Below are 52026 nucleotides of genomic sequence, written 5' to 3'. Positions count from 1 at the left end.
TCAGAATGAAGGAAACAAGATAACAAGCTGAAAAACAGTCATGGCCACAAAGTACAGACCTGAAGCCTAGTGCTCTGTTAACCATAGGTGTATGTGTATGCAGTTACAGCTACTCCATCTTATATGCTAATTCTGTTTGTTTCTTTGTACTTTATGTTGGTTTTGTTCCTCCACACACACAAGACAGAGTTTCACTGTGTAACAGTCTTAGCTGACCTGGAGCTATGTAGACCAGGCTGACCTCTAACTCACAGAAATCTGCCTGCCTCTGCCTCTGCCTCTGCCTCTGAGTGCTGGAATTCAAGGCATGTACTACCAAGCCTAGTTGTTTCCTTGTACTTTTTAGGATAGAGTCTTATGTAGCCCAAGCTGGCCTTGAGCTCTCTATATAGCCAGGAATGATTTAAACCCCTAATCTTCCTCCACTTCTCCAAATGCTAGGTTACAGACACTTGCTACCAACCCAGTTGATTCATTGCTGGAGAAAGAATGCAGGATTTTGCACATACCTGGGAATTCTTGTCCTGAGTCACATCTCCAATACTCTTTTTTAAGCGTTTATTTCATTTGTCTGTCTATCTTGTTCTCTTTCTTTCATCTTCTTTCCAAATAGGAAAGAAAAGGATTAGGACAAAGCTCCAGGAAACATTATGTTCCCTAGAAGGGGCAGGAGAGATGGCTCAGGTATTCATAACACTTGATCGCTCTTCCGGAGGTTCTGAGTTTAATTCCTAGCAACTATCTATAATGGATCTGATTCCCTTCTGGTGTTGATAAAGACAGTGGATATATATATATATATCCTCAGTTGGTAAAGTGCTTGCCACGCAACTGTGAGGCCTGGAGTTCAATCCCTAGAACCTATGTGAAGAAGACAAGCATGAAAGCATGCACTTGTAATCTCAGGGCGTGGGAGGCTGAGACAGGTGGCTGGCTGCCTGGGCCTTACTGACCAGCCAGGCGAGCCTATTCGGTAACTTCTAGGTTAGTGAGAGAATCCATCTCAAAAAAAATAAAACAAGCTGGGTAGCATCTGAGGCTGGCCTCTGGCCTCCATATATGTATGTATGTATGTATGTATGTGTATATATATATATATATATATATGTATGTATATACATATGTATATATGTATATATATATATATACACATATAATTTTAAATGCATGCACACCCACATACTTATACACACGCGCGCGTGCACACACACACACACACACATACACACACACGTACACACTTATGATTGCACACCCACAAAGCAGTAAGCTCCTTCATGGTCTTTCTGTTAAAAATAAACACATAAGCTGGGTGGTGGTGGTGCACGCCTTTAATCCCAGCACTTGGGAGGCAGAAGCAGGCAGATTTCTGAGTTCATGGCCAACCTGTTCTACAGAGTGAGTTCCAGGACAGCCAGGGCTACACAAAGAAACCTTGTCTCTAAAAAAATCCAAAGAAAGAAGAAAGAAAGAAAGAAAGAAAGAAAGAAAGAAAGAAAGAAAGAAAGAAAGAAAGAAAGAAAGAAAGAAAGAAAGAAAGAAAGAGAGAAAGAAAGGAGAGAGAAGGAAGGGAGAGAGAAAGAGAGAGGGAGAGAGAGAGAGAGAGAGAGAGAGAGAGAGAGAGCTGCTTTTCCTCACAACTATGCTGTGAGAGCAAAGAGGCGAACAAGCCAGCGATGCAGCTCACACTGACAGTAGAGCTACCTCAGCAGACAAGCTTCCTAGAATGGAAAAACCCAGTGGTCCTTTCCCGTGGAATAGATTGGGGTTGCCCAAGCATTCCAAAGCTAACCGCAGGGTTCTCTTACAGATGACACTGGATTCAAAATTATAGTTGTCCTCCTTTCAAACCCGTCCTTACAGCAGCATCTCCTTAGGCATTAATGCGTCCTATAATGATTTCTCCCAGCTACATAGCCAAAATGAAACAAAAGTACAGCCTCTGCTAAGAACCTGAGTTCCCCTTCATCGAGACAAGTGCTAGTGCGTGAAATCTCATTGCTTTAAAGTTCTTGGGCATACAATCAGTTCTATCCAAAAGTACTCTCTATGTAAAACACAAAAGAGGAAATAAAAGCAACTAAAGCACATCCTGTCCTCCAGGAAGTAAAATGACTAACATGCAGGGCTCACATTGTTGCTCTGTGGTAGAACACTTGCCCAGCAAGCGTTTACAAGAACTGGGTTTGATCCTCTGTACAAAACTAGAAAGGAAGAAATGAAGAAGGATGGAGGGGGGAAAGGGAGGGAGGAAAGGAGAGAAGAAGGGAGGGAGGGAGAGAGGGAGGGAGAGAAGGAAGGAGTGGAAGAAACAAAGAAGGAAGGAGAGAGGGAAGAGAGGGGGAAGGGGGAGGGAAGTTTAGAACTCTAAACTAAAGATAGCTATATTATCAGAAATACAAAAGGACACAAGGATAGAGTGTATTATAGGAATATGTTGGAGACATTGATGGGGTGTCTTAAGGTTTCTATGTGATAAAGCACCATGACCAAAAGCTACTTAAGGAAGAAAGAATTTATTTCATTTTCCTATTAGCAGGTCCCACACTCCATCACTGAGGGAAGTCAGGGCAGGAATCAAGGCAGGAACCCAGAGGCAGGAGCTGATGCAGAGGCCATGGAAAACTGCTGTTTGTTAGTTTGCTCCTCGTGCTCCTCATGGCTCCTCACGGATAGCTCAGACTGCACTCAGCCTATAATGAGCTTCGTTCTCTCACATCAACTATCAATCAAAAAAAAAAAAAATTCACCACAGACTTGCCCATAGGCCAATCTGGCAGGAGCGTTTTCTCAATTGAGGTTCCCTCTTCCAATATGACTCTGGCTGTGTCAAGTTTCATTAAAACAAACAAACTAGCCAGTGCTCGAGGCTAGGAAGGCACCCCACTGAGGGCAAGCTTGCAAACATTTTGGCTACCGGAGGGAAGTCTTGACCACTGTCTAGTGTCCTGCCCCCAGCCATGTGTGTGTGTGTGTGTGTGTGTGTGTGTGTGTGTATACAAAAGATCATATTATCAAGTTGCAATCAGATCTTACCTAGTATCAAGTTTTACTAATCAGACCAGTGAGAAGATTTAGCAGTTAAAATTACTTGCTCCAAAGCCTAAAATCTCAGGCCCTTCTCCAGATCCCCAGAACAGCCCACATGGTAGTAGAGAACTAACTTCTACAAGTTGTCCTCTTACCTACACACACACAAACATACACACACAAACACACACACACACACACACCACTGATACTGAGAGAATGAATGAGAACCCTGCTTCTCTTCCGGCACATATTCAGCTACACATCAAGCTTGAGACCTACCTGAACTACATTAGAGTGTCTGTCTGAGAGAGAGAGAGAGAGAGAGAGAGAGAGAGAGAGAGAGAGAGAGAGAGAGAGAACTGATTTCACATTCTCTTAAGATACTTTTGGTTAATCTAATTCCATCACTGACCCCAATGCCATACATATATATGTGACTCAACTTTTTATCTCTCAAATAGTGCCCACTCTACCAGGCTGTCCTCAAACTCACATCAATCCATCTGCCCCTGCCTCCCCAATGCAGGGATTAAAGGTGTGTACCAGTACCACTACTACCACCTGGCTTAATTCAACTTCAAAACTGTCACTTTAGAACTGATGCCACTGCCTGTCATGATGAAGAACTACTTATAGCATATTATGTAGTTCAGATCTGTCAATGACCAGTCCTTGCTGGTTTTATTTATGTAAGGATGCTTCCCAGGCTGGGGATGCGGCTCACTTGAGAGAGCGCTTGCCTGACACGTGTGAATCTTTGATTTTAAGTCCAAGAACCCCATGATGGTAAAGAATGAATGGCCCACAATTGTAATCGAAACACTTGGAAGGTAGAGTCAGAAGGATTCAACATTCAAGACCATTCTAGACTACCTAGCAAAGTAGAGGTTAGCCAAGGCTATGAGAGAGCCTGCTTTGTATTTTCATTTGTAAAGTCTGACAACCCACTTGCTGGATTTCTGAATCCTCAGCTAAACAGTTGGAGAAATGTTGTCTTTCTTATATTTTTTTAATGATTATTTTTTGGCTTTACAGTCATTTGGCTCTTTTTTTTTTAAGATTTATTTATTTTATGTATATGAATACACTGTTGTCTTCAGACACACCAGAAGAAGGCATTCAATCCCATCACAGATGGTTGTGAGCCACCATGTGGTTGATGGGATTTGAACTCAGGGCCTCTGGAAGAGCAGTCAGTGCTCTTAAGCACTGAGCCATCTCTCCAGTCTAATGCTTCTTTCTTGTATGGTTGTTTTGATAGAAGAGAATCTGAAAGAATCACAAAGCAAATACAACAAAAGCTATTGCAATTAATAAAAGTAGATTTTAGGGTAGTCGATGACAAGAATTGCTAAAAATTGGCTGAAACTCTGTACAGCACAGAACAAACCCTAGATAATCTTTAGAAAGATTAGCATGAATGGAGGGGCAAAAATCGCACAAGAGAAATAAAGCTTTGGTTTTTTTTTATAAGTATTTATTTTGGGGTATGTATATGTGTACAAGTGTCTTGCCAAAGCCAGAAGAAAGTTAGATCTACTTACATTGTGACCCGCCCACCCACCCAGGGAGCTGGGAACTGAACCTGGGTCCTTTGTAAGAATAACAAACCATTTCTCCAGCTCTGAGCTTCGTGTTCTCAAATGCATCTGAAGAGTTTCTTGCTACATCACTTTATTGAAAATATATACTATCAGATCTTTAAACAGACTCCACACACCCTTCAGGAGATAGTGGGAAAGACTGGCAGCTCCAGGGACCAGCTAGCATTATGTTCAGGTCTGTCTTAGAGTATGTTTCTGTTTTTATGGTCTCCCTCAATGCTAGGTTATTGTAGGCTATGAGTCTGACAAAAATGTATTCAATTTGCTGAAGCCTTTGTGTTAGAATACTACGTCTCTCTAGACATGAAATGTAGCACCCAGGAGCAGAGGCAGGTAAATCTCTGTGAGTTTGATGGCAACCTGGTCTATATAATGAGTTCCAGGACAGCCAGAACTACAAAGTGATACCCTGTATCAAATAATGAAGAAAAGAAGAAGAGAAAGAGGAGGGGGGCAGGGGAGGAGTGGAAAGGAGGAGGAAGAAGAAATGTGTTCTAATGAAAGGATTTCTCAAATGTGGGTCAATGAATACAACTAGTCCAGGGACAATCTATTGGATTGGATTCTTATTACCAATGTCATCAGGTTAAGATGCCTAAGTCTTGGCAATCCCTAACAAGACAGGCTGGACCACCCATCTTCAATAGGCCATTTAAGCAGACAAGAAACAAGGAAAAGCAGAGAAAGGAGATTTATTCAATGTTGCCACACTGGGAAAAGTAACAGAGGTCTAATGACCCTCACCCAAATCCACCTTTGAGGTCCTGATGTAGAGTTTAGATTTTAATAAAGGGCAAGAAGTATGTGTAACTAAACAGTCCCCGGCCAAGATGTGAACCTGCCCAGTGCTGAGCCATTATTGTCTGGGCCCCAGTCTCTTCTGCAAAGTGGTGGGACTAGTTGTGTGAAATCACTTCCTGGGAGATGAGTTCCTCTTCTGGCTGGCCCTAGGCTCCAGTCTTTCCCTTTCCCAGCATGGGACTTCCAGTTTCTTGGGGTCCAGTGTTTCAATAGTCTGAGAGAGCAAAGTCAGGGATCCCTGTGTCTCTTTAAGATGTCTTCATTCCTGCCTGTGTGGTTTATACTATCCCTCTGACCTAACTTAGATTTGATTCAGCACGTAGCCCGGACTACAGAGGCATGGCTCTACTGAAGAACATCTCATTATGTAGAGTGATCAAGACAATGGGCCCAATTTTTTTTTTATCCACTCCAACAGCAGCTTAGAAGCATGCACGATGTTTGTTTTCCTTCTTCCGTTAGACTGTCCTGCTTTTAATTCTCAAAGCTAAACACACGGAGGCTGGTTGCCCAGGTGACAGCCTGCGTAAACTAAGCAAGTCTCCTTGCACTGAGCCAAAGGGTTTGTGCACCCAGAACCAGTTTTAAATACTTAAAAAAAAAAAAATAAAGTGTTTGAACTGTGCAACACTGGAACGAAATCAAACAAAAGGTTCTGAATCTATGCTGCTTTTAAATGGAAACGTAGTTGAAGAGAGCGGTGATAGCTGGTCTGGAAATCAGAGCCATGAAGTAGGATGATTTGGGCTGCCACGCAGCTGGGTGCGCCTTCAACTGGGTCCCAACTCCCTCAGCAAAACTGACTCTAGGTAAGTCGTTTTCACCCTGTTTTAGATAATACCGTATGTTGCAACTTTTTGTTTTCTTCGGGAAGAGTGTCCCGGGGGAGGAAGGTGGGGTAAACCTATGGATGGAACTGTCTTCCAAGCTTGAGTAATTATATCCTTAGAGTTGCAATAAGCTAGTTTTGACTTTTCAAATAATCCCTTCCAAAACTTTACCGCAATGCCTCCAGACTATAAGGAAAACTAGCACTGACAGGAAAGGTATATTAATAAGAAATACTCTATTCCACTGAGTTCTGTGCAGAGATAATCTTGTACTTTAATCACCTAAGTATTTGTAAATTCTGTGTAACTGCTCAATATTGTATGTCTGTATTTTGGGCCACATTTTATTAACTTACTATCACATTTCAGTTGCTTGAAGTTTTTTCTATATAATATTCCAAACCTGTTTTATTGGTAAGATGCTCAGGCTCTTATAAGCAACCTAACATAAATCACTGGGCCACAAAACAACTTCAACAAAGGCATGAAATCAGAAGGGGACCAGCGGGGACCAGCTGGGAAGGGGAAAGGATCAGTGGGCATGGGAGGGAGACCAGAGGATGATGGGGATGAGAATGAAATTATATATACATATGACAGTGACATCGAGAAGCCCTGTGTTGTGTCTGACTAGTTATAAAAGTTTTGGCTTTACAAGTAGATAATACAATTAAGAGCAAAGACGACTGTTAGCCAACACAAGATAAACCTTTTGCTTTAACCATTTAGAACAAAACACTATTGTTTAAAAACTGATGGCTCAAAAACAAAAAAAAAAAAAAACCAAAAACCTGTCTCAATGGGAAGCTGAGAGAAGTTTTCTTCATGTAAAACTTTAAGCTGAAATGTTCAGGCTGGAAGCCAGAGGAGGAAATAGTGCTCAGCCCTAAGAGGCAGTGCCAATCAGTCCATGTTGCTTGGGTGACTGATGTGTGGATCCTACAGGGTGTCCTTAATTCTCCATTGTCTTTCTCTAGACATCCTGAGTGTGAGACAGATCACCAAATAATGATCACATTGCCAGTCTTCTGGTGTCTGGATAATTTTGAGATTGCAATTAGGCTAAATTCATATTTTTTTAATTTTATTTTTATTTTAGCGAATAGATACTACCTTTGAAATGCTTAAAGATTATACAAGATCCAGGTGTGGTGGTCCACAATGCCATATCAGCACCCATGAGTCTGAGGCAGGAGGAGGGAGTTTGAAGCCAGCCTGGGACCCCAGGCCAGCCTGAGCTGCAAAGCCTCGAGAAACAAACACACAGACAGAAAGGTTCCATGAACAAGTCAAAGCTCAGACTCTAAACATTCATTGCTAGGTAACAACCTTGGGGAAAAAAATCACTGGATATTTGAGGCATTATTTCTCCTTTATGAATGATCTAACGATATAAATACATTGCCTGGCTGTTATTTGAATGCATAGTTTTTAGCTTTATTGAAGGACAAGCTGTAGTTAACCTCTGATGTTTAAGAAAACATTTCTTGGCCCTGAAGTGATATTGCATTTTGAGAAAAAAACCTACAAAAATAAATCCAACTTTTGAACCGATTCACTAGGAAGCGCACGTGTACTGGCTTGAAATTTTTCTGTGACTCAATTTTGAACACATTGTCTGCTCTTGGCACATTTAGTGAGGTTCCAAGTGTGACACTTATTAGATGTTTATAATTAGTGTGATGAGAAAGGGACCATGGTCGACCAGTGCCTTTGTAGTCACTTTCCAAGAAAACAGCCGGCACTGTTGGTAGTGTTGCTTGCTGAGGTCATTCTGGAGACCGTCTGGCACATTTTAGAGAAAGTGAATATCTCTGACACGTCAGTGCAGGCAGACTTGTGGGATATGCATAGCAAGGCTCCAGGAAGGATATTCTCACAGTCTTGTTTGCAGAGTGGAACACTGCGGGCAACTTGGATCACTGAGAGAAGAAATAATACAATACAATAGATGTGTAACAAATAACTGGAGATTACACATAAGCACATGGCTGTGACCAAATGCAAAGTGTTAAAGATAAATAGTGATTTATACATTACAATATGATTTCTGTAAATTCATTTTTTTTGAGGCAGGGTTTCTCTGTGTAGCCTTGGCTGTCCTAGAGCCAGGCTGGCCTCAAACTCACAGATCCTCTTGCCTTTGCTACCAAGTGTTGGGATTAAAGGCATGGGCCTTTTATTTTTATTTTTAAAGGCTTTTTTATGGAGGCAGGAGAGATGGCTCAGTGGTAAGACCACTGGCTGCTTTCTAAAACATGAGGGCTCAATTTCCAGCACCCACATGGCAGGTCATAACTATCTGTAATTCTAGATCTAGAAGATCTGACACCCTTCATACAGACATACATGCAGTTAAAACACCAACACACGTGAAATAAAAATTTAAAAATATTTATGTTATATATATATATACACATACCAGAAGGCAGCATTGGATTTTGGCACTACAGTTATAGACAGTAGTGAGTCTCCATGTGGGTGCTGAATATTTCACTCAAGACCTCTAGTAGAACATCCAGTGTTTTAGCCACTGAGCCATCTCTCCAGCCCCAATATTTTTATTTTTTGTTAGTGTGTGTATGTGTGTGTGTGTGTGTGTGTGTGTGTGTGTATATCTGGGTAAAAGTAACTTGTATTCGCCAGATGTAATTGTCATCTCAGAGGCTCACTCCTGAATTAACTCAACCCTTCTAGCTTTCTTAACTCTGGCTGACTGGTTCAACTCAGCTGTTCTGGCTCAAATTCCTTTCCAAGCTGACCAATTCCAACTGCCTTCTCGCGGCTTCTGACTGAATTGTTCAGAATTCTGCTTGGTCTTTAACTCTGACTATCTGTTCTAATCTTTTGACTCTGTCTTAATCTTTGGCTCATTCTGTCTTTACCTTCAACCTGTCTCTGCACAGCTCTCTTAGGTCGACTCCCTTTCCTGTGCTGTGTATCTTATCTCTGATTCGTTCTGTCAAATCTTTCTCTGATTTGTCACTTTGTCTGCCTCTCAACTGTCACCTTCAAACATGGCTGCTTCCTTCTACAAACTAACCTTACCTTCATTGTTAGGTGCATACTAAGAGTGTGTGTGTACTACAACCAGATCATACTGTAATCCAGAGAGTATCTGCCTTCTAGCCAGATCACACAGACCTAGAAGGTCTTCAGATGTGATCCCTTGCCAGAGCAACTATGTTGCTGGATTAAAATTCCTCTATAGTCTGTTGTGTATGTCTGTATGTCTGTGCATCTGTGTCTGTGTGTAGATGTGTTCCACAGCACACATGTGGAAGCCACAGGACAACTTCTAGGAGTCCATTCTCTCTTTCTACCATCTGGATCCTGAGGATCAAACTCAAACTTTTTTTTATGTGTGCTAGAGAATTAAGCTCAGGTTCTTAGGCTTGCAGAGCAAGTGATCTATCCAACGGAGCCATCTACCCGGACTCTGTGTACTATATCTTTACATCTATGTGTGTGTGAGGTGTATGCCTATGTGTGAATAGATGGTGAGTGGGTAGGCATGCATGTGTCTGCACATATGGAGGCCTAAAGTTGATGTTGGGCATTTATTCATCCTTCACTTTATTTATTGAGGCAGAGTTCTTTCTCCAAGTTGAGACACTATCACTAGCCAGCATGTCCTGCGGATCCTCCATCAGCCTCCTGAGTGGGGTCACAGGTGGCCACCAAGCTTGCTTAGCTTCTCTGTGAGTTCTGAGAATCTGAACACACGGAACGGCAAGCACTCTGTCCACCAAGCCACCCCCCTCATTACATCCTGTTTTCCCATATAAAAGAAGGAACCAAATAGCAATAAAGGCAGAACATTTACACTGGAACCACCCAATGCTTTGCTGACTTTTATGTCATTAGGTCATTTTTTTTCTCTTTAAGGAAATTATATGGGACCAGCAAGATGAACAAAAACAAACTGATTCATGATTTCCTTGAAGTGGTTTCAAGGGGTGATGTGGAATCCATTTGCGACCATATTCCTGAAGTCCACTCAGTCCTTGGAAGCCTTGACTTTCAGCACCCACAGACCGGAAACACGCCTCTTATTACAGCTGCGGAAGAAAATCTAGCCGAGGTAAAGTGGGGAGTGAGAGAACAGTCTGGCAGGACTCAAGGAAGGCTTGCCTCTGGTTTCCTGAAACTTGAGAGCTTCTTGTTCCTCCACCAATGAACTCCTGTTCCCAGTCCTTGCAAAGTCCCAGCTCAGGGGTCAGGATCATTCTGCACTCTCTAGTATGCTGCTTTCTGATAGATCTGGGGGATTTGCAGTCATCATTATTATTGTTGTTGCTGCTGCTGTTGTTGTTGCTATTATTTTTTTAAGCTTTCAATAGCTTTTTAGAAAAGAATGTAGACCAGACCAAACCAAACCAAAACATCTCACAAACAACCCTCACCTAGACCCACCCAAAGGCCATTAACACTCCCTAGGTTGGCCTTGAGCTGGGTATATAGCCAAGGATGACCTTGAAGTTCTGATCCTCCTTTCTCCACCTCCCCAACACTTGGATTACAAGTGTGGGTCACCATGCCCAGTCAATACAGTACTAGGGACAAACTCTAGGGCATCATGCATGCCAGGAGAACACCTAACCTTCTGAGCTGCATCCCCCCGCCCTTGTAACAACTGCCTTCTAAAGTCCTCAGTGGCCTTCTTCATTCACACCACTCTGGTCTCCCACGCTCCCCTCTGCTATTACATTCACCCCACTGTTTCTTACCTGTTCCCACCACACTATGAGGAGTTTGAAGTCTGGGTAGTTACCTGGTTCCTTGTTCAGGCCTAAGAACAAAGTCATGACACACACACCGGGCACCTATTCCATACTTGTTGAAAAGAATAATTACTTTGGCATTTGAATGCAGCTTGTTCATTCTCCGGAAATAAATAAAAGATGTATCTGCAACATCCAGACTCTATAGGCCAGACCAGAGCTGGAGTAGATTCCCATTGCCTAGCAAGCACAAGACCCTGAACCCAGTACTTGCTGCTGCACAAATAGCTAATGGAAATATAGACAAATGAAATATCATTACAGGGGTGGGTTAGGGTAAGTAGGTAGATGATAGGTAGATAGATGGTAGATTGGCCAATAGAGTAGATGATAGGGAGTCAGATAAGTAGAGATATAGAGATGACAGGTATGCAGGCAAAAATAGATGATTGATAATAGGTAGATGAATGATAAATAGACAATAGATAATGAGTTTCATTTTTTAAATTACAAACTACTGTAAGACTTCAGTGTTGGAATTTTGGGAACTGCCGTTGTGGCTCAACTGGTAGTGTTTACTTAATATGCATGAAGACCCAGGTTTGAGTCCTAGCACTACATAAACCAGGAATTGTGACCTAACCTTTTATTCCAGGACTTAGGAAGTAGAGGCAAGAGAATCACAAGTTTGAGGTCCTCAAGGACAGCCTGGTATATAAGATTCTCTTTCAAAAAAGAAACAAACAAAGACTTCAATGCTTATATGGTTTTAGAAGAAAATATTTATAGATCTCTAGTCTAAAAATATAGTTCTCAGAAATCACCCATATCACAGAGTTGGTTTTATTGTTATTGGTGTTAGATTTGTCATCGTTGTTGGTTTTTGGGGGTTGTTGAGTGGGTCAGTTGTCACTATGGTCTACAACCCAGTGTAGACCAGGCTGGCCTCAAACAGAGATCTGCCCAGCTTCTGCCTCCCAAAGTGTCGAAATTAAAGGTGTGCACCACCACACCAGACAATATAGAGATTTGGTCTCAACATTTAAAAAGGTAAATCATAGTTACCTGCACTCAAATAGTTTGTTGTGTTGGTTCTGGGGACCACCTTACGGATGCTAGGTGTTAGTATTGTGTCTAAGCTCCACCCCACACTTACCTGGCCACAGCCAGGTATGCCCTACCCCATAGACCTGGCCCACTATAAAAGGGGCTACTTGCCCCTCCTCTCTCTCTCCTCACTCTCACCTCTTGGCACTCTCACCTCTCTGCCCCTCTTGGATTCCCCTTCCCTCCCACTCTCTCCACGTGGTCATGGCCGGCCGGCATCCCTCCACTTCTCTACTCTATTCTCTCTCTCTCTCTCTCTCTCTCTCTCTCTCTCTCTCTCTCTCTCTCCCTCTCTAACTCCCATCCTCTGCCCTGAATAAACTCTATTCTATACCATGTCTGTGTGCATGTGGTCCCTCAGGGGGAAGAGGTGCCTGGGCATGGGCCCGCCTGGGCACCCCCTTCCCCCACACCACTGTGCCACACTCCCTAAACCCTTCTCTCTCTTTTTATGCCCCCTTCATTGGTGCTGAAACCTGGGAACAAACCTATCATTAGGCATGAGCACCAACCACTAAGCTTTACCCCCAGCCTACCATCCGCCATTTTTATCTGCCTTTCCTTTATCACAAATGAGCGCCATTTCTGGTCTTCTATCTGACCCTGACCGTACAGCTGCCACTCAAAAATATGAAGAATTCTAGAAATGGAGGTAGAGAGATGGCTCAGCATTTAAAAGCATGTGCTGTGCAGTCATGGAGACCAAAGTTGACATCCCAGAATCCTTAGTGGGCAGCTTACAAATAACCAAGGCATCTGATGCCCTCTTGGCCCTCATGGCCACCCTCTCCCACATACACACATAAATTAATTAAATAAAAAAGTAACTTTGTAAGCCAGGCATGGTGACATGCATCTTGAATCCTAGCAATCCAGAGGCAGAGGTATACAGATCTCTTTGAGCTTGAGGCCAGCCTGATCTATACAGCAAGTCCCAGACCAATCAGGGTGACATAGTGAGACACCGGCCAAAAGAAACAAAACAAAAACAAACACCTGGGTGGTGGGTGGAGGGAACATGTCTTTAATCCAGCAATCAGGAGGCAGAGGCAGGTGGGTCTCTGAGTTCAAGGCCAGCCCGGTGTACAGATCAAATTTCAGGACAGCGGAAAGCTATACAGAGAAACCCTGTCTCAAAAAAAAAAAACAAAAAAAAAACAAACAAAAAAAAAAACACCAAGACAAACAAAGAAACAAAAACAAAAAAGAACTTTAAAAAATTGGGAGAGGGATGGAAATATGCTCAACATATACAATTATGAATATTTTAAGCTAAAAATAAAAACACACTGTTTGAATCTTAAGGACTTTATTGTTTTGCAGGTTGTTGAGATTCTTCTGGAAAGGGGCGCAGATATCACCCTTTGCAATTACAGCAATCAAACTGCACTCCATGTGGCTAATGGTGACATCCAGAGACAGCTCTTGGCAGGCAAGGGAATTCAGGCTCCCCAAATGCAGCTCCTACGAAGCTCGTGGCAAGGTGATCTGGAACAACTTCAACGCTTGCTGGTTAGTTACAGTGATGTTTACCATGGGCAGAGGTGGACAGGTGGGCAGCAGACAGACTATGCCATCACATGCCCAGTACAGGACTCCTTAAAATCTATTTTTATTTACATTTAATCTTTTAAATTTTGTATATGTATATTTGTATGTTTGTAGGTGTGTGTGTGTGTGTGTGTGTACAAACGGGTATACAAGCCCTCAAAGAGGCCTCAAAAGGGTGTTAGATCCTCTGGAGCTAGTTATGGGCAGTTGGGAAATGTCTACCGTGGGGTTTGGTAGCTGAACTCAGGTTCTTACAATAAGAGTAGCAAGCACTCTTAACTGCCGAGCCAGCTCTCCTGGCCCCCAACACTCCTTCCAAAGAAGAAAAAGGTTATTTTCAAATGCAATTCCATAACATTTCAGGCAGGAAAGTTGAGAAAGATACGGGACCAGACAGGACACAAGTCGAAAACAAGATTCTAAAAGAACAAAGCAGCAACCTATTTCCACCCGCTTCTAGTTGAGTCAGGCTGCAGCCCCTGGGAAATGATGATCCTAGGAAGACCCAGAGGAGCGCTGTCAGCTTGCTCAGAGCAGCTCCCTGGGTATCACCTGCCATTTGCACAGTTGCTGTTTAGATCCCTCTGGGCCAGTGGCAATTATGATCTTTATCCTGAAAAGGGAATCAGAGCGTTTACATGCTGCACGATATTTAGCTATGCCCAAAGAACTTTAAAGGAATATATTTGTGTGTGTGTGTGTGTGTGTGTGTGTGTGTCCATATGCACAAATCTGCATATGCATGTGAGGGCTAGAGATTGACCACAGGCATCATTCCCCTGGCACCATCCACCTTGTTTTTTGATACAGTCTCTCATCTGCCTGGATCTCATGGAGTAAGATAGGCTGGCTGACCAGGGCTTCTCTTGTCTTCCCTGTCCCAACACTGGGGCTAGGAGAACATGCCACCATGCTGTTGTGTGACACTATTCCTGGGAGACGTGAATAAATGTCTACTTGCCTCAGATAGGGAACCAAAGACAGATGTATAGATACTACCAAAGAGACAAAGATAGCGGATAGAAGACGGGGGAGAAGGGAAGAACAAGGGAGAGGGGGAAGGGCGCATTTGTCCCAGGAGGACAAAGGATTGCCTCTGGATAAAGTGGAGTCAGATGTGGTCTATAGGAAAATGGCAGTTTATAAAGATAAAAGGGGGGAAGTTCTGTGTTTAATTTTAACTGAGTGTGTTATTAGGGGAACTACAGGGGTCTTTTGATCGCTGGATATCAATACTTTAATAGCTGGTAGTCAGCTTTAGGAGAAGGAAGTGGCCAAATAAGGGAATAGACCTTGGTGGGCAACTTTAGGAATATAATCTAACGGTTTTTAGCAAAGCAGAGGGAATGGGAAAGAAGGGCAAGGCCTGCCAGAGCCATGCTTAACCGGATCAAGCTGGCTAGAGTCCCTTCAGGTGACATCTCATGAAAGCTGGGAGCCTGGTGCTCACTGCACAACCTACAGACGGCTCAACAGGTTGGAGAATGTCTTCTGCAGTTAGTTCAGCTGATCTAAACCTTTCAAGATGGCTTGGCTGCTATCTGTTTCTTTCAGAAAGTTCAGCTTGACTCTACTTCTTCAAGGCTGCCCGTCTGAGATGGACTCTCAGTAGTCATAGGCGAATAAATCTTGTCAGTTTCAGGGAGTTCCTGAAGCTACTATGAGCTTTTCGCTCACTGTCTCTTTTGTTGTTGTTGTTTCGTTTCATTTTGTTTGGGTTATTGTTTTGTTTTTCAAGACAAGATTTCTCTGTGTAGCTCTGACTGTCCTGGAACTAGTTGTGTAGACCAGACTGACCTTAAACTCAAAATCCACCCACCCTTGGCCTTCTGAGTGCTGGAATTAAAGACATGCCCTGGGCCAGCATTTTGTTGTTGTTGTGCTGTTGCTGTTGTTTTGGGTTGGTAGTTTTGTTTTGTTGAGATAGAATCTCACTGTGTCACCCAGCTTTACTTCCTGTCTTAAAGAGCTTTCCCGAAAGATGGAATGTTCGACCTCTCTTTAGGGCATCCTGTTTATTTACCTCCCTTTAACATCCCATGCCTTAATGAGCTCTTCTCTAAGATGAACTGTTTTAATCTCAGAGGAAACTACCATACAGCACGTGCCTGGATTTTTATGTGGGCTCTGGGGATCAGATTTTGGTCCTCATACTTGCATGGCAAAACTTTACTGAGATTCACCCCCAAACCTGAAAATACATTTTAAAAATCTATTTCTGTTTCTAATCATTGTGTCTATGTGGGTATCTGTGTGTGCGTTCTGGACACATGAGTACAGTGCCCCTGGAGTTCAGCATGGCACTGGATCCCTTGGACCTGGAGTTATGGGTAATGGTGAGCAGCCTGGCCTTGGTGCCAGGAACAGAACTCAGGTCCTCTGCAGGAGCAGTGCAGGCTCTCAACCACCAAGCAGTCTCCCTAGCCCCAAGGATATATTTTTTTAAATGTTGTATTTGGTAGTTACTGATCCTCTTCTTTAGATTCTTCACCACAAAGCAATTTGCAACCTGTACAAATAACCAAGGACTGACTCCGTTGTTACCAGTTCCTTACTCCTGACGTTAACTGTGAGACCGTGTGATCTCGCAACTGAAAGAAAATCCATTCTGCTGTTAGGAAGCTTTATTTTGTTGTGTGTTTGTTTGTTTTTCTAATCCCTTATGGTAAAGACACAAACAGATCGAGAAATGAAAGACATCCTAACCAGGGCAAGTTCAATGACAATTGTAACAAAACCAAAGGGCTTTTTCCAGTCTTTCGTTGTACTTCTAAAAGTATCACATTTCTTGAGCTGGGGGCTTTGAAAGTTTTCCAAAAGGCAATCCACTTTGCTTGATGGTCTGATGGTCTTGCCGTATGTAACTGTAACCCAATCTGTGTCTTTACAACATTATTATTATTATTACTTTTCTTACCCCTGAAGATTTAGGGACCAAGCTTTAAGGAACTATTTATTGGCTGGAATGCTAACCCGAGCTTAATCAACATTACTAAATCGATGTGCTACCGTGCTCCGACGCTCAGCTCAAAACTCTCATGTTGGCTCTGGGTAATAATAAGCATTATCTAAGAGGTAGTTTCTTCTCAGAGACTGAGGGGAAAAAAATTAACTAATTCCCAGAGCATGCTGCTGAGGTAATATCATTATCTCCATTTTGCCCTGGGAGAAGCTGAGGTAAAGACTACATTGCCATGGTAGAAACTTAAACACAGATGGAAATTAGCAGGTGACTTTGGTCCATAGAACAAACACTGAAGATAGATAGTTTTGGCCTTCCAAAAACATTCGATTCTGCCGGTCTGAGCTCTCTCTCTCTCTCTCTCTCTCTCTCTCTCTCTCTCTCTCTCTCTCTCTTTCTCTCTCTCTCTCTCAATCTCTCTCTCTCTCTCTCTCTCTCTCTCTCTCTCTTCCTTCTTTCCTTTTTCCTCCCCCCTCCTCCTCCTCTTCCTTTCCAGATGTTAACACTGGGTGTTTTTATCAATCACTATCCATTTTACTGTCTACTGAGACAAGGTCTCTCACTGAACCTCGGCCTTACCGGCTTGGTTAGAGCAGGTGGCCAGCAGGCGCTGGGATCCTTGTGGCCCTGCTTCCTCACCATCGGGATTACAGGCTCTGCCACCCTGGGCTCTCTCTGGGGGTGGTGGGATCTGAACTTGGATCCTCACACTTGTAAAGAAAGCATACAAGTGAACCATTTTCCTGGCCCGAAATTTACTTTTACTAACGCAACTAATCGTATCCATATGTCACGTCTGCTTTGGCTGAATAAACACAGTCAGGTGACACGTCTTCCTACTGTGTATCATTCATTCAACAGTGTTCAGGGAGCACCTGCCCTCTGTGAGTCACATGCTAAGTGACTTTCCTATTTTGTAACTAGTCATGCAAGCAACTGCATAGGGGAACTCTAGCGGCTCAGTGTAACTGAGAAGGTCAGTTCTTGACCTTGGAAGGTGGGAGTTGTAGGGCCAGGAAATGGCTTAGTGATAAAAACTCTTGCAGTGCAAGCCTGACACCCTAAATTTTATGTCCAAGACACAAATGGTATGTGTACACCTGTATTCACACACACACACACACACACACACACACACAGACACACACGCACACGCACACGCACACGCACACACGCACATACATAATAACACCATACATATATACATACATAATACATTTTTTTAAAATAGGGCTGCCAGATTTTGCAAATAAAAATACAGGACACTCAGTTATGTTTGGTATATCAACTTCAGAAGAGAAATTATATGCCAAATGAAAAATGCTAAATTATTTATCATTTAACTTCTTACCCTTTATTTTTATCAGGGTTAGGTTTTTCCTCTGTGTGTTTGTGTCTGTGTACATATTCATGTGCATATATGGACATGTGTGCATGAGAAGGCCAGGGGTAACACAAGGGTTTTTCCTGTCTCATCTCATCCTGTCCCGTCCCTACCCTCCCCTTCCTCTCTTCCCCTCCCCTTCTCCCTCTCCCCCTCCCCCTCCTCTCTCCCCCTCCCCCTCCCCTTTTTTATTCAAGACAGTCTCTCACTTTCCTAGAGCTTCTCAGGTAGGCTCCTCTGGCTGGTTATTGAAGCCTGGAGAGCCACCTGTCACAGCGTCCCCAGCACTGACATCATGGGTGCACGCTGCCACTCCTGGCCTTATTACGTGGATTCAGGGTATTGAGGGCAAGTCCTCGAATTTACTCAGCAAGCACTATACTGACCGAGCGCGTCCACAGCTCCATCATGACTGACCTTTTCATCCACCATTTAGCGGGGCATCCCTGACATAACTCGAACACTCGTTAAATGCCCAGCTTTGGTCACCAACACTGACTCTTTGGTCACCGGGCTCTCTCTCGGGCTTATGGTCTTGTTCTTTCCCAGCTCCTCAGGATAGGCACAGTGACAGAACGTATTGAGGAGGTGGATATGTGACTCAGTTGGTAGAGTGAATCCTATCATGAATGATGCCCTGGGCTCAGTCTCCAGCACCACATAAACCAGGTCCGGTGGTGCATACCATACCAGTCATCGAAGAGTTGGAGGTAGGAGGATCGGAAGTTCAATATCACCAGGAACTACAGAGAGAGTTCAATATCAGTTTGACCTACGTGAGACCTTGTTAAAACAAAACAAAACAAAACAAAAGGACCTCCACCAGGACATACATGCATGTCCTGTTAATGCTCTCAAGAACATCAATAAAGCTTAGAAGACAGGCAAACTCCAGGTCTGATCAGGCCCTGCTCAAAGTCACCGCCCTGTTCCTTACTACCATGGTGAAGCAGGGCTACACTGGCAAATTTAAGCTCATCAGAGATCTCAGAGCAGGCAGGTTAAAGAGTGTGAAGGCATCAGCTCCAGATCTGATGTGGAACTCAAAGACCTGGAAGATGACGGAACAATCTGCTACCATCCTGTCTGTTTGTCTTGATGTTCTGACAACCTCAGCGGCATCCCAGACCATGATGAAAACACACAGGAGGAAAAATCCTATATCAATAACATGCCTCAATATGGGGGAAGGAGAACAGATTGAAGTTAAGGTTTACCTCATTTCAAGGGTAAAAACTTAAAATGAGAATTGGTCAAGAAGTGAAATTGCAGAAATTAGTAGTTTAAGTAGTCATACAGAAAAACACAACAGAAACAAAATCTTTTGTTGTTAAAGGCATGTGAAGAGTTCCTGGATATAAATTTCCCCAACTCGCACGGTCTGACTCCTCTGATGCTGGCTGTGAGAGATGTGGACCTATTTGAAAGTCTGGATGTGTTGAAAGTCTACAGACCTGATGAAGTTTTAGCCGAGCTCCTCCGGCACCGCGCGTGAGTACAGGTGCTCAGTCAGCAGCAGCTGGAAGGCGGCTACTCCGCTGCAATATGCTGAAATTACATGCCAACCTAGATGACCGCTTTTTCATAGCTTTATAAAAGGGATTTCATTGTAATTTTGAGGAATGGACTAATATTGAAATTGACCATTATTCTTAAAATATCTAGCTCTTTATTGGTTTAGATAATTGCCATTTGGGTGCTGTGGATGTAGTTCTGTTGGCAGACTACTGAGTTCAATCTCCAGTACATTAGACATATGTAGCCTATGTATCTGTTGCCTCAGCATGTGGGAGGTAAAGGCAGGATCAGAAGTTCAAAGCCATTCTCAGCTACATAGCTGAGTTTGAGGCCAGCCTAGAATGGCCAGCCTAGTTCAGGCCTAGCTTATTCAGTCCTAAGGATGGAACACATGGTTTTGTGCTTATTAGGCAAGTGCTCTTCTTATCGGGATACGTCACTCGGCCTCTTGTTTAAGAATTTGAGAAATGGTCATTCTCTCTGCTGTGTTTTGACATAATTATTATATACCCAATTGAAGCTTTCTATTGATTTGATGTCATTGTTTTTATGTCTTGATAATCTTTGATGCTTCTTTTATTCTTTCCAGAGATCCTAAGCTTTGTGATTTCAGTGGCAAGTCAGCAATACATTATGTGTCACAAATTGAGAGCTGGAGGAAGCAGCAGTTACTGGACATCCTGATGAGTTCTATGCCCAAACCAGGTCGATATTTCTTTCTGGATGCAGATTCCCCAGCTTGAAAGTCCTGTTTGAAGTCTTTCTTTCTGTTTTCACATCTGTTTAATAGCTCCATTTGTCTGTTTGCTTGTTTGAGATAAAAATCTCACCTAAGTATCTCTGGAACTCAATACATAGAGTTGGCTGGACTTTGACTCACAGAAATCCTCCTGCTTCTCTCTCTCAAGCACTGGGATCAGAGGTGTATACCATTACACTCCACTTCATTTAAATAAATCAATCGGTGACTATTGAGCAGTGACTCTTTGAAGCACAGGGTTATATGCTCTAAAAAATGCATAGAAGTCTTGCTCCATACTCTTATGCATTGTGTGTGTGTGTGTGTGTGTGTGTGTGTGTGTGTGTGTGTCTGTCTGTCTGTCTGTCTGGGTGTGTCTGGGTGTGTCTGGGTGTCTATGTCTGTATGTTTCTATGGGTAAGCCATAAGTCAATCTCCAGTGATTTTCTAAGAATGTGATACATCTTGCTTTTTTAAAGTAATTTATGTGTATGACTGTGTGCCAATCTGTATATAGTGCTCATGGGGGCCAAAAAAAGAGCCCCCTCAGGAGTTACAAGTAATTGTGAGCTGCTGTGAGTGCTAGGGAACAAACCTGGTTGTCTGCAATAGCAGCAGCTGTTCTTACCCAATAAGTCATCTCTCCAGCCCCAAGCCTTGCTCCTTGAAACTAGGATCTCTCACTCTTTCCTAGAATTGCTTCTCCAGCTGGGCGGGCTGCCTAGTTTACCCCAGGGATTCACTTGTCTCCACCTCCCCAGCACTGGGACTAAAAATTCACACCTGGCTTCTTTTTCTATTTTGAGATTTATTTACTTTAGTTTTAAGTGTGTGGGTGTTTTTGCCTGCATGTATGTCTGTTTACTCCATGTGTGCCTAGCACCAACAGAGTCACAAAGAGGGCACCAGATTTTCTAGAACTGAAGTCACAGACAGTTGTTAGCTACTATGTAGGTGCTAGGAATCAAACCACCCAGTTCCCTGGCAGAGCAATCAGTCAGTGCTCTTAACCACTGAGCCACCCCTCCAGGCCTTAATTTCAGGTTTGGGGGATTGACCTCAGCTCCTTATGTTGGCAAGAAAACACTTTTTCAACTGAGCCCTCTCTGGAGGCCTAGGTCAAGCTATTTAAGAGTCTGAGTGGTCTTCACAAATCCCCTCATCACTTTTTACTTTGATTTCTCTCTCTTGCTGTCATATTATTGGGAATCATCCTTAACCTAGGAGACTCTTCCAGGACAATTCAAGAGAGCAAAAAGCAGATTACCAGGCAACACAACCTTCAGTATTCTCGGCAAATCTATTTGGAAGAGAATAGAGAGGCTTTCTCCCACCCACCCACCAACAGAAGTCCATTGAAGGGTTCATCTTTAGTGAAAAGAGGTCAAACATCTCCCTTTTCCCCTTCTGTAGGACCCTGGAAGACAGGATCATCAACCCTGTTGATGACTCAGAGGGTTGAAAAGCTCTTCTCTGTGTTCCAGCACCTCAGAGGGCGTAGCTGTGAGAATGACGTCATTAAGAATGAGTTGCTATAATTATGTTGAGCCAAAAATCTAGCTCTCAGTAACTTTTTTCTTGCATTCATGTGTGTGAAGTATGTATGCAGTGTGTGTGTGTATGTATGTGTGTGTGTGTGTGGTATGTGCACGTACATGCATGCCAGAGGTTAACATCAGGTACCTTCCTCTATTACATTCCATTGTATTTACTAAAGCAGGTTCCCTCACTAAACCTGGAACCCACTACCCCTTCTAGAGGAGCTAAGCACCTTACCTTTCGGATCCCCATCTTCGCCCTCTTGGTGCACAAATCACAAGCAGGCACTACAGCTGCTTGGCTTTTATTACCTAAAGTTTCATCAGAATGCCTGACCATTATTTCAGGGAAACTTGACGGAAAGTTGCTGATCTCAAAACCCAGAGACAGATCTCCACACGAGACTGTTGGGTCTTACCAAAGCACAATGTTGTTTCTTTTTTGACAGAGAGACATGCCGAGTCACTGCTTGACATCTGTCAGGAGGCAGGCTCTGCTCCAATGGATGTGGCAGGTTCTAAAACTGAGAACATTACCTTGCAGAGCATCAGCAGCAGTGAGGTAAGAGGGAACAGGCAGGGGACTTGGGGGAGGGGGGAAGGGCGGAGAGGTGGGTCCGCAGTGAAGAATGTGCCCTGTGTCTGCAGAGGACACAGGTTCAGTTCCCAGCATCTGCACGGAAACTCACAACCACCTATAACTCCATTTCAAAGAATCTAATACCCTCTTCTGACCTCCAAAGATACCAGGCATGCAGGAAGTACATATATATGCATGCAAGCAAAACATTTGTGTAGATTAAATAAGATGAATAAATCTTTTTTAAAAAACAGTTTCAAAAAGCACAACAATAAAAATGAAATGTCTGGTCCACCTACCATTTTATTTGTACTGCCTCAATGTTTTATATTAATCATATATGATTTATATACACATCAATATCATGTATATGTATTATTGAGGCAGTCTTGTTATACTGTTAGAACTTACTATGTCATGTAAGCTGGTCTTGCATGCCTACTTTAGCTTCCCAGGCTCCCAGAGTATGTGACACCACACCCAGCTGATTAATTACAGTATTAGTATAATCATTTTTAAATTATAAATTAGGGGCTGGAGAGATGGCTCAGTAGTTAAGAGCACCAGCTGCTCTTCCAGAAGACTCGGATTTGATCCCTGACACCCACATGGGAGCTCACAACCATCTGAAACTCCAGTACCAGGGGATGTGACGCCCTCTTCTGGCCTCAGGATTGCATGCATGTGGTAGACATATATGTAGGCAAAACACTCATTTACATAATTTAAAAATGCAAATTAGCTAGTTAACTTGGAACGTGCGTGCGTGCATGTGTGTGTGTGTGTGTGTGTTAATTTCTACTGTCACCACAAAATGCATATACTGAGTGAATGGCTTGAAAACAACAGACGTTTAAGCCAGGCAATAGTGTTGCATGCCTTTAATCCCAGCACTTGGGAGCCAGAAACAGGCAGATCTCTGAGAGTTCAAGACCAGCCTGGTCTGCATCACATGTTCCAGGACAGCCAGGGGGACACAGAGAAACATTGTCTCAAACAAAACAAAACAAAACAACAAAAACAAAACAAGCCAGAAATTTATTCCCCAGTTCTAGAGACTAAAGAGTTGAATAGGTTGCTGTTGTGTGACTTTTTAAACACAAACACATGTCTAGCCATCTGTCGGGGAACTGACAATAGACCAAAGGAAAGATTCCATTCCTAGCCAGCTTGGTGAAGCAGTGAGTTCCCTAGCTTAGTTATAGGATCATGGGTAAGGGGCTGTCTATGGGACTTTGGGTGACTTAAGGCAGTTTTATTGTTGTGCTTTTTAAAACTTTAAAAAAGAAAGATTTATTCATTTAGCTTTATGAGCTTCCTGAGTCTTAGGAGCTCCCTCCTCTCTTTAGGAGAGAATGTTTGAGAGTGTATATATGCTGGACATTTTTGGTTAGCTCCTCTTTCTGGCTCTCTGGTGTCTTGAATAGGGCCACTCAGGTCACTGTGAGGGCGCCACTCTCTGTGAGGGCGCCACTCTCTGTGAGGGCGCCACTCTCGTAAACTAATTAGCTCCTAAAGGTCCTACTTCCTCCTGACATCACTGTGAAATTTAGGGCTCAAACATAAAATATTTTTGAGGAGACAGACATTCAATCTGTCCCTAACTTGTGTGCGAATAACTCAGAAGGCAGTTCCTGTTTTACCTGTATTGAATTCCACATCATGGGATTCTATTTATTTTATACAGTTTTTAATTTTTTCATTAATACTTTCTTTTCAGTGTAGGAGCCTTTTCTGAGTATTTTTAACTTCTAATGGTATTTAAATTTTTAAATGACATTTATTTATGGGGACTAGAATTTAAATGCATGTGACAGTATATGTGGACATCAGAAGACAACTTTTGGGGGCCAGGTCTCTGTTCATATCATGTTGGTCCCAGGATCAAACTTGGGTTTGGCAGCAGGGGGCACTCCCCACTGAGATGTCATCCTTGACATTCTGACAGAGTTTTAAAGAAACCTGTTCACAACCTTGTTTCCTAGGTTTTATATTCTCCCTGCCCTTCTTTCTGGTTTTAGAATCTTCAGGGAGTTGTAGTGTTTTTAAAGTTCACAGTGCTAGGGTTATAGGACTTGGTTAGAAAACTGAGGCCTAGATGTGCCATTTTAAAACTGTATTATTTTTGAAACAGGTCTCATGCATCCCAGGCTAACCTAGAATGGCCTTGAGCTCAGGAGCCCTCTGCCTCTACTTCCCAAGGGCTGAGATTACAAGCCTGTGCCACCATGCCCAGGTTTATATGGTTCGGGGCACAGTCAGCTACATCCGCAGCCTAGATGTAGAAAATTAAAAGCACAAAATCAATAGTAACAACATCCATTAGAGGAGAATCTCACCAACAAAAGCTCTGAAGCAGAGGCTTCAGAAGGTGACTGCGCTTACTCCCACCAAGCCTAAATCCAATCCCTGAGACCTGCGGACTGCAAGTAGAAAACTGAAGCCCACAAGCTGGCTTCTGACCTCCATATGTGCATGGTGCCACAGGCATGTGTGCTCACGTGTACACACACACACACACACACACACACACACACACACACACAAATGAGCCCAATAAAAATCTTTTTAAATCAGGCAGTGGTATTGCATGCCTTTAATCCCAACACTCAGGAGGCAGAGACAGATGGATCTTTGTGAGTTCAAGGCCAGCCTGGTCTACAGAGCAAGTTCCAGGACAGAAACCCTGCCTTAAAAATAAATACAAGCGCGGGTGGTGGTAGCGGCTCACGCCTGTAATCCCAGCACTATGGGAGGCAGAGGCAGGTCGATTTCTGAGTTCAAGGCCAGCCTGGTCTACAGAGTGAGTTCCAGGACAGCCAGAGATATACAGAGAAACCCTGTCTCGAAAAAAACCAAAAATCCAAAAAACCAAAACAAAACAAAAATAAATACAAATAAAATAAGTGAAAATAAATTTTAAAAATTAAATGCAATGAAAAAATTTCCATTTAAAGAGTTCTGAGTACTTTTTTATAAGTCAAGTTGGCTTTCAAACGTGAGGCTTATTTTCTAAAAGGCCAAAGGCATTTTGAGAAACTGTGTCCATGATCAGATCAGAGAGCAGTCCTAGAGAAAGCTGTAATCAGCTTTGCTGCCTGCTTTGGTCTGGGGTTCCAGCTGCGGTTTCCATGGGAGCAGGGGTTTCTCTTCTGCCCCAGGGAGCCCTGCAGAATGATGCCTCCGTTCCTCTGAGGTTGCTTCCCTGTGACTGTGTCTGAAGGATTCTTTCCACTTATCCTCCGTGCACACGGTGTTTGTGGCAGCTTAGCAGCCCAGATGCTGAACCCATAAAGTAGAAAATACTGAGGGTGGGATTTCAGCTTTGATCTTCCGTTTTCATTATGCAATCAAATCTCTTCTGCTGGCGGGGTGGGGGGTGTTTAAGTCCTAAATACTTTATCCAATTTAGAAGGAATCCACAGTATCAAAGTTTACCCTTGCAAAGTCAGTAGTCACCCTGCCAGCAAAATAGTATGTCGAATCACCACTTTAATGTTTAAATTTAAAAAGCGTGTATGTTCACATGTGTGTATACATGTGTATGCACACGGGGAGGTCAGAGGTCAACCTTCGCTGTTGTCGCTCTGGAGTCTTTCCATCACGGCTGGCTGACCCCAGGTATCCCCACAGGCTTCTGCTTCTCAGGGCTGGTAGTATGACAAAGTTTGCCACAACAGCAAGCATTTTAATGTGGACTGTGCTGAACTCAGCTGCTTATGCCTGTACAGCACGTATTTGTCTGAGCATCTCCCCTGAACCTCTCTGAGCTTCTGTTCTGTGATCTTACAGGACTTTGACCTTGAAGATGACTTCAGTCCGTCCATATTGGCTGGGGAAGGAGCAGCTCCCAGGGGTGAAGTCTGGTCAGGAAGGACAGAAGGTATCCCCTTCCGTCCATGGCGTGCCCCTAAGCTAGCATTGGTGCTTTGGGGTTCTCTGGCAATTTCAGAAGTGTGTGGTGCTACTTTGAAAACAGCAGACAAAAGAATAGAACAAAAGCTGAAGGGACAGCCACTGGTAAAGTGCCTGCTTTACAAAGAGAAAGCCCGGAGTTCCTTCTCCAGAGCCCACATAAAAAATGCCTGATGCCCCAGCCTACCTGGTGAGTTCCAGGCCAGGGAGACACCCTGTTCCCCAAAGACAAAAACAAAACTCACAAGAAATCAAGATGGACAGTGCTATGGCTTCATGTATGGTCACATACATAAACACATTTAGAAGGAGAGGAAGAGGAGGGAGGGAGAGAGGAAGGGAGGAGGAGGGAGAAGAGGAGGAAAGGGAGGGAGAGAGCAAGGGTGGGAGAGAGGGAGGGAGGGAGAGAAGCCTGGAGGGAAAGAGGAAGGGAGGGAGAGAAAGAAGGAGGGAAAGAAGAAGGGATAGAGAGAGGAAGGAAAGAAAGGAGGAAGAAAGGGAGGGAGGAAGAGAGAGACTATGGCTAAAAAGTCCCCACCATTCTCTTACCTCCTTTATCTGAATCAGGCCTGGCCTCCAGCCCCTCCCGCACTGCCCCCCCCCACACACACACTGGCCACCTCTGTAGTTAAGTAGTTACTGCTCCACCTGAGCCCCAGCCTCCTGCTTTCAGTTTCCCACCATTCCTTTCTTCTCAGAGTCTTCCCTCAGCTCCAGGAGTCTGTTCTTTGCCAGCCGGTTGACCTTTTCCTCGGCCTCTGTGTCCTGCTGCCCTGTGCCAAGCAGTCTCTCTTAGCCTTGTTCGTTGCCTTTCCCCAGGCTGAGTATAGGGCAGCATTTGGTAACAGTTAAAATACCGAGCATCATCGAACCTGGAGAAACTGATGAAAACAAAGGACCCCAGCCCGCTCAGGAGGAGTCCTGTGCTCAAACTGCCCTGCCTCTCATAAACTTTAAAGCCAGCCCTCAGAAGGCTCTACCGTGTCTCAAGACACCTCCTGTGGGCGTTGAAAGGGCTGATTTAGTCTGTCTGATTTAGGGACAACTTGATGTTTGAAATGCTGGTTTCTTTTCAGATGAATTAGTAATGATTTGGCTTTCATACAGGTGCCGTGAGCTTTCTGCATTATTTTTACAGAGCTCTTAAGTTTTAAATCTTAATAAGTGAAAGAAACAATGATCTTTCGGACAGAATTTCTCCTCGCACCTGATGGATTTCAGTTGATATAGGTACTCTGAGAGGCAGGCGCTGTCTGTTACACTCACAGGGAGACTTTTTGTCTCCAAACAGGACACTGATCTGTCAAAGATTCTCCTTCGCATCTGGAACATTACATTTTAGGTTGTTTTTTTTTTGTGTGTGTGTGTGCATGTATGTATGTGTGTGGATACACACACACCTCAGCCCATATACACAAATCAAAGGACAACCCGCCAGCCGGTCCTTTCTTCCCACCACGTGAGTCCTGAACACTAAACTCTGCTCATCGGGCCTGTGTCAGACTCCTTGCTAAACAATCCTACCCTGCACCTGGAAATTAACATAAAACCAACCTTTTGATATTGAGACGTGGCATCGTCATCCTACTTTGGAGTTTACAGTCAAAAACAGTGCGCTCTAGTCACACACACACACATACACACACACACACACACAACTCTTTCATAAAATTTCATGAACTTTTAGGCAAGTATATAATGTTGTGGTAGGTCACATTCGCTGCTCTCCTTAGCTGTAAGGTGGAGAGCTGTAGGTGGTGCATACTTGATGCAATATGGGCACGCTGGAGAAAATGGCTAAGCCCCACCCCCTAGCTAACATTCTATGACCATTCAGAATAGGCTTATCTAAATAGACTAATGCATTTCTCCCTCACCCCCTGGGAGTTCACCCCCCTTTTCTTTCTTCATCTACTCCCATCCTGCCTTTTCTACAGGTGTTGAGATTATTGTGACGTTTCCACCAGATCCTCCCCAAGAAGCAAGCCAAGATCTGAAAGAAAGCAAGTAAGGAATGTCCTCCAAGGTACTGGATTGTAATTTAAGTAGAAAAGATGACCGTTGTGTGGCAGCGGATACTATGAGGAGGGGCTGGACAATTAATAGACATTTCAGGCGTGTGGGCCATATGGTATCTGTTGCAGTGATGGAGCTCAGCCGGTAAGAACACTTGCTGGTAAGCCTGAGGATCAGAGTTCAATTCCCCAGCATCTATGTAAAATGCTTGGCATGTGTCTTAGTTAGGGTTTTACTGCTGTGCACAGACACCATGACCAAGGCAACTCTTATAAGGACAACATTTAATTGGGGCTGGCTTACAGGTTCAGAGGTTCAGTCCATCATCATCAAGGTGGGAGCAGGGCAGCATCTAGGCAGGCATGGTGCAGGAGGAGCTGAGAGTTCTATATCTTCATCTGAAGGCTGCTAGTGGAAGACTAACTTCCAGGCAGCTAAGGTGAGGGTCTTAATCCCACACCCACACTCCAACAAGGCCGCCCTCCTAATAGTGCCAGTCCCTGGGCCAAGCATATATAAATCATCACAGGATGGATATGTGTGTGCCTATAACCTCAGCACTGCGGGGAGGTGGAGACAGGAGGATTGCTGGGACTTGCTGGCTTTCAGCCTAGCTTCAGGTTTAGTGAAACACCTTGTCTCAAGGGAATAAGGCAAAGAAGGTCAGTGTGGGACAGCCAGTGCCCTCCATTGCCCCTCCCCCACTTCAGTGCACATAGGCAAATGCTCCGGAATGCAGAGGAGTACCCTCCCAACACACACACACACACACACACACACACACACACACACACACACACACACAAAGGAGGGGGATGGGGGAGGGGAGAAACAAGCTGAAGGACTGAAGGGCTGCTTTGGTTTCAGGGCCATAGCATACCTACATTGTTCTGGAAAAATGCTATCCAAAATGGGGTTCTGTAGCTCATGTCCAGTATAAGATAATGTTAATATAGAACGTGAGGATGAGCATTAGTAATCTGATAACAATCTTATGTCTATTGATCAGATGGACAGGAAACGATGAGGAAATAGAGCCTATTTTCTGCTTGTTCTTATTCTCTGCATTCCGCTCTAGTTTTTATTACATTTGTCAAAAAGTGTCACTCCGAAATGACCTGGAAGGTTTTAAGGTAGGTTCTTTTGGCACTAGAATTCAGAAGTCAGAGGCAGGAAGATGACTACAAGCTTAAGGTCAGCCTGGTTTACACATCAAGTTCCAGGCCAGGCAGCACTATTGGGAAATTTCCTTCCCCAGTGAGGTGTGAAAGTGTCTCCCCCTCCTTCTAAGGCCCCAAAGACAAGAAAGCACTGCTCTACCAGAGGTCACTCCGAGAGCATGGGGGGAGGGGCTTCTGAGAGCATGGAAACCTCAAAGCAGCCACACTTGTTGGCTTCCTGGAGTCAGGTATGGAGTTTTTGTCAATTAACTTTCCTCAGCGTTTATACCCTAACACCTCCTGAGGTCCCATGAAGTTAGGACAGAACTGGTTGGAAGGACTAGCTAGAATCTCAGGTGAGGCTCCATGACCCTCCCAGTGACTGGCTAATGATACATCTAATGGCAGGATAGACAAACTAATGGAAATGGTGGCTATTTTGCTTGGAAGATAGCAAGGTAGCAAGGCTCTGTCTCTCTCCAAGAACCAGAGGGTGGCGTGGGGGGTGTGGCTCCGTGGGCAGAGGGCTTTCCTAGCATACATGAAGCCCGAGTTTGATCCTCAGCGCTGCATAAACCGGATGGTGGTGCATGCCTGTAGACCTAACACTTGGAAGGTAGAGGCAGGAGGCTTACAAATTCAATGTCATCCTTGGCTACATAGCTAGTTTAGGATTAGCTTGTATTATATGAGACCGTGTCTCAGAAAATAAATAATAAAAATAAGGTAATAAAAATAACTAATGAAAATAGAAACTGGTTTCCCATTGCAGACAGTTTGAGAGTACTGGCCTGGCTAATTAATGCATTTAGAGACAAGGCTCCTGTCCCAGCCTTTGGTCTGACTCTCCTTTTCCCAGAAACGGGACTAGGGGAGGATCACTGACTAGGACTGAATCTAGAGGTCAGCACCAGCCAGAACATGTAAGGGGCCTTCTCCTCTTAGGAGTCCACAGTTCCACTCAACCAGATCATGTGGGAACCAATTTTCCAAACTTTCCAGCAAGTTCTCTGACTTGAGAACTGCAGATCTGGAGGATACAGGGGCTGTGCCATCTGTTTTCTGTAACTGGCAAAACACTTAAGATAATTTACAAAGAGGAATTCGTTTTGGTTTCGGGGGTTCCCTCCGCAGTTGCTTTGATTTTGTGGTGTTTCACTTCCTGGTAAGACAACATCATGGTAAAGAGCATGTAGGGAAGAGGAGGCTGCTTCCTTCAGGGTGGCCACGAAGAGAACAGGGTAGTGGCAGGAAGTGCCAGAACCCTTCCAAGGCGTTCTCCCGGCGAATTAATTTCTTTCCATTAGGCACCCCCTCCTCAGACCCGGCCAAGCGCTACAGACCCGACTTGGACCACAGAGAGACCGTCTGAGATCTGAGCTATACCAGCAGATGGGTTTTTGCCATCTCTCTCCTTTTAGTCAGGTGACTTCAGAGCACCAGGAGCGGGGACAAGTACATCCTGTCTCTCCACCAAATGAAGTGGAGATTGCAGACCTCGCGGCAAGGATGCACGGAAGTTCTCAGGCGCTCTGTGGTGTTGCGGCTCTCTCACCACCCAGGACCTGCTTAGATCAGAGCAAGGCTACAGCTGCAGCCAGGGAGGAGGCTCCGCCCCTTCCGAGAGAGCTGCGAAGGAAGTCCGATGGTGAGTCAAGTGTTTAGAGCATCCACACAGGCATAATGTATGGCAAGTATATGCCCTTCCCCCCTCCCTGCTCTTCCACTCCTCACCCCTCCTTCCTGTTAGCCCCCTGCCTCCTAAACAATCTCACTTCTCTGTTCACGCCATATTTACACATATGATTTCATGCACCTTTATAAAAATATGGAAACCACAGATAAGAGGAAACATATTAAGTTGAGCATTTCATTCTACAGTGGACCTGGAGAGATAACTCAGTCAGTAAAGTGCTTGCAAGCACAAGGCTCTGAGTTTAATTTCCCAAACCCATGTTTTAAAAAAGTCAGATATGATGCCGTGTGCTTGTCATCACAGCCCCGGAGTGGCTGAGTCAGGAGGGTCCCTGGGGCTCAATAGCCGGAAGCCTCACCAACTTGATAGATTCCAGGCTAGTGAGAGGTCTTGTTAAAAAAAAAAAAAAAAAAAAAAAAAAAAAAAAAAAAAAAAAACAAGGACAATGGTCCCCAAATGTTTATGTGTGTCCTTTGATTGCTATACGCACATCATGGAATAAATTGTCTTTGCCTCTACACATACGCATGTCTGTGTGTGCATACACACACACACACACACACACATGTTTACCTAGCATCCATGAAGCTCTGTGCTTGCATCCCATACTAAGCTGGACATGACACAAACCTGTAATCCTTACACTCAGGGGGTGGAGGCAGGGGGATTGGAAGTTCAAGGGCATTCGTGGCTACCTAGGGCCTCCAAGGCACTCCACGTAGGCTGCTCTCTGAGACCAGCACACATAAACAAGTGAGCAAACCGTTAACAAGCCCTTCTGGGGGCTTTAGGCTAAGGTCTTCTGAAGTCGTGCCATAGTGCTGTGTACCCCACACAAGGAGAGTATACTTTGAAACTCGTTTCCACGTATCTCTTGCTCCATCCAGGAACTCTTCAGCCTACGACTAAGAACACCCAATTCTTGTTTCTTTTCTTATAGAGTTCCCTGCCTCTGACGTGAGACACAGTAGCCGAAGAACAGAGGTAAGATTAGTCCCAGCATGTCTGATGAAGAGGTGCAAGGGCGTGGTGGTGCACACCTTTAATCCCAGCACTCGGGAAGCAGAGGCAGGCAGATCTCTATGAGTTCGAGACCAGCCTGGTCTACAGAGCTAGTTCCAGGACAGCCATGGCTACACAGAGAAACTCTGTCTCAAAGAAAAATAACAAAAACCCCAAATCCCCACAACAACAATGACAAATTCCAGCAAACTATTCAGAGTTGAATCCTTAGCAATAATATTGTGGAGAAAAATAAAAAATGTTAACTATTTTATGGAGAAGCTAAGTATTCATGGGAAAAGCATTCCTTGCCCCGTGGCTTGCTCCTCTGGGCCGTTTCCTGCCCTTGGGTAGTGAGGTGAACAGGTCTCTTCATTTGTTTCTTTGTCTCTTTATGCATTTAAGTTTTGGGGACAGGGTGAGACATAGTCTCACTATGTCGCTCTGGCTGGCCTTGAACCCACAGAGGTCCCCCTGCCTCTGCCTCTCTAGTTCTGGGATTAAGGGTTTGGATTGCCACTCTGCTCACCTCACACACTTGTCCAAATCCTGTGAAACTCTTAGCTGTTGACCTCCCACCCCGATGGCGGAGAGGCTTCCTGCTCCTATAAAGCTTTAAAAGACACTTGTCATTTTTCAGTTTTCTCAGCTCTCTTGCCCTTCAGTGTCCTAGGAGACATGCAAACATCTGTGCACACCTGTGTATCAGCACATGAGTGAGAGTGACGCCTGTACACACCTGTGCATCAACACATGAGTGACACCTGTGCACCAGTATGAGTGACACCTGTGCACACCTGTGCATCAACACGAGTGACACCTGTGCATCAGCACATGAGTGACACCTGTGCATCAGCACATGAGTGACACCTGTGCACACCTGCGCATCGACACATGAGTGACACCTGTGCACCAGTATTAGTGACACCTGTGCACACCTGTGCATCAGCACATGAGTGACACCTGTGCACACCTGTGCATAGGCACGTGAGTGACACCTGTGCACACCTGTGCATCAACATGAGTGACACCTGTGCATCAACACATGAGTGACACCTGTGCACCAGTATTAGTGACACCTGTGCACACCTGTGCATCAGCACATGAGTGACATCTGTGTACTTGTTTCCTAGGCATGTCCACCTTGCTTTTAATGACGGGGTCTCTCACTGGACAATTACACTAGGCAAGTCAGCCAGCAAACTCCAGGAATCTCTCTGTTTTACATTCCTAGTACTGGGATTTCAAACTTGTTCCACCACAGTTAGCTTTTTAAATGTGGGATCTGGGGGGCTGAACTCTGGTGTTTGGACTTGCAAGGTTTACTGACTGAGCCACCACTTCATTTCTTATTTCCTATTTTTGAGAAATGGGAAAAATCCAGGCAATAAAATCGAGAGAGATAGGTATCCCCTAACACTTGTGTTTCTAGTATCTGTTTGTCTTTTTTTTTTTCTTTCCTGCTTGTGCCTCATTGGCAACTGAAATTTCAAGTCATAGCTCTCAATCTCTATGCATAATTCATGTCTATAAATAATCTCATATAATTAGGTACAGAGTTTGTGTACATAAGAAAAGGCCACAAAGGAAGAAAAACAAAACCAAAAAAAAAAAAAAAACCCCAAAACACTTAAGGACTTTATAATAGCTTAAGGGACACAAAGTTGAATGCTATGGTTTGCATTGCACTGCCCCCTAGAGGTGGCAATAATTAAAAGCAGCTGACTTTGAAATAGAGGGCAAAGGAGATTTAACAGTTATTAAGGAGTTTGGAGAGACGGCTTAGGGCTTAAGAGCACTTGCTACTCTTGAGGACCTGGGTTCAGTTTTTAGAACACATAGGGTAGCTCATAACCATCTATAACTCCAGTTCCGGGGAATCCAACAGGCACCTTGGCACACATACATACATGCAGGCGAAATACCCATACACCATACACATTAAATGAATCTTTTTTAAGCTTTTGAGGCTTTTCTGGTTTTTTGTTTGTTTGTTTGTTTGTTTGTTTGTTTTGAGATTGGCACACAGCTCAGACTGGCCCCAAGCTTGCTATTGTAACTGAAGGTGACCTAGAACTCCTGATCCTTTGACTTCTATCTCCAGAGTCCTGGGATCACGCACATGCATGCATTACCACATCCTGTTTGTGGATTTCTGGGAGATCGAATCAAGCGCTTTCTGCATTCTAGGAGAACAATAGCAACTGAGCAGTTACAAAGCCCTTAGCGTTGCTAAGTTTTCAAGTCTAAAGCTGTTCCCAACTAAACGATCTAGCAAAACAATGAGTTCATCAGTCCTGAAAGGAATCTTAAACCAAATATAATAACAAGTTTAAAGTGTTCTCTGGAGGGCTTTAACATTTTAATCAGTCCTGTGGAAACTAAAAAGAAAAGAGAAATAAAACACTTCCCATTTTAAAATTTAACATGTAAGCTGGGCCTGGTGGCCCCCACTTTCATCCCATCGATTGGGATGAAGAAGCAAGTGGATCTTTAGGTTCGAGGTCAGCCTGGTCTACAGAGTGAGTTCCAGGGCAACCAGGACAAACAGAAACCAGCTAGACAGCCAGACAGATGCCCTGTCTTAAAACAAAACAAACAAACAAAAAAGCAAGCAAACAAACTAAATAAGTAACTCCACATAACTAATAAATATAACCATGAGTTGACATGTAGATTTTAGCCTTTTTATTTTTAAACATTTGATAAGTACGGGTGTTTTATCTGCATGTATAGCCGTGTGTCATGTGCCTACAGTGCCAATGGAAGCCAGAAGAGGGCGTCAGATTCCCTGGCACAATTACAGACTGTGAGCTATGAAGTTGGTGCTGCCCACGAAGAGTAACCAGCACTCACTGAGTTAACTTTAGCTTTAAGAAAAGATTTACTTTATTATTCCTAATTATGCGTGTATATTCGTGTCTGTGTTTGTATGTGCATGTAAATGCCTAAGGATGCCAGAGGGGTCAGGCCCCTGGAGCTGGATTAACAGGTAGCCATGACCCCACCCCACCCAACATGGGTGCTGGAAACCAAACTGAAGTCCTCTACAAGTGAAATCCACACTCTTAGCTTCTGATCTGACACTGCAGCACCTAATTACATCCTTTAAAAGTCACCTAATCTTGGTTCTGAAGAAGTGCCGGGAATGATATTTTAGTTATTTTGTGTTGTTCTCCCCTCCCCCATTTTTGGTGATGGGGATCCAACCTAGGGCTTCATGTATGCTAAACATGTGGTGTACCATTGAGCCAAATCCCAGGCTTTGAGATTTATTTTTTTAATATATTTTTAAGTGTGTCTGTTTGTCTGTCTGTCTCTCTCTCTCTGTGTACATGTAGAAATCAGAGGACAGCTTGGCGGAGTTAGCTCTCTCCTTCCACCATGTGGGTCCCAGGAATCAATAGGTCATCAGGCTTGGTGGCAGGGGCCTTTACCCACCAAGCTATCCTGCTGGTCCTGATTTGGGTTTTACTTTATGTATGTATGTATGTATGTATGTATGTATGTATGTATGTATGTATGTATGTTTGTATGTATGTATGTATGTATGTATGTTTGTATGTATGTATGCATGCATGCATGTATTGGCAAGTACTCTCGTCCAGGCTGTATGGCCTGTGACCTTGCACCTCTGACCCTCCTGCCTCTACCTCCCCAGTGCTGGGGTTTCAGGTATATGAATACAGTGCTGAGGATCAAAGCAGGGCTTTGTGCACACCAGGAGCAGCACTCCACTGTCTGAGGGCCATCTCCAGTTCCACATCTTGGCTTTAAAAAATGATCTTTCTGTCCTGTTGACATATTGCTATAGCTGGCGCTGGGTTTCATCTCTGCCTTAGTTAGGATTTCTATCCCTATGAAAAGACACCATGATGATGGCAGCTCTCCTAAAGGAAAATAATACTTCCTCCAACAAGGCCACACCTACTCCAATAAAGTCAGACCTCTTAATAGTGCCACTTCCTATGGTCCAAGAAATAAAACATATGAGTGTGTGTGTGTGGGGGGGGGGGGGCATTCTATTTAAACAGCCACAATCACCAACTCTTAAAAAAAACCCCACAGTGATCTTTAGTTTTTAGGACAGCTTTATATCTAAAGGATTTCCATAAGTGAATATTAGAACTTCTTGACTTAATCGAAGCAATGGTGATATAATTCTTTAATCCCAGCACTTGGGAGATTTTTGAGTTTGAGGCCTGCCTGGTCTACATAGCAAGATCCAGGACAGTCAGGATTATATAGAGTAAACCTGAAAAAAAAAAAGAAGAAGAAAAAGGAAAGAAAGAAAGAAAGAAAGAAAGAAAGAAAGAAAGAAAGAAAGAAAGAAAGAAAAGCATTTACTTTGATTTTTTTCTTCATTCACTGTTTTCTTTCTCTTTTAGCTTCCTCTGCCACCACTATCACTGTTGCCCATGAGATCTTGCATCTTCGATGTGGAAAAAAGCCCCAGGTTCCACAGGCACAGGGAGAGAAAGGTCCCCAGCCTCAGCCTGTCTGTGCCTAAGCTCCTGGATCCTTTTAGCCGACCTCTTAGCCAATCTGCTGAGTTTAGTTCATCAAAGAACCATCAAGAAGTCTCGTGGGAAGGACCGGCAGAACACACCCTTGGGGGTTCTGACTGTGCCATTTGGTCTAGAAACATGTGCTCTTTCCGGAAGAGCGGAAAACAGGGGACAGTAACAGAGAGTTGGCCATCCCAGGAAATGGAAGGGTGGGACAAAACTGAAACCTCCGGCTTTGAAGAAGGGTCGCCTTTGTTCTCCTGTGAGAGCGCCAAGGAAGACACTGCTCCTACAGAGAGGGAAAGGGATAGTGGGCGCCGTGTTAGTGAAATGAGAAGAGAGGGAGAGGACTCCCAATATCTTTCATCAAGAAAAAAAGAGAGTTCGACAGCCAGAGCGGTCGAGCAAGATTCGGGGGTCGAGCAAGATTCAGGGGACGAGCAACCCATTCTCGGCAAGCTCCCGGAAGCCTCGAATTCAGAAATAACCCCAGCTGAGGAGAAAGAGATCGGAAATGAGACAGTTCCTGATTCCAAAAGCAGTTCTGTACACAAGGCTGGAGCAACGGAGCCACATGCAGTGTTAGAAGAGGCTAGTGTCCCTAAGAACGTGCCCAGTGTGAACGGCCCCATGGAAGAGCTCCTGGAAGGTCAAGGAGTCACAGAACAGCATGGAAACATACCAATAGAGGAAGAAACAAATCCAGAAGCGAACGGGGCGGTGCCTCTTATTCACATCACATTCCCTGGAGAAGGGACATCCAAGGGACCTGCTAGAGCCAAACCAGACCTCCAAAGGAGAAAGCACCCAGTGCGGACCAGCAATAGCTTTAACATGCTTCCTCAACAAGAACAGGACAAACCCCAGACAAATACTCATAGAACCAAGTTGGATTCAAGGACCAAGGCCAGGAACAGACCACCTCCCAATCTCGTGGTTTCCATCCAAGCGGCCATTAAACCCAATATGCAGAAAAACAGCATAAAAACTCAAGTTTTCCCTGCTTTGGAACTGATGGACCACAGACCTCATCCGCCATCCAAGTTTCAAAGGAGAGCGCCTCTGACAGAAAAGAAGTCACTGCATCAGACCCAGAAACCTAAAAAACAAGCATTCCCTCGAATCTGTAAGAATGCAGGCATAAAAAAGCCCGGTGTTGCCCTCTCTGCTGAAACCGCAGATCAGAGACTGCACTTCCTGGACTTGAAGTACAGTGACATGTTCAAAGAAATCAATTCGGCCTCCAATGGACCAGGCATCTATGAGATGTTTGGAACCCCTGTTTATAGTCACATTCGAGAGGCAGAAAGGCATGAGCACAGATGTCACCGTGAGATATGTACAGCTCCATCAGGCCGATGTGTCGGTAATAAGTGTCGGTCTTCCCAAGGTGACAGAGGCACCAATAGCAGGGCAAGACTTCTTCAGAAGAGACCACACGTTAAACCCCCAAAGCCTTCACTTGGACTCAAGCAAAAGCACAGAGGGTTAATTTCCAAAGATAAGGGTTGCAAGGGTATGGGGGGCCACACAGAGGATGGTGTTTCAGAGCCAGATTGGCAGATGAAATCTTCAGGAAATGACCTCCTGTTTTCCAAAGATGAAGCTCAACTCACACACTCAATCCCGATCCCTGAGCTGTCCCCTGAGCAGACACAAACCCTTCCTGTCTCAGATCTATCCATTGTTGAGGAGATCTTCACAGAGCAGTGCACAGATGAAAAAGGCGTCCTCAACAGCGACAGCTTTGCCCAAAGCCTTGGAGATCTGAAATTTCTCCAAGAGCTGTACCCCCAGACCCCGCTCGTTCCTTCAGAAAACAGCTGGGCTGTGCTCAGCGAGAAGCGTTCAGGCAAGCACGTGTTACCAGAAAAGCACAACGCAGAACCTCTTGACAAAATAAATGCTGACCAGATGTTCACGGATTACCTGGAGTTCGATAGCCTTTCAGATAAGTCTAAACCACTGGTGAGCTTTTCCAGTTTCTCTTTCCAGGCGAACCCAGAGAGTGCACCTTTCCCTACAGAACAACACTGGGCACGTTCTTTGGATCAGGATAGCTTGGAAAATAACTCCACCACATACCAAACATTTGGAAAGATTTCCCAGGAAATCTTAGACCCAGGAAAGGATGAAGAATTGACAGACAAGTTGCTAGGTTGTCTAGTTGAAGAACTGTTAGCACTTGATGAGAAAGATAACGGCTCTTGCCAAATAATGGCGAATGAGGCAGATGCCAAAAACCTGAATTTTGTCTTCAGTAGGAGAGGTAATACCATCGAAGAACTGGACAGAGAGACGACAGATGTCAAACTACAGGTTGGTTTGATTAGAGTCAGAGGTGCACTGAGGTTGGAAGGGCCTTAGACACAATCTGGTTCAAAACCCTTGTTTTTAAATACATGTATTTGCATGTATATTTGTGTGTGTGTGTGTGTGTGTGTGTGTGATGTACACATGTGACAGGGAATATGGATAGAAGTCAAAGGCACCCTCTCTCCATCCACCATTTCAGCTTCTAGGATCACACTTAGCACTTAGATCATCAGGTTTAGTGCCCCCTCCCACAGAGTCATGGCTTCTCAGCCTTCCTAATGCTGCAACCCTTTAATACAGTTCCTCATGTTGTGGTGACCCCGACCATAAAATCATTTCATTGCTACTTCCTAACTGTTTGTTTATCCAGACAGGCTTTCTCTGTGTAGCCCTGGCTGTCTGGGAACCTACGCTATAGACTAGGTTGGCCTCAAACTGAGAGCCTGCCTGCCCTTACTTTGAGAGTACCGGGATTAAAGGTGTGCACGCTGCCACCCCCACCTGACTTGCTATTTCATCACTGTAGTTTTGTTATTGTTATGAATCAATGTAAGCATTTGATATGCAGGATATCGGATATGTGCCCCTGTGGATGCTGTGACCCACAAGTTGAGAACTGCTGCTGCCCTTATTAATCTTTATTTTCAAACAAGGAATTGTAAGTGCCAAATAGTAACTTCTTCTAGCTCTTGTGGTTTGTCGTGCAAAGCCGGGATCCAGGTCCCTTGATTTCCAGGCTATGATTCTTTACTGTGCCTCTTTTGCTTCTTTGAGACAAGATCTTTTTGTAGCTTAGGCTGGCTTCGAACTCATCGTGCAGCTGAGGGTAGCCGTGAACTTCCCATCTCCTGCTTTTGGCTAGTTTATGTGGTGCTGAGGATGGAACCCAAGCCTTTGTGAATGCAAAGCAGGCACTCTACCTACTGAGCCACACTCCCGTGTCTCACTGGGGTCTTACTTCTGGTTTTTAGCTAGTTTGATTCTCTTACCTTGAGATCACATGCGGAAAGTTAATAGGACAAAACTATGTAAGTCAATATTTTGTTCAATGATGACATTTTCAATTTATAGCAGATAATTTTCAGTGATGACCGTATAGTTACAGGCAAAGCTTGGCAGTCAGGTCTAGAGCCTCACAGCTGCTTTACCAAAACAACAATCAACCAACCAACCGACCAACCAACCAACCAAACAAATCTCATGATGTTTGAAGTAAGTTTATGATTTTGTTGGACTACATAGACTCGTAGCTACCCTAGGCTACATGCATGTGTCCTGGGCTGCATGCATGTGTCCTGGGCCGCATGCATGCATGTGTCCTGGGCCGCATGCATGCATGTGTCCTGGGATGCATGAATGCAGATGTCCTGGGATGCATGCATGTGTCCTGGGCTGCATGCATGCAGGTGTCCTGGGCTGCATGCATGCAGGTATGGTGGCACCCTGGGACATAAAGGCAGTAGGATCAGAAGTCTGAGGTCATCCTTGCTTTCACAGTTAATTAGAGGCCAGCCTGGGCTACTTGATATCTTGTCTCAAAAGAGAAGAAAGAGGAGGAAGAAGCAGCAGATCTCTTGTTCTTGACTCCACAACCAACCAGAGTTTAATGATATTTTTTTCTCTTTCATTTCTCCAGAGGTGTATTAATGGATTCCAGATATTTGATGAGGAAAATTTTCTTAGCTCAAATGAAAAGAAGACACTTTCTGACAAGAGTTTAACACAGGAAGAGGCTATATTCTGGACCAAGGGTGAGATCCTTGGGAGAGGAGCCTATGGCACAGTAAGTCAGCCTTGAACCCCTCGATGCTAGATTTCTCCACCTGACTTGAGCCCTCTCCTCCCTACTGCCCGTCCTTAGAACCTGTGCAGCCGGAAGCCACAGAAAAACCCAAACTTGCTTCAGGGGGAGTGTGTTTCTTGTATTTGAAAGGCATGCAGGATGTTTTGATGTTGGCACATGAGGTTTTAGAGACTTAGCCATTTCTTCAAGATCTGTCGCTGTCTCCCAGGCCTGCCCTGGTCCCTATCTCGGGCAGTGACCCTTTGCACTAACCTCTCATCACTCCACGCCCATGCCCTGGACTAGCTACTCTTCTCCTCGCTTCCATAAGACACCTGACAAAAGCAATTTCCAGAAACAATGGCTTACTCTGGTTCACAGTTTGAGGGCACAGTCCCCATCATGGCGGGGAAGGCACGGCAGCAGGAGCCTGAGGCAGCTGCTCACACAGCATCCACGGTCAGGAAGCAGAGAGATGGCTGCCGAGGCTCGACTCACATTCTCCTTTCTGTTCAGCTCATGGAACAGTTCCAGACACATTTAGGGTGGATCTCCTACCTCAGTTAACCTAATTGAGAAATTTGTTCACATACATGCCCGGATCTGTGTCTCCTAGACAAATCTAGATTCTGTTGACAGAATCACGAGCCCACTGGGTGGGAAATCTTTCCCTCCAGTGGTTCAGCATAGCACTGAGGATGAGGACACTTACCACACAGGGGCAAGCTCAGATGCTGCTCTTTTGTGTTTTGTGAATTGCATAAATGACGTCCTAAAGTTTTGGGTGTTTAAAGAGCATGTGACTAGACAGATGTAGTAAAGACCTTATCTCGGTATGGTGCTTACACACCTTTATTCCCAGCACTCAGGAAACAGACTCAAGTGGATCTCTGTGAGTTCTAGACCAGCCTACAGAGCAAGTTTCAGGATAGCCGAACCTTGCTATCCTGAATATAGCTACACAGAGAACCCCTGTCTCAAACAAACAAACAAACAAACAAACAAAGACTGACCTTAAGACAGACCATAGAGTGTCTAATTAGGAACACTACAGGAATCCATAAGGAGAGGCAAAACAAAAACCGCAGAGCATATTATGGGGTGATAAGCAGGCCCTGCCTCCTCACTCTGGAGAGCTTTAGATCTGACTTAGCTCTGTTGCATTCTTTTGGTGAGGGGGCATTCCCAGAATATCAGCATCTGATTTTCTCATCGGAGAGAAACGTGAGGCAAATGTTTCTGTCAGTTTTATAGATTAGAAAAACTAATGAAAGATCGTACTTGAGGGGCTGGGGGGATGACTCAGTTCATGAAGTGCCTGTTGTGCAAACAACGGAGACCTGAGTTTGATCCTTAGTGCTGCTACAGAAACTAGGTGCCATCAAGTGCACCTATAATCTCAGCACAGGGCAGGACGGGGTAGGAGGATCCCCAGGGCTCAGTGGCTAAGCTAATTGGAGAGCTGTAGGTCTCAAAAAAAAAAAAAAAGGAGAAACAATTGAGAAAGACATCTAATGTCAATTTCTGGCTTCTACGTGCACACACAACTACACACACATCTTATGACTTTTGGGTGTGGTGATTCACACGGCAATCCTAGCACTCCGGAGACAGAGGCAGAAGGATCAGGAGTTCAAGATTATCTTCAGCTATGAAGTAAGTTTGAGGCATCCTGCTCTCCGTGAGACTCTGTCTTAAAGGGCAAGAGAAGGGCTGGAGAGATGGCTCATCAGTTAAAAGCATTTCCTGCTCTTCCAGCGGACCTGAGTTCCACTACCTGCATCCATCCGCACTGGGCAGCTCATAACCACCTATAACTCCAGCTCCAGGTAGTCCGACACCCTCTTCTGACCAGACACATATGCAGAGATACATCTAAATAAGATATACACATGACATACATAGACATAAAAATAAAACAAAATTTTCAGGCAGGGTCTCACTCTCTAGCTCTCTGGCTGACCTGGAACTGTGTAGAGTAAGTTGTTCTTGAAATGACAGATCTCCCTGCTTCTGCCTCCCTGTGCTGAGGTAAAGTCATGTGACAAGATGCCCAGCTTAAAAAAGAAAAGGAAAAAAAAATCAAGCAAGAAAAAAAAATACAACTTATCTTAAAATAGACGACTGAAGAATGATGAAGGCAGAGTTTGTATTGATCTAATCATATGACTATAATTTAGTGTGTCATCTATTTGTCATGCTGGCCGGTCGCCATCTTGGCTCCCTGGAATTCAGGGTTTAGCTTAACTACGCATCGTTCAGCTGGGGATGGGATGACTTAGAGGATGAAGACTGTCTGGGAAGTGGAGGAAAGACACATTTGAACATGTTATTCCCGTCTAAATTTAATTGTAAGTCTCGGCTTGTCTGTAGGTGTATTGTGGGCTCACCAGCCTGGGGCAGCTCATAGCGGTAAAGCAGGTGGCCTTGGATACCTCTGATAAACTGGCGACTGAGAAAGAATACCGGAAACTGCAGGAGGAAGTGGATTTGCTGAAGGCGCTGAAGCACGTAAACATAGTGGCCTATCTAGGGACGTGCCTGGAGGAGAACACTCTGAGCATCTTCATGGAATTTGTCCCCGGTGGTTCCATCGCTAGCATAATAAACCGCTTTGGGCCACTGCCTGAGATGGTGTTCTGTAAGTACACGAGACAGATCCTGCAGGGCGTTGCCTATCTCCATGAGAACTGTGTGGTACATCGCGATATCAAAGGAAACAACGTCATGCTCATGCCAACCGGGGTGATAAAGCTGATTGACTTTGGCTGTGCCAAGCGTTTGGCCTGGGCAGGCTTCAGTGGCACCCACAGCGACATGCTCAAGTCTGTGCGTGGGACTCCGTACTGGATGGCCCCAGAGGTCATCAACGAGTCGGGCTACGGAAGGAAATCGGATATATGGAGCATTGGCTGCACCGTGTTCGAGATGGCCACGGGGAAGCCCCCTCTGGCTTCCATGGATAGGATGGCTGCCATGTTTTACATCGGAGCCCACAGGGGCCTCATGCCTCCTCTACCTGACCGGTTCTCAGAACCTGCTGCGGACTTTGTGCGTTTGTGCCTGACCAGGTAAGAGAGCTAAGGGGGAAGACACCCAGAGAAAGACCTACAGCAGCTGTTCCCTTCATGATCGGTGGCCCACTCTGCGTTCTGTGTCGGGGGTGGGGGGTGGGGATGGAGGTAAGTTGACAGAGTGCTTGCCCAGAATGCTCAAAGCCCTGGTTCAATCTCCACACTGCATAAACTGGACATGCTGGCTGCCTGTAGCTTCAGCGCTCATAAACTGGTCATGTCGCTGTGTGCTGCTTCTAATCGGTTTCTTCCTCTTAGGGACCAGCATGAGAGACCGTCTGCTCTCCAGCTCCTGAAGCACTCCTTCCTAAAGAGAAGCCAGTGAGTGCACACCAACTTCCCACTGGAAACCCCCAGGCCCCTGCTTTGCTATGGGAAATGATGGTTAAGGGACTTGTTTTCCTGGTCTAAACCCAACCTAGCCCTTAACCAGATCCTGCAGCATTATTGGAGAATTTTAGTTACATACTGACCTTAAATTTCAGGCATACCTTGCCTATATGCATGAGAAGAACAATTTCAGAAGACTAAGAAACCTACCAAAAACCCCATTCCAGTGTTACAATTTTGATTGCTCAAAAACTATCCCTACTGCTTCATATACTTCTTTTTGTTCTTTTGAGACAGGATCTTACTACATAGCCCTGGCTGTCCTGGAACTCGCTATGTAGACCAGGTTAGCCTTGAACTCAGAGATCTGCCTGCCTCTACCTCGGAGAGCTGAAATTAAAGGCATGAGCCACCATACCCAGCTTAGCTCCTTTTAGTTAAACCTAATAAACTGCACACATTTTGCCTGGTAATGTTTATTTGTGTGTGTCTCTGTGTGTGCACATGTGTAAATCAAAGGTTGACTTTGTTGTCTTCCTCTGTTGTCTATTTTTTGAAACTGAAACTGGAGCTCACCCATTGGATAGGCTGGATAGCAAGCTCAGGGTGATGGTTTTTCTTTTTAAGTTTTAAAAATTTATGAGTACACTGTAGTTGTCTTCAGACACACCAGAAGAGGACATCGGATCTGTTAGTATTCTGTCTAAGCTCCACCCCACACTTACCCGGCAAGAGCCAGGTATGCCCCGCCCCATAGACCTGGCCCACTATAAAAGGGGCTACTTGCCCCTCCTTTCTCTCCCCCCTCTCATCCTACTCTCACCTCTCTGCCCCTTGGGCTCTCCTCCCCTCCCCCCTCTCTCCGCGTGGTCATGGCCTGCCTCTCTACTCTCTTTCTCTCTCTGCCTGTCTAACTCCCAACCTCTACCCTGAATAAACTCTATTCTATACCATGTCTGTGTGCGTGTGGTACCTCACGGGGAAGAGGTACTGGGGCAAGGGCCTGCCTGAATATCCCCTTCCCCCACACCGCTGTGCCACACTCTCTTAGCCCCCATTCTCTCTTCTTAAGCCCCCTTTCAATTGATGCATTGGCCTTTCAGGATCCCACTACAGATGGTTGTGAGCCACCATGTGGTTGCTGGGAATTGAACTCAGGACCTCTGGAAGAGCAGTCAGTGCTCTTAACTGCTAAGCCATCTCCCTGCTAGTGATTTAAGTTTTTTTTAAATGTGTATGTATGTGCACCATGTGAGTGCAGCTGTCCACAGAGGTCAGAAGATGCCAGATGCTCTGAAATTGGAGCTCCAGGTAGTTGTGCGCCACCAGATGTGTGTGTGTGCCGGGAACTTTGTAAGAGCAGTACATGCTATTAACTCTGCCCAGCCATCCCTCCAGCTCCACCCCAGTGATTTTCAACATGGTTGTGGGAGACTGAACTCTTGCAAAAAGAAGTCTGGAGGGAGTTGGGAAGGTAAGGTGAGAGATTCCAGGGGACGCTGACTGTGATGGTGTAACAACCTGGCAGAAATTGTGTGTGTGTGTACATACATGACACTTTTGCTATTAGGCTTTGGAGTAATGAATACCACGAACTTGGAGTTTCCCCAGGAATCTCATGATAACCTTAGATTCCAGGAACCCTAGAACATGTAAGAGAAGGAGCTAAGGGGCCCTTACATTCTTTCTGTCCCAGAACACAGAAGTCTTCAGGAAGCTGGGCAGCTGTTTACAGTCTGCCTGCTTTTCTTATTAATTTTAGTTTTAAAGATGTAACTTTTGGGCTGGAGAAATGACTTAGAACTAAAGAGCATTTTTGTATAGGTTAAAAAAAAATAGAATTTAAGAAAAAAACCCACTAATTGTTCTTTTGCTTCTCTATATTTTCCTTTTGTTTCTTTTTGAGATAGGGTTTCTCTGTGCAGCCTTGACTGTACTACCTAGAACTTGTTCCTTAGACCAAGCTGGCCTCAAACTCAGAGATTTACCTACCTCTGCCTCCCCAGTGCTAGAATTAAATGCTGTACCACCATTGCCTGACTTGTAGTTTTTAATACACTTTCCTTGATTGTTTTCACACGATGGTTTCTCTGAAGACCCCTGTACTGGCCAGTTTTATGTCAACTTGATACAAGCTAGTCACCAGAGAGAAAATCTCAACTAAGAGAATGTCCCTGTGTACTGGCTGGTTTTGTGTGTTTCGACACAAACTGGAGTTATCACAGAGAAAAGAGCCTCTCTTGAGGAAATGCCTCCGTGAGATCCAGCTGTGGGGCATTTTTGTCAATCAGTGATCAAGGGTGGGAGGGCACATTGTGGGTGGTGCCATCCTGGAAGTGTAAGCTGAATAAACCCTTTTCCTTCTCAACTTGCTTCTTGGTCATGATGTTTTGGGTAGGAATAGAAACCCTGACTAAGACACACTGTAAGGTCTGTAGGCAAGTCTGTCTGTATGTAATGCTTTTTCTTAGTGATGGTTGTGGGAGGCCGAGTGAGCCAGTAAGCACTGTGCTTATATGGTGTCTGCATCAGCACTGCCTCCAGGTTCTTACCGTTTGAGTTCCGGTCTTGACTTCCTCAGTGAAGGACTGTGATCTAGCAATATAAGCTGACGTTTTAGTCTAGTCGTGGTGTTTATCACAGCAACAGAAATCGTGACAACCCCACCTGATGTTTCTGCAGTGATGTGCCCTGCTGTAGAAGGCCTCACTTTCGTTGACCATCTGCCCCCTCCCACCAGCTGCTGGGATTTACTGCTTGCCTGCCCTGCTGTTTTACTTTCAAACTCTTTATGGTCTTAGATTGTTCTTTTAAAAATGTTCAAACATTTTGAACTACTTAAGGGCTGGTGACAAACTTCCGGCTGCTTTCCCTACAGTTTCCTGTTTTGACAGTGGCTCTTAGAGTCAGGTTACACTCACAGGGAGAACTAGCTAAAAGCTCACTGCTGGGGGGGACAAACACTACATCTGCTAGAGGGAGTCAGCAGAGCATGTTACACAATTCTGGTTGCTTTGCTTGGAGCCATCCCCACTGAAGTTATTTAACTATTTTCCTTCCTTCCTTCCTTCCTCCCTTCCTTCCTCCCTTCCTTCCTTCCTTCCTCCCTTCCTCTCTCCCTCCCTCCTTTCCTCTTCCTCCTTTCTGTGGTTTCTTGAGACAGGAATTCTTCAGTGTAGTCCTGGAACTCGCTCTGTAGACCAGGCTGGCCTTGAACTCACTGAGATCCACCTGCCTCTGCCTCCTAGATGTTGGGAAAGGCATGGGCCACACCACTGCCTAGCTCAAGTTTTTTTGTTTCTAAACACCATCAAAAGTTGTTAATATCGTAAGTCCTTTTACTTTGATAGGCTACTTCTGATGCTTTTTTAGGATTGAGAGCGATGTTGTTAAAGACTGCATTGTTTGATTCTTTTAAAGACAGCCACAAACTCAGAATGCTTCAACAATGAAGCAGCGGTGGAGCAGGACTGGAGCAGGCGCAGGGCTCAGTGGCAGCATCCATGTGTGGATCCAGTCTCTGGAGACACACAGACACACACACACACACCCCTCAGTTGGTAGAGTGTACTTAGCAGTTACCATAGTGCTAAGTACTTTCAATCCCAGCACCTGGGAGGTGGATGGAGGCACAAGGACCAGAAGTTCAAGGTTATCCTCTAGTGAGTTTAAGGCCAGCCTGGGCTACACGAGAGCCTGTCTACCTGCCTACCCCTCTTGTGGGTGTATCTGGCACTAGTATCAGTCTTTGTCAAAGTCAAACTACATTTCTGCTTGTTTTGAGGTAAAAAGACTTTTCTGTGGCCAACCTGTAACTTCAAGCTTCATCTTTTTCTTCATATTCCTATTTTTGCATACTTAATATGAAGGGGTGGCCATTTCTTATTTTACTTGGATGGCCCCAAGATCAAAATCAGCGGCATTCTGACCAGGAGTCATGGTACACACCTGCACTCCCAGTACTTGGGAGGCAGGAACCAGGAGAGGAGGCGTTCTTCTGTAGCCCAGTCCTGAGGGAGGGCAGCCAGGTAGTATAGCCAACTGGTGAGCTCGGAGTTCAGGGACTGTCACAAAATGTACCCTAGCCAACAATGAATACAGCCCCCAGTGTTGGCCTCTTACCACACACTTACTCAAGGCTACACAACTAAGATCTCTACAGTCTTATACAAGTTAGATGTCCCCCCTCCCCCGCCACTTCTATGGATTCAGTTTGGAAATGGTATCAGCTATATTCTATTTCACTGAAGTAAATCAAAGACACAAGTCCAGTCATGATCGAGTCCTTCAGTGGTATAAAAGGCTGTCTGTTCTCCACTCAGCAGTAACGCTGCTTCCCTCCACGGTCTTTGCTCTTTTCACTGGACCCAACTGCCTCCATTTTTAGACAATCATAGTAAATGTTGGCATTAAAGGCATAAGCTACCACGTCTGGTGGATTATGCTTAATCTTCCTATAAACTCCGTGGTCAAGCTCAAATGCAGAAATGCTAACTCCCGGGTACTTATGTGTTGGGCTGCAGGTTAACGTTCACCCTCAGCTGCCGTCTACCTAGTTCTTGAGACATGGTTTCTCATTGGTCCAGAACGGACCAACTAGGCTAGACCAGCTATTTGGTGAGCCTGAGATGCTCCTGTCTACCTCCCCAGCACTGAGATTACTAACACAGATCATGGGCCAGTGCAGCTTTAAATCGGTATCACTGTTATGTATATGTACATGTATAGGTCAGAATCTCAATTTTTGGGACAATTAAGACAATGTATACGTCCGTTTACCCAGAATTCCATAGCCTACCTTTACCTGTAATTACATCACCACCGGTATATAACTGGGCAGTGCTTCTTCCCCGTTCTCTTTTTTCTTCTCTCTTTCTCCCCTTCCTTCCTGCCTGCTACCCCTTCCCCATCTTAAATAAAGTCCCACATGGAACTGTTTGGCCTGGTGTATCTCATTGCAGCCCACATCTCCCTGCGGCCCATGTGGCGCGCGCGCAGCAAGCAAACAGGATCTTTTGCGCAGAAACCAACAGTGTAGCCTTTCTTAAATTTTAAACGTGTTTTGGGAATCAAATTCAGGTTCTCATGCTTGCGTGGCGAGAACTTGTCAGAGCTTGCTCCAGCCTCAAGTTCTAGAAGTCCACAGTCATCAGTTATAACTTGGGCTCAGTTCTGTTCAACAGTTCTCAGCTACTTATACCAGGCTGTCATGAAGAGGGGCTCTGGAGCTTGGAGTGGAAGGGTGCAGGTCTCTCTCGACCCGTACTTCCCTCTCTTGAAAGGCCACAGTAGCAGGTTTCGGTGGGCATTCTTTAGGATGCGTAGCTCTGAGGTCACAATCCACTTACTCTCACCCCACATCCCAAACTTCCTGCCGAGGCTCATCTTTTTTCTATCCTGCTTCATGTACCAGTATCAACTGATCGTCAAGAGGTTCCCAGGACCCAAGGGGTCCAAAAATACCAACAAAGGGGAGATAGAACCTGTAGAGACCCTATCTAGAGGTTAGGCACTGCCCCCAGTTGAGGGATGGGGCCACCCAACCCATCTAAAAAAATTTAAACCCAGAATTGTTCCTATCTAAAGGAAATGCAGAGACAAAAAAAAATGGGGCAGAGACTGAAGGAAAGGCGATCCAGAGACTGCCCCACCTAGGGATCCACTGCACCTGCAGATACCAAACCCAACATTGCTGATGCCAAGAAGTGCTTGCTGACAGGAGCCTGGGATAGCTGTCCTGAGAGGCTGTGCCAGAGCCTGCCCAATACAAACGCAGATACTCACAGCCAACCACTGGACTGAGCCCAGGGACCCCAATGGAAGAGTTAGGGGAAGGACTGAAGGGGATTGTAACCCCACAGGAAGAACAAACATCAACTAACCAGACCCTCTCTCCTACCCTAAGCTCCCAGGGGACCAAACCACCCACCAAGAGCACACATGGAGGACCCATGGCTCCAGCTACATATGTAGCAGAGGATGGCCTTGTCGGACATCAATGGGAGGAGGCCCTTGGTCCTGTGGTGGTTCGATGCCCCAGTGTAGGGGATGTTAGAGGGGTGGAGTGGGGGGAGCACTCTAATAGAGGCAAAGGGGAGGGGGATGGAAGGAGGGGTTTTCAGAGAGGAAACTAGGAAGAGGGACATTTGAAATGTAAATAAATACAATAATCAATTAAAAAAAGAAAAGAAAAAATTGTTATAAACTTTAAGCCAAGTTTCTGCCTAAGCAGTACTCCACAGCGTCACTTCAGTGAGGGGCTTTAGTTTTTGCTGTTGTCAGCACATCCCAGATTATGAAATGTGGTGGTGGCTAAATTCGTCTGTAAAGGGGAGAGAGAACCTGTAGAGACCATATCCAGTGAGATAGCTCAGCAGGTGGAGCTGCTTGGCACACCGCCTGCATGGTAGACAGAATCTCGACCTCTGGAAGGGTGTGGTGGCAGCTGCTCTCCACCCCCACAAACCCCCAAATAAACAGAAACAAGATAGAAGAGCTGTCTTTAGAGACTGGCTTGAAAGCTTAAAGTGGACCTGCAAAAGTTTAAAACAAGCTTCTCTTAGCCTAGAGGCCAAAGATAACCATGGACAATTAAAGTGGATGGCTTAAAAAAAGCAAAGCAAAACAAGTTTCTCTGTATAACAGCCCTGGCTCTCCTGGAATTCTCTTTATAGGCAGGCTAGCCTCAAACTCTGAGATTCACCTGCCTCCAGCATCCTGGGAGGGACTACAGGTGCGTGCCACCACATCCAGCTAAGTGGATGCCTTTTTACTGAGATAGGCCAGAGGTGGGATGCTCGAGCAACTTGTACCAGGCAGACTCACTTTGCAGTATTAAGAATTGATGCACCTGTCTCTGCTAATACAAATGTCTGTGTTATAAAAGACATCTATTTATATTTAGGCTTAAAAATGCATTTTACTATAAAATCGACTATATTTTGTATACTATTAAAATATATGAAATGTGTATTTACTAAGCAAACGTCCTAATTCTACTTTACTAAAATCATGAATAACTTTCATTCCCTTTCAAGTGGAAAGCACTGGAAAACTGGAGAGTACTTAAGAAATATTTACAAGGCAGGGTAAGTCAGATGTAGTGCTGCATGTTTGTAATCATAGCACTTGGGAAATGCTGGTTACGAGCTCAAGGCCAGTTCCAGCTACATAGTGAATTCGAGGCCAGCCAGCCTGGGCTACACATTAAAAAAGAAAGAGAAAAGAAAAAAAGGTCCCAAAATTTCCACCTTTCTCTGTGGTTATTATTGTTAGGTTGAGGTAACATTATAAAGTAGAGCACCAATTCCAGTCAAACTCCTTCCTAGATGAGAATCAATCATATCACAGCAGACTTCCCACTTTCCCAAGAACTGTTATATTGGATTCACATTAACTTAAAACATATTACAGTCTTGGATTTGGTTGTCAATAAACAAACTTTATTAATAATTCCTTATGTAACGAGAAGCTGAAATTCAATGGCTAATTCATGCCAATATACACATTTTCTTGTTTCATTCATTAATCCACAAGGGTTTTGGATGTTCAAATTCCACCATTCATAACAAAATGGTACTCCAGGGAAGTTTTCCTAATCAAGAGAAGCTACTCACTAGCGGGCGGAGCAAGTTACACAAACTACTAAATCGACTTGTTGGCTGGAGGTTTTAAGTGAGGCTTCCTCTCCAAACTCGACACAAAAGAAACTACCGACTTTACAGGATTGACTTGAAATTACTGAATGGCAGTGAAGGATGAAGTCAGATCTATACAATGTGAACTGCTCCTACTCAAGAAGTATGCCAGCCGGGCAGAGGAGACGAATTATAAGCCAGAGAGGGGGCTCACACAG

The 52026-nt window shown here is 44.7% G+C and overlaps 1 protein-coding gene across 1 annotated transcript; it reads left to right on the top strand.

The window, feature by feature from the left end:
• The first annotated feature begins 6050 nt into the window (after positions 1 to 6050).
• Map3k19 (mitogen-activated protein kinase kinase kinase 19) lies at positions 6051 to 44644 on the top strand. The gene is made up of 14 exons (XM_052200813.1): positions 6051 to 6247; positions 10157 to 10352; positions 13423 to 13611; positions 19333 to 19487; positions 20104 to 20219; positions 22241 to 22353; positions 26164 to 26254; positions 28224 to 28293; positions 30770 to 31110; positions 32099 to 32142; positions 36549 to 38987; positions 40621 to 40767; positions 43141 to 43838; positions 44100 to 44644. Exons 2-14 carry the CDS (start codon positions 10179 to 10181, stop codon positions 44164 to 44166), a joined length of 4644 nt encoding a protein of 1547 aa, XP_052056773.1. The 5' UTR covers positions 6051 to 6247; positions 10157 to 10178; the 3' UTR covers positions 44167 to 44644.
• The last annotated feature ends 7382 nt before the right edge of the window (positions 44645 to 52026 follow it).

Source organism: Apodemus sylvaticus, chromosome 12, assembly GCF_947179515.1.
Source record: "Apodemus sylvaticus chromosome 12, mApoSyl1.1, whole genome shotgun sequence".
Taxonomy (NCBI): Eukaryota; Metazoa; Chordata; class Mammalia; order Rodentia; family Muridae; genus Apodemus; species Apodemus sylvaticus.
Note: the sequence above shows the minus strand (reverse complement) of the source record. Positions and strands in the feature narration are given on the sequence as shown.

What these genes read in the sequence shown, in the direction of transcription:
- Map3k19 (XM_052200813.1), top strand. Translation starts at nt 10,179, where the DNA reads ATGAACAAAAACAAACTGATTCATGATTTCCTTGAAGTGGTTTCAAGG. An exon ending in AACAACTTCAACGCTTGCTG is followed by an intron (nt 13,612 to 19,332) that starts GTTAGTTACAGT and finishes TTGTTGTTAAAG; the next exon opens with GCATGTGAAGAGTTCCTGGA. An exon ending in ACAGTAGCCGAAGAACAGAG is followed by an intron (nt 32,143 to 36,548) that starts GTAAGATTAGTC and finishes TTTCTCTTTTAG; the next exon opens with CTTCCTCTGCCACCACTATC.